Source organism: Pinus tabuliformis, chromosome 6 (assembly GCF_031772625.1).
Source record: "Pinus tabuliformis cultivar Carrire ecotype Pingquan chromosome 6, CPIR1, whole genome shotgun sequence".
Classification (NCBI taxonomy): Eukaryota; Viridiplantae; Streptophyta; class Pinopsida; order Pinales; family Pinaceae; genus Pinus; species Pinus tabuliformis.
Window position 1 is genome coordinate 916,195,022 of NC_142292.1, and position 72,089 is coordinate 916,267,110.

General features: G+C 37.4%; 1 protein-coding gene across 1 annotated transcript; it reads left to right on the top strand.

Annotated features, from left to right (window-relative positions):
- The first annotated feature begins 23,328 nt into the window (after positions 1–23,328).
- LOC149261928 (ABC transporter C family member 8-like) lies at positions 23,329–42,624 on the top strand. The gene is made up of 13 exons (XM_089423079.1): positions 23,329–23,656; positions 35,966–36,030; positions 36,333–38,344; positions 38,502–38,822; positions 38,986–39,072; positions 39,198–39,818; positions 39,920–40,084; positions 40,174–40,468; positions 40,612–40,826; positions 40,955–41,260; positions 41,447–41,510; positions 41,762–42,001; positions 42,092–42,624. The coding sequence occupies exons 2-13, from the start codon at positions 36,012–36,014 to the stop codon at positions 42,220–42,222; spliced, it is 4,476 nt and encodes a 1,491-aa protein (XP_089279205.1). The 5' UTR covers positions 23,329–23,656; positions 35,966–36,011; the 3' UTR covers positions 42,223–42,624.
- The last annotated feature ends 29,465 nt before the right edge of the window (positions 42,625–72,089 follow it).

Below are 72,089 nucleotides of genomic sequence, written 5' to 3' on the forward strand. Positions count from 1 at the left end.
GTTAAAAAATATGGCAAATATTAAGTATCATGCATGAATAGAATGATTGACTTGTTATTTTTTCATCATGTCCATTAAATATCATATTATTCCTATGCAAAGTCAAATAAAAAGAGAGTAGGTCAATTATTGACTTATTATATAGTATTTAATATTTACCTCAAAAACACACACTCAACCTAAGTGTAAATTGATATTAAATGTGGCATTTTCCATATACTAAGCATTAGTGAGATCAAAGAGACATTAGTCTAGATGTCGAAAATCTTCTAGCATCTTGTGGTGAGGGCAATTAAAAATGACTAATAGGTGAGATATAACATGCAAAGGGATAAAAGGTCCTTAGCCATGAGACCAATGAGTGCATGCAATTCGGCAGAAAGAGAAATATAGGTGACACTACTTTTATCACTAATTATATGTTACTAGCAATATACGTAGGTGTTCTTCCTATTGAAGGTTGGTAAATTAAGCTTTTCCAAATTAATATTGATAGATTAATAAAAGATATAAATATATCTTCTTCTTAATGTGATTTCAAATGCATTTTATGTTTTTGCATTTACTTAATATAAATTATCATAATAAATGTCATCTTATGAATACAAAAAATTACAAAAAAAAAAACAATTATCAACTATGTTTACTAATATATTTATACCAATTATCATATTATTAAAAAGAACCAAATACAACATAAAAACATATGGCCCTTAAAGATGACATTCATTTAACCTTAGTGAATGAAAAATATATCAGACTCCTTTCTGTTACTAATTTCCCTGTGGTTATTTATATATGTCTCTTTGATATGGAAATTGTATGGTAGGTTTTAAATTGAATAATGGGTATGCTTAGTCTTTGTCTTGTTTTAATTTCTACCATTTTATGTCAAACTATTTTCATCTTTTAAATTTAAGTTAATGAAAATTTTAAATACAAAACCATGGTTATTTATGTATGTCTCTTTGATATGGAAATTGTATGGTAGGTATTAAATTGAATAATGGGTATGCTTAGTCTTTGTCTTGTTTTAATTTATACCATTTTATGTCAAACTATTCATTTTTTATCCATTTTTCTTGTTTTAAGTTATTTTATAAAATAATATTTATTGTACCTTCAATATAATAAGTGGGGCACCATGGTAGGGTTTAAAAAGATATATCGCATTGAACTTTTCATTTTAAATTGTATATAATGCACCACACACATACAAGCACCGATGCTTTATATTCTAGTATGAGCACTTCTTTGTCTTATTTTATTGAATTGTTATATTTCATTAACATACGCATATACGGAAACTGGGCATATACGGAAGATGTGCGCATATACGGAAGATGTGCACATATACGGAAGATGTGCGCATATACGGAAACTGGGCATATACGGAAGATGTGTGCATATACGGAAACTAGGCATATACGGAAGATGTGTGCATATACGGAAGATGTGTGCATATACGGAAACTGGGCATATACGAAAGATGTGCGCATATACGGAAACTGGGCATATACGGAAGATGTGCGCATATACGGAAACTGGGCATATACGGAAGATGTGCGCATATACGGAAGATGTGTGCATATACGGAAACTGGGCATATACGGAAGATGTGTGCATATACGGAAACTGGGCATATACGGAAGATGTGCGCATATACGGAAACTGGGCATATACGGAAGATGTGCGCATATACGGAAACTGGGCAACTGGGCATATACGGAAGATGTGTGCATATACGGAAACTGGGCATATACGGAAGATGTGCTCATATACAGAAACTGGGCATATACGGAAGATGTGTGCATATACGAAAACTGGGCATATACGGAAGATGTGTGCATATACGGAAACTGGGCTTATACGGAAGATGTGCGCATATACAGAAACTGGGCATATACGGAAGATGTGTGCATATACGGAAACTGTGCATATACGGAAGATGTGTGCATATACGGAAGATGTGCGCATATACGGAAACTGGGCATATACGAAAGATGTGCGCATATACGGAAACTGGGCATATACGGAAGATGTGCGCATATACGGAAACTGTGCATATACGGAAGATGTGCGCATATACGGAAACTGTGCATATACGGAAGATGTGCGCATATACGGAAACTGTGCATATACGGAAGATGTGCGCATATACGGAAACTGTGCATATACGGAAGATGTGTGCATATACGGAAACTGGGCATATACGGAAGATGTGCGCATATACGGAAACTGGGCATATACGGAAGATGTGTGCATATACGGAAACTGTGCATATACGGAAGATGTGTGCATATACTGAAACTGGGCATATACGGAAGATGTGCGCATATACGGAAACTGGGAATATACGGAAGATGTGCGCATATACGGAAGATGTGTGCATATACGGACACTGGGCATATACGGAAGATGTGCGCATATACGGAAACTGGGCATATACGGAAGATGTGCACATATACGAAAGATGTGCGCATATACGGAAACTGGGCATATACGGAAGATGTGCGCATATACGGAAACTGGGCATATACGGAAGATGTGCGCATATACAGAAACTGGGCATATACGAAAGATGTGCGCATATACGGAAACTGGGCATATACGAAAGATGTGGGCATATACGGAAGATGTGCGCATATACGGAAACTGGGCATATACGGAAGATGTGCGCATATATGGAAGATGTGCGCATATACGGAAGATGTGTGCGTATACGGAAACTAGGCATATACGGAAGATGTGCGCATATACGGAAACTGGGCATATACGGAAGATGTGCGCATATACGGAAACTGGGCATATACGGAAGATGTGCGCATATACGGAAGATGTGCGCATATTGGTTACCCTCTCATCCTTGGGAGGCCATGGTTGGCCAAAACTAATGCTTACATTAGCTGCAGAGCTGCGAATACGACCATAAAAAATGGGCATATTTCCAAACAGTTAGTCCTATACCCTCCTGCTCAACCTACCCTAGAGCTGGAGGAGCGCGAAAATGTCGGCACCACATCAGCCTTGCCACCCCCTTGATGGCTTGATCGAGCCAATCCAACGTGCTCTCCCACTCCAAAGTCCGACTGTGAACAAAGAGGACAACCATGCCACCAGCGGAGACCATCCCTGGTCGATGAGGCCTAGTAAGGGAAGCTAGCCTTGGCCTCTGAGATCGACTGCGGAAGCTCAACATACCAGACCAGAAAACCTAATGCGATTGCAACACCGAGGCCTTCGTCGTGGTACCTGGATCCCACGGGCACTTCCAGGCCAGGCACTCTCCACATCGCAGACTAAGACAAAACCTACATCCCCCCTCTTCCTAGAGCCATAGCCATTGTCGGGCAGGCCTCCGCTCAAGCCCACAATTCTCGAGAGTCTCCCTCCTCATCACCCAACAAACTAGAATGAACCTCTTCACTCATCATAACATGCATATAAACTTGTCACAAGTGGGCAGTTCGCCAACCTGCATAGCCTTAATGATGGTCATAGCCATGTCAAAAACATTAAGGGGCACATGGAGGCTAGGTGGGCTCCGTACGCCACCCTACTGCCACGCGTAGCACCGAATCCTCACACCCGTCGAGGAAAAAAAAATTAACTTAAAATCAAACAATAAAAGGTTTAATTTGAAATTATTTATGTGTTTGGTTTCATTTACTTATCTTTTAAGTTTTCCTTAATTTGTGTGACACATAGAAGGAGAAGATTTGGTATCATTGGCTAAATGTGAGTTACAATTATATTTAACTAGCACAACCACATTAACAAATGTGGTTGATATAAGTCATAGGCGTCAACTTAATATATGTTATATTATAAACTTAATATGCTAAATTAATATATTAAAATATCAAATGTAAGATTAATATCTAAAACTCTAAGATTGTAAAGTCAAGGAATCATAAACCCAAGGGATTATTAATATTATAAACTCAAGGAACTAAGAAACCAATGGGTATATACAGAAATTGGGTATATACGGAAACTGTGCATATACGGAAGTTGTGCGCATATACGGAAATTGGGCATATACGGAAGATATGCGCATATTTGGAAATTGGGCATATACGGAAGACATGCGCATATCTTCCATACATGCACAGATTCCATATACAGAAATTGTGCATATACGGAAACTGGGCATATACAGAAGATATGTGCATATATTCCGTATATGCCCAATTTCTGTATATGCACATATCTTCCGTATAAACTAGGGATCATTCTCTGTCAACCACCCCGGACTTTCCTAAGAAAATTTTCTTTGTATTTTGATTTGTTTGTTATATATATATATATAGATATCTATATATATATATATATATATATATATATATATATATATATATATATATGTATGTATTCTAACTTTCATTTTAATGTTGTTTGTTAGTTCTTCAATGTATCTATGTGAATGAGAAGCACCATTAATGACACACTTAGCCATCCATAGTAACACTAAAAGAGGTGCTACTATTACATGACAATGCATTACATGACTTACAAAAAGAAAAAAATGGGATGGTGGTGTGTTTCTCTAGTAAAGTAGCAACACCTACTGTGTTATACCCTAATTATCCCATGTCCATCAATATGCACTTCTCATTCACTTAGTGTATTTATCAAAGATGTGCGATACACATTATCATATGGGAGTATTGCAATAAGTGCTCCCATACATTTGTTAATGTACCAAAGAGCATAGTAAATTTATGCACATTTCATATATGACTATTTGATGCACTTCAAACGATAGTGAATTTTGTTAATTGATGTGACCTCTGTACACGCTTAGAGTTAGCATGGTTTGAATTCCAAGGTGACACTATTAAGAACTTTTTAAAAGAAAAAGAAAGAAAATAGAAATGTAGGCTAATTTTAAATGTTTAGCTAGTTAAAACAACTATCAATATATGGTATCTATGTAGATGAAAACTATAGATTTATATTTTGCCAAAATTCTAAAAATAAATCAAATATATTATGGAATAGAAGGAATAATGAAATATAACAATTCAATAAAACAAGACAAAGAAGTGCTCATACTAGAATATAAAGCATCGGTGCTTGTATGTGTGTGGTGCATTATATACAATTTAAAATGAAAAGTTCAATGCGATATATCTTTTTAAACCCTACCATGGTGCCCCACTTATTATATTGAAGGTACAATAAATATTATTTTATAAAATAACTTAAAACAAGAAAAATGGATAAAAAATGAATAGTTTGACATAAAATGGTATAAATTAAAACAAGACAAAGACTGAGCATACCCATTATTCAATTTAATACCTACCATACAATTTCCATATCAAAGAGACATACATAAATAACCATGGTTTTGTATTTAAAATTTTCATTAACTTAAATTTAAAAGATGAAAATAGTTTGACATAAAATGGTAGAAATTAAAACAAGACAAAGACTAAGCATACCCATTATTCAATTTAAAACCTACCATACAATTTCCATATCAAAGAGACATATATAAATAACCACAGGGAAATTAGTAACAGAAAGGAGTCTGATATATTTCTCATTCACTAAGGTTAAATGAATGTCATCTTTAAGGGCCATATGTTTTTATGTTGTATTTGGTTCTTTTTAATAATATGATAATTGGTATAAATATATTAGTAAACATAGTTGATAATTGTTTTTTTTTGTAATTTTTTGTATTCATAAGATGACATTTATTATGATAATTTATATTAAGTAAATGCAAAAACATAAAATGCATTTGAAATCACATTAAGAAGAAGATATATTTATATCTTTTATTAATCTATCAATATTAATTTGGAAAAGCTTAATTTACCAACCTTCAATAGGAAGAACACCTACGTATATTGCTAGTAACATATAATTAGTGATAAAAGTAGTGTCACCTATATTTCTCTTTCTGCTGAATTACATGCACTCATTGGTCTCATGGCTAACGACCTTTTATCCCTTTGCATGTTATATCTCACCTATTAGTCATTTTTAATTGCCCTCACCACAAGATGCTAGAAGATTTTCGACATCTAGACTAATGTCTCTTTGATCTCACTAATGCTTAGTATATGGAAAATGCCACATTTAATATCAATTTACAGTTAGGTTGAGTGTGTGTTTTTGAGGTAAATATTAAATACTATATATTAAGTCAATAATTGACCTACTCTCTTTTTATTTAACTTTGCATAGAATAATATGATATTTAATGGACATGATGAAAAAATAACAAGTCAATCATTCTATTCATGCATGATACTTAATATTTGCCATATTTTTTAACCAATTTTATTATGTTGCTAATTTGAAATAAACAAATGCTTATTAGATACAAGTTTTAGTGAATTGTGGTTTATATTATATTTAAAAGGAACTCATTCCATGTAGTCTACTCTTTTAGGTTTTGGCCTTCTTTTGGGTGTACTAAATTTTTTTTTTACACCTTTCAAGGATTCCTTCCAATTAATTTTTGGTGTGATTTACATGTTTAAAATTGCATAGTATTTAATTAATTAGAAATTACAATCTTACAAGGAAGTGGATGATCCAATTCTAGTTGAAAAATATAAATTTCCATTCATCCCTACACCATCACATGTAGTATAATTGTTCTATTCTATAATAGTAAAATATTTCTCTTCTCCTTATCGATATTTTCATTTTTCCAAAAACCTATATTAATAAATACTAAAATATTTATTTCCTCTCTCTTTGATGTTTATACATAATATTAAACGCTGAATTTGTTTTAGAGATTTTTATTGAAAAAGCATGATATATATATATATATATATATATATATATATATATATATATATATATATATATATATGTATGTATGTATATGTGGGGTAAATTGTAAAGCTATCTCATGAAAATCTTTTAAATACAAAATTGTCGTTTACTATATTTTATCTATGTAACATTTTTAATATTGCAAAATTAATTGATATTTTAATGATTTTTATTAAAAAATATACTATAGCGATGTAATTATTTTTAATATTCCAAAAATGGTTTGTATTTCGAGTAAGTGTTACAAAATATTTAGTACAACCTATATAGAAATTCTTCTTAACACACAACAATGTGTTATAGGTTTACACCAAACAACAGCTTGAAGTGAAGATGTACGTGGAAAAAATAATTATTTACAAGTCTAAATTTAAATTTAGTGAATTGGAAGTAGAGGTAGAGAGAATCATCTAAAACACATCATTACATGTTGTGTGGTATAGGTTTACACCAGGTTGAAGTGAAGATGTGTGTGGAAAAGTTAATTATTTAGAAGTCTAAATTTAAATTTAGTGAATTGGTGGTAGAGGTAGAGAGAATCATCAGAATCATCGTTCATATGAAATCCCTGCATCGGTGCCTTTCAGACAATCGCTGCGAATGTTTCTTTTCTGTTATTGTGTCTGTTTGGGTCACAGACAGCGAAACGCTGCAATATTGCTAAATCCCGCCCATTTCTTCTTCTTTCGGACTTCAAAAATCCTCAAACATGGCATATATCTAATCGGGTCCGCCCTTGGGTCGCTGTCGCAAGCAGGACAGGTCCCTTGCTTCCTTCGTATTTTGATTTATGCTTAAAAAACATTGAAAACACGAGAACATTGGTCGTTGGCGGAATTGAAACAATATGCAATAGAGTGTTATATAACCGTCGGGTCCGGTTATCACATCGCAAACATGCCGGTGCGAAAAGCCCCGACCCTTGGTGAAGCGCCGATGCGATATCCGCCGATGCAATGTGGGCTGATGCGATCCGGGCCGATGCGATCACTTGCTTTTCCTTATATTTGAAAATCCATAAAAACACTGGAAAAACATGAAGAATTGCCTCTGGCGGACTTGAAAATATATACATTTCACTTCCCAGACCCTTTCGGGTTCGGGCTTCGTCGTTATCGGCGCTCGCCCAAGACTCCCTTGTATTTCCTTTATCGACCGAAAGCATATCAAGTACATTGAAAAAAAGCTTACGCGCGGACTTGAAATTTTATAATAAATTCTTTGTAGTGCCATCAGGTCCGACCCATCGGGTCACATGCATATCTTAAGTGAAGGCCCTGCCCCTTTGGTTTTGCCGATAGCGATATGCCGATGCGACGTGAGCCGTTGATCTGCCAGCGCAATTGACGATCCTCGCTTAATCGCTGATCGCCATTGCCATCGCCCCTTTGACAGCGCCGATTGCGATACGCCGAATTGCGATATCCGCCGATTGCGACCCGCCGATCCGATCGTCGACGATCGCTGATCGGCGGGGTCTTATGGTTATTCGTAAGTCCTCCTCTGCGACCCGCCGATTCGATCATCGTCGATCGCTGATCGGCGGTGTCTTGCGTCGCTGCCACTGCCTGCCTGCGCCGATTGCGACCCGCCGATGCGATCTGGACTGTTGATCGGCCAGATCGAACGGTTGTCGTGCATTTGGACTGTTAAGCTTGCAATTTTGGTTTTTTCATGGTTTTGGAGTGTTTTTGCCTCCCGATAGTGTATTTCCGCCCCTCCAAGGGCTTTCCTCTTGCAATGGTTTTGATCGGTGGAAGGCTTTTAACCAAAACTTGGAGATTTCAACAGCATGCATGGATCCTTTGGCATGAATTTACGTGGGTTTGCAGACTTTGGGGCATACTTGGATCATTTTTTATCCCTTTGTAACCATTTTATGTCAAACTATCATTTCATTTAATTTGTAAAATTGCATTAGTTATGCGTGGAATGCAAAGGAAACCAAACCACACACAACTGTAATCAGAAAATAATGATACAGAAAGCAAGTGATCCACTAGGACCGGGCCCTTAGCCACCAGGGACGCACTGCTACGGTTACTCCAAGATCAGATGACGAAACAGCAACGAAGTTATATACTAATCGTAAAGGAAAATTTACATCTATCGCTCTTTAAAGAGAGTCGATGATCAATGTTTAGATTACAACAGTAATTTCTGCAAATCAACACCCATATATTCGCTCCTTAGGCTAGCAGCGCTGTCCCTTTTTATAGTGGCCAGGTGGAAATATCAGAAATACAGATAAGTCTTCAGGTAGCGATCCCTCAAGATCAAAGGATCCTAAGGGATTCGCCATATCTTTAATCTTCAGTTATTATTTCGTCCTCTTGTGCTGATACCGCGTTTCTTCCTCCTTTTCCTGGTCCATGCGCTCTGATCTTGATTTCCTCATCTGGATGTGGTTTCCTATCAAAGGGACGACAGTTGGTTTTGCTTTGTCTTTTCCTCCGGAATAGTGATTTTCCATTTTCTTCACTTTCTGCATAGAAAAAGACACTAATTAATCATTTTACATCAATCACAAATCCCCTTAATTTTATCATAATCCTTTAACATATGACCATCTTTAGAATGTAAAGAAGTTATGAATTAAAGGAAAAGATAAAGAAATAAGTGGTAATTACACACCCTTTCCAATGTTCAACAAGTAGTTTTTCCAAATTATGTGCAGAGAGGGTGTTTTGTGTGGTTCCAACCAACACCATCATGGTACCATGAGAAAACTAGACATGGTAAATTGAAATCGATCGTGTCGTGGTGCATACCATGTGTGTTTATGAGCCCGAGAGTGGAATTCAAAAGCCACGAATTTACATGATATTTCCGAGTTATTGAGCTCATCCCAATTTCTCCCATGGAGCTCTATCACTCTGCTCCCATTTCACCGTCTCTTATCAAATTTCTCCATAGACTTAAAAGTAGGGAAATTGATGAACCAAATCGAGCCATGGCTCTCTGGAACTACATCTCACGTTGGATAAGGAAACATATAAGGTTTTTGGAGGGTCGGAAAAATATTGTGAGCCTAGAAGGCCATTGGAGGTGCAAAAATCATCCTGCAAAAACTGGAGGTTTGGGAGGGATGAGAGTCCACCCAATTGCAATACCAAAGTTCCACCTCCAAGACAACCATAAAATACTCAGGAACGGGCCAATGACCGAGTGTGATGAAAGGAGCAACATCAAAGGAATATTTGTTCTACATTAAACTTACACCCAACATTTTCTCATATCACTTGCATCCAATTGAGGTGGAGTTGGATAGAAATAAACTTGAGGGAGGGCGTCAGCATGCCATGACACCACCCTCATCCTCCATCACACGAAACCACTGCTAACTATCATGAACAACCATTATGATCCCACATGGCGAATGAACGATAATGTACGATGGCCGAGATTTCAACATTGTGGGTGTCATTTCAACGTTCTTCCAAGCATGTTAGAGGGATATCATTGTGTCCATATGGATGCTGATCACTTCCAGCCATGAATGCATGCTGACATCTGTCAACAATGGGCACCCATTGTGGGGGAATAGCCTTTCAAAATTAATACCTTGGATGTATTCCACTAGATGCAAATTTTATTGCCTCATATAACCATTTTAGAATGAGAACTGTTTAAAATAGGTAAACAAAACCATTAAAAGGAACTTGTTGGAGGGTTTGTGATACTAGGATGAGTATTTCCATTGATTGATAATGAGTCCATTCTTTTTTCAAAGGATGAGAGCCTTAGTGGTGATAGCGGGGTGGTTATTACGATGAATTAAGGTTGTGTCTAATGTTTTTAAAATGAATGAGATCTTACATATTGGTTTGCACAGGGTCAAGTTTTTCCAACAAAAGGGGATAGTATCAATCATTATTTATCTCATAAAGGTGACAGCGGGACAAGTCTTGTCAAAGGTTGAGACATAATCTATTTTCCATAGGTTGTTACCATTTATGAATTTTTAGTTGCAAGGAGGTTGGTACTAGGTACTCTTCTTGTTCAGTGGAGGGTTTCTTCTACCAAGGTTTGTGAAGGTGCTCATGGATAGAAGGAGGCCATGGTTTCTCAACACTTTTTTGGTGTTGGTGGTGGTAATACAATTTGGTATTCAAGATCCATGCAAAGGGATTCATGAAACATTTATATTCAAAGTGTTTGATGCAATGCCTATATGAAAAATATATGCCAATTTAGCTTGCTCTCAAGGATACTAACAAGGCACTAGTTTCTAATGCCACAATAATATTTTAGCCAATGATAAACACTTTCTAGGAAAATCATTTATCTATGGGTTGATTTTGTGGTGGATATCAAGCCCAAATTGGAGCTACCACAAGGAATTCATGTGGCTCAATGTTTTCTCTATGAAGGAAAACAACTTGAGGATCAAAATCCATTCTATATCTATTACATGGTAAATATTCAACTCTCTTTTTGGTGCTATGGTTGTGTGGAGGAATGCCTATTTTTAGGGGTCCTCCAACCTCCAAACCTATGTCTTCTAAAGATGTGGTTAGGAAAAAAATAGTCCACTTTAACTCATTAATCCCCTCTTTTGTTGGTGCACATATAGTGGACAAAGATGAAGAGGAGAAAAGTGGAGATCTGAGCATGAAAGATCCCCCCATATACATTCAATGTTTAAAATCGATGTGGTTTTTGCATATTTAATGGGTATTCACCTACTTCATTGGCTTTGTACCAATGGACCCACTCAACTTGGACAAACAATTGGGAGGTCCTCCATTATTCCAAAGGTTTTTGTATTGGTTAGTTCTATAATCATGATAATCATGAGAAAGTGTTTGAGGAGGGTCCATGTTTTTTGGTAGGAGTAAAACTTTTAATAAACCCTTGGTTTACATAATTTAATTCTAACTCTATGTCAAATATTAGAATGTCAATTTGATTTTTCCGCCCCATTTGGCCATTACATTTCTAGTATTTATCAATTTTATATTTAACAGTGGGAATACTTTGGATACCTACATAAAATCATGTCTTGAGAGAGCTATGGTGAGATTGAGAGAGCGGTGGTTAGATTGTGCACATAAAGCTAGTGTTTATGTTGAGACAAACCTTACTAAATGTCTTTATAAAATTATTCTCGAATTAAAAAACAATAATAATAAATAAATAAAGTCAAGTATTCAATTAGGAGAACATAACAATTTGGTGTTAGATCTATTTACGTACATGATATCTAAAAGATACTTGTCTCCATGTATAAGATCATCCTTCAAGAAAAAGAGCCTAAGTGAACATAAAAAATTTGAAATTTTCTAGAATACCTAACATTGCTTTATAGTATTCTTGTAAAACTTTATAATACTTATCTCATAAATTTATCTATATACTTATTAAATAAGATAAATATATTTATTATGAAAAAAATATTTTGTAATATAAAACAATTTTATCTAACATTTTAAATTGATATTGATAAGAAAAATTTGTCTTCACAATATAAAATAATGATTCTAATTAAGTGAATGACTAATGACTAATTATTAACTAAATAACCAAATAATTGAAAAAGACAACACTCTCTGAACCGACAACAATTTGTTGTAATTATTTCATATCTTGTTTTAATAATATAAATATTAAAATAAATTTTATAACATTTTTATCTAAACATCTAAAGAAAATAATTTTTCATTTTAATATACAATGATATATGAATACATATTGATATTTCATAGTAACAAAATAAATCAATAATAAAAAAATAATTTTTTTAATTAACATTTTCTTACTCTTCTTTAAGTAATTATATTAGAATAATTTTTAAAATATCAAAATTTCCATATGAAACCGTAAAAGTGAGTACCTTTTTAATAATTAAAACTTGCATTCAGAGATTATCTTGATTTTTTTTACTTGTTTTTCAATAATTATTAATATTAAAATAAAATTTCCACGTATCAAAACTTTATTTCTAACGTAACACCTTATTCTTATGTTGATTGAAAATCGGATGTTATAGAATTATGTCTCCGCTTGACAGTTCTAGTTCTAGCAAACATCCGATCCGATATATATATACATATATTCACCACAACATTCAATCTAAATGAAAGAAATAAATATAAAAAAAATAACATAAATCCAGGTTAAAGTGACCACCAAAATGAAGATGTACATCAAAGTTTTTCTGCTTGTTTATGATTTTTTTTCAAATAAGTGTTTTTATAAGAGACATATTTATAGTGGTTGAAGTTATGGCGGCGTTCCCTACAGATACAAATACATGATACACCTCCGCAATAGAAATTTAAAATTCGTATAGTTTTCATTGGGGAGAAGTAAAAAATACCCAAAAACCAACCATCAAGCTTTTGTGAAGCTTGACTGTAAATATCATCCCATATTGATCACTACTTGTCTGCATCGATGACAGGCTACAGGTCTTCAAGTCACTCCTCCAGTACATTACTACAACGGAGGAGGAGCAGCGACTTACCTCTGAAATGCTTACATTCTTGTAAATATTTTCTAAACATAGAAAAATCACAAATCCCATAAAAATAATTCGTCGAGTTAAGGAAAAACTAGCAGTTGGTTGTTTGATGAGTCTCGGTGATGGCTTGCTCAGTGCGCACTCTATTCTTGCGCTTCTCGACCTCGAGGCTGACGGACGTGGGACATCCGCGGATGCTGTTAACCCAAGGCATGATCAGAATCTGTTCTTTGGCATACATCTTTTGCTGCGATACTGGATCCTTGAAGGAGCATTTTTGCTCAACGATATTTGATGGGTGAGATTTTAAAATCTCAATGATGATGTCTTTGTCTTCTTAGGCGTAAAGATCCCCCAATTTGGCGGTGCAGAATTCATCCAAAACCTTGGTTTGGCAGCTTCCAACGTGTATATTTTGCAGTACCATGCCGGGAGCCGAGGAGCAAGAAAGCTCCAACTACACGTCCTGCAGGACAACGCTCAGCAGGCCCCTGATGTGTTCGACGAAGGTGTCTTTGGACTGAAGCTTCAACTTTCTTGAATGAAAATGTACCGCCGAATTCTTGAGATGGCGCGGTTTCAATTTCAAATTTCAAACCAATTTAGAATAATGAATGGCTGGGTTCAAGTTCTTGTTTCGGCGGGTTTCCAAATTCAAATGAGTGTACGTTCCGCTGGTGGCGGTCAAGGCGGACGCAACCGACTGACGGTAAATCCCACGAGAGGAGCTGCCGGAAACAGTGTAACCTCTGATCGCCGGAGAGGGATGCATGCCATGATGCATGGTCGAGGATGAAAGGGCGCCATGACGTCAACCACGCTGTCTGCCGCTGTCAGAGGGGTACCTCCATAGCATTAACTTTGCTATGGGGTAAGAAATAGGAGTTGCCCTTTAACACAAAGGCTTAAACTACTCGTTGTTGGATATCGTGTGAAGACTTCCTAATATGAAGGTTGACTTTTTAGAGGAATGGTAATACTTACTCCTCGTGAAAATTATGGCTCAACGCTTGAGTGTTTTGCGGTGTTATTTATTAAGAAGAATGGTTTATTATGCTTAGTGGGAGAGATAATGGGTGGCCTTGAATTTTAGTATATTTATATACATATGTATTTAGTTGAGCATGATAATGATGTTTGCATATTAGGAAACATGTTTGGGAATGACTCAAATATGAATGAATGGGGAGATGTTTGCACATAGGTTAGTGGTGCAAAGAATGTAGATTTTGGTGTCATTGTTGAGTCATTTGGTTAGTGACTAGTTCTTTTGGGAAACCAAATTTGTAGACGATGTTTTTCCTTGGGAATTATATCACTTTTTGTTTTTTTTGTTGTTTTGACTGCCTTCATTTCAACCCACTTTGTTAGATAATTTGTGCATACAATAATATACCTCTTCTATCTAGATGGGGGGTTAATGGGCTCAATGAAATCCATGCTCCACTGCTCAAATTACTCAAGAGTCACTTGAGGTTGTGGTGGCATTTCATCATTTTTTTGTGGGCTTACCCATCCTCTCGCATTCATCACTTCAAATAGTGTACCTTCTAGCATCTTGATGTAGGGTAGGTCAATAATATCCTACTTGAAGAATCTTGAAGGCATTCCTCTCGGCAGAAAAATGGTCCCCACAAGGTCCATCATGGCATGCTGAGAGGTTATGAAAGAATTCATCTTCCCTAATACACCTCTTCAAAATCTGATATGGTCCCAATCTGAAAAGGTTGTCCCTAATCCAAGCATAAGGGGAAATCTATTAGACAATTTTCTCTTTTCCTTGGAGGATATATTGAGAGGAAATTTTCCAACAACCAAGAAGTTTGATATGTCAGCAAACCAAGGTGTTAGCAATGATATGGCGAAGAGGTGCTCATTTGGGAGTTGATCATCTATCATCTCTTCATTTTCTGCAGGAAGGGTTAGTCTAGACAATAAATTTGCAACCACGTTCTCTTTTCCTAGATTGTCAACAATGGTGAGATCAAATTGTTCTAATATAAATAACCACCTAATGATCCTAGCATTGACATCAGATTTGTTCATTAAATACTGAATGGTTGCATGGTTAGTGTAAACAAAAACTTGATACCCTGTAATGTAGTGTCTAAATTTGTTCAAAGAACGTACAACAAACAAGAGTTCCCTTTCAGTGACTATATAGTTAAGTTCATCCTTGGTGAAATTCTTATTAATGAAATAAATAACATATGGCAACTTACCTTCGAATTATCCCAAGGCTCGTACATATTTTTTGGATGCATTTGTGTGAATATGACAAGGTAAGACCCAATTTGGGCCCCTGAGAACCGATGCAGTTGTCAACTTCTCCTTGAGTTCTTCAAATGCCTCTTGATATTGGTTTGTCCAAAAAAAATGAATCTTTTGTTAGCAAACCAAACAAAGGTGAGGCCATTTTACGAAAATCCTTGATAAATCTCCTATAATATCTAGCTAGTCCTAGGAAGTTCCTAACATCCCTTTGTTTTTGCGGAACAAAGACCATTCTGATAATGCCAATCTTGTTAGGATCAACTTGAATCCCTTCCTTAGAGAGGAAGTGGCCTAGCACAATCCCTGCATTCATAAAAAAATCACATTGCTCTGGACTTAAAGAGAGATTAATTTCAATGCATCTTTCCAAGACTTTATACAAGTTAGAGAGGGCTTCCTAGAATGCATCTCCATAAGGAATTAAATCAACCATATAAATTTCAATTGAATCATGAACAAGATTAGCAAAAACACTCAATACTGCCCTTTGGAAGGTAGCAGGGGCATTATACAAGCCAAAAGGAAGGACCATATACGCAAAAGTCCCCCATGGACATGTGAAGGTAGTCTTATCCTGGTCTTCAGGATTGATTTGGATATGATTGTACATGCTGAAAACATTTAGGAATGAAAATAGTTTTTTCCCTACAAGACAATCCAAAACTTAATCAATAAAAGGTAAGGGAAAAGTATATTTCTTAGTAGCCTTATTAAGATCCATGTAGCCAACACAAACTCTCAATTTCCCATTCTTTTTGGACATATTAACAAGAGGTGATACCCATTCACTATCTAAAATAGAGTAAATGAATCATGCATCTAATAATTTCTGTAATTCTTCTTTTGCTATGTCTTTAAGTGCAAGATTCATCCTTCTCTGGGGCTGGCACATAAGTTTGTGGCCTTCTTTGATGTATATGTGATGTGTACAAACTAAAGGATGTACCCCTTTCATCTCCTTAAAATCCCAAGTGAATGCATCAAAGTGTCGCCTTAAGACAATGAACAATTATTCCTCTTATTTCACTGAATGGGAAAGACTGATTTTTAGGGTTCTAGATAGGTTGATTTTCACAATTTTATGAATTTCTACTCAATAAATTGCTTTATTCAATTTCTCAAAGGTACTGTTGACGGTGCTGGACCTGCCAACAATCAAGGGATCATCCCAGTATGAAGTCCCAACTAGACCTCACACCGTTTGGTGTGGGAGTCCCATCCAATATGATGGCCCGATTGCCATAATCTTAAAGATTTGTCTCAACTCTTGCTTGTCAGCACATGAGAGAGGTCTGCTTTATCTTTCGAGAAGTGAGGTTCGCGTATTTGGTGATTTTAAGTGTCTCTTATGTCAATGGTTCTTTCACCGTAAAGGGACAGGGTGAGAGTGAGTCCCAAGTCGGTTGGGAGAAGTCCCAACTCTGCTAGGAACACACAACACAACAGGACGTGCACATCTTTCGGCAGAACAGTCCACAAGGATGCGACAGTGACAACACACAAGGGAAGATAACACTCAGCAGATTAATCTGCACGAGTACAACAGTTGTTGTAGCAAGTTTTATGTGAAAGGCTTGTCTGATGTCCGGGAGAGTAGTCTACATGGGCGAGACAACGTTAACAACATTTACAACACATTTTCATTAACAAATATGTATTACAACAAGTGAATTAGTTCAAGTGTTAAACACAGGTTAAAGCAACATGCATTACAAGTGTTAAGGATTAGTCTCACAACAGTTACAAAACATGTGTGAAAACGTGTTGGCCTGTGAGAAAGCTTCTGAATTAAGCGAAAGTTCCAAGACACATCGTTACACCATACATCACTAACCTCGTGCGAGGTGTTGGAGCCACTACATACTCCTCAAAGAAAAGATTACAGACTCTCAAGGCTATGTGGGAGGAGCTAAGGTGAAAAAGTCATTTGCAAATACAAATGAGGGGGTATTTATAGCCAAGGGTTAAACTAACCCTTGTGTTTGTTCGACTACCCTCATGACTGTTTGACTTCCATGACTTTTCAACTTTACATGACTCTTCATACAACAAGTGGGTCTCTTGGACTTCCACAATACATTATATTGATTGACCGTATGGCCCACAGTAGAGATGTGGACGACATGACTCATGACATGACTCGACATGATAGTGCTAATACATTCATGCTGCTGTTGGTGTGCATGTCGAGCTGCAGTGTTGCTGGGTGATGGATTTCCTCATGGTGTGTCACAACTTCACCTCCGCAGGACAAAGTGCGCAGAGTCTTCAGTGGTCGTTGGTTCGCTTAATGTTGCATTCACACATTGCTCCTTCCTTGTATGTTGGTAAGCTTGACAGGTTCGTCCATTCGTGAAAGAGGCATGTTCGTCCGTCCATCCATCCGTGAACACATCTTGCATGTTTGCTCGTCCGTCCGTTCGTGAACATATCTTTGAATGATTATCCGTTCACGAGAATATCATTTTGCATGCATCGTTTGTTCGTCTGTTAGTGAACCTATCCTTCTACATGTGCTCCCTTCGTTCATCCTATTCGTCATCGCGCCATGTTTGTTTGTGTACCTGTATCTGCTGTCACTTATGACGAGACGACATCAAATCCAAAAACCTCCTAGTCTACCATGATGTATAATCATTTCGGATGCAAGTGACCGGGAGAGGTGACAAGGTTGCGAGGCGGGATGGAGGCTTCGATCACTGCTGATTAAAATTGCGCAAGAGTCACTGGGTGATGAAGATGGGCAATCCGGATCGACAATGACTGTCTGCGGGGTTTGGCTCAGCTGGAGGACAAAACTGCGTAGTTTTTGGGAGGAACAGTCTGGGTTGCGGAAACGCTGGGTAGGAAAAATATGCGCAATTTCTGAAATGAGCAGGCGGAGCTTGGCAACAAAAACTGCGCAATTCCTGGAGGAAAATGGCAATCAACTACTAGGTCACTGGCAGCAAAAATTGTGCAATTCTTGAGGGGAAATGGCAATCAGCTATCGGGAGCTTGGCAGCAAAAAATGCACAATTCCTAGAGGGAACTCGCAGTCACCTGCTGGAGCTTGGCAGCAAAAACTGCACAATTCTAGAGGGGAGTTGCCAGTCGGCTGCCGTGAAAAACTATGCTGACGCCGGGAGGCAGGCCTTCTAGTCACCTCTGTGCAGTTTCTACGTTGAGCGGACTGCTGGGCAGCAAAGGGCTTGCTCATGAAAATTGCGCAATTTTCTGGATGAGCAGTCGGTCCACTGTGGAGAGGGCTGGCTGGGAAAACTATGCAATTCTCTGAGGGAGACAGGGACGGGCACCGAGTGTCTGTCCGACCTGTCTACACGATTTTCTTAGTCAACGGAGTGAGCAAGGCTTGCAGCCTCTGCACAATTTTTTAGGGGAGTCAATCCTGGGGTGGCTGCCAGGTCAAACTCTCTGGTTGACAAGCATGAAGGTTGATTGGTTTGCTTGTGAACATCGCAGCTTGAAATGGCTTGCTTGGTGCTTCTGTGCTATTCTGGGTGACAGTCGATCGAGTCGATGGCGGGGTGATGGTCCGGCTGTCAGAGGGGAATCTGGTCGTCAAAACTTCAACAAAGTGACTAAGTGTGTGAACAAGTGAAAGATGCATACGTGATCTTGCAAACACACACTTACATGCCTTGACGACGAGACGCCTCAAACCATCCAGACACACATACTCAACATCACTGACCGACGGTGTAAGCAACAAACGCGACACTTGTGATTGACCGTGACAACGCTTGCGCGACAGTGTATGTGACTTCGTGTGTGAGTGCGACAAATGTTTACACATCGAACACAACAAGTACACACGAAGCGAAGACCCTGAGTATGACCAGAACATGGTCGCAAGCATGACATTGACATCAACATGCAAAAGCTTGGATGAAATGATCAAGCAAGGTGGGTGCGAAAACTCACACGAGCTCACGGAGTGAACCTGAGTGTGTGCAGCCATCAAGTGAAACTCTCAAGGGAGGCTCTGAAATTGGGTGCATGCCAAAGTTTTGGAGGGTGGTTGTAGCTGCTACAACAAATACATGATTATAAACACTAACCATTAAGAATAAACAGGCTAACCTTAGCTCACACATACATAATGACAAGTGCTAAATTTAGCTTTCTAAAGACAATTTACCTTTCTGAAAGTAAGGAAATCTAAAAGCTAACTGGACTCAATGACTTTAGTTAAGTTAATAGAAAAGATTATTCTTTAACAAAAAATTTGTAAATTGAAAATCACAATTATTTGAATGTGAATAAACTTTTTACATTTCGAAAAATTTATATTAATTAAATCTTATATATATATATATATATAATTAATTTGATAACAACTACTACATATTAGGTAAATGTAATAAAATCATATCTACCAAGTACCAAGAGGGATCAAATCTCTCAACCTTCTTTTCAAGTGTAAAATTGGACAAAAAGTTTGCACCTCGAGAGATTTGATTTATTTCTCTTACCCCATGATAAATCTCAAATTAAAATAGATTTATGTTGATTTTGAAAATTAATATATAGCTTTCCTATTAAAAAATAGAAAATATACATCCATAAGATATATATATTTTATTTGCTTTTGTAATTAATGTTTATATATATATATAAAGTTTTGGAAGTTTATTTTTATTTGAAATATTTTCTATTTAAATTAGTCAATTTATCAAAAAAAAATTATAAGAATGAGTTGAAATAACAAATATAATTTATAAATTATATAAAACACACTGAAATCAATTTATGCATTAAAGAAAAACAAATTAAACCTTAAATTTTTCCATTACATGTTACATGTTGCCATTATGTGTGAGGTCCGATAGACCATTGTTTGGTCTCAGCGGACGTTAACCATCATCATCATCATCATCATAAGATCGAAAAACATCCACTTGATTTCTTTTTGATGTTACATGTTGCCATTATTCAATAATGGACCCAATATATAAGAACTAGCCTCTCTATACCGTTTTCCACTTCTCCTTCACGTATCTATCCCGGCTGCTTTCCACTGGTGGTGTAGGCAAAGAGTTACTTTGAGAATGATCTTCATTATCACACTATGGAGCGCCTGGCGGTGGAGAAATAACAAAATCTTCAATGGAGCAAAGGAGCCCCTCTCGGAAATTCTGCATCACATTGTCCTCATTTATGATTCCGTCCCTAAAAAGCCTGCAATACAGAAACGTGCCAACAGTGGTGGTCTATCAGTCTCCCTCCTAAGATCCCCGAGGGCCTTTTTTGACGGTGCTGCTCAGAGACATACTTGCGGTTGCGGGGTGGTCATTTATATGGACGAGAACCTACAATACTATCTGTCCTGGAATGCAGGTAGGGGCACAAACAGTTTGGCGGAGGCTAAAGCTCTCGCAGGTCTTCTCGCTTTTTGTTCTTTCTTTGACATCCACCCCATCTCAATCTTCGGGGACTCAAAACTTATGATCGACCATGTCAGTGGCTTTAGCCACATCCTGTGCCCTCACCTCACTTGCTGGCTGGAAAGAATTATGTTCTATTGGCATCAGTTGGCAGGAAGCACCATACAGCACGTCTACCGGGAAATGAACCAGGAGGCAGATTGTCTGTCAAAGGAAGGCCTCCTCCTCAGCACAGGATCTTGGTCCTTGATGGTATATGCTGACGGCGAGTCCCACTCCATACAGGATTTCAGCATTCCGGGCTTTTAATTTCTCTTTTTCATCTGTCTATTTGATCTATCTCTGGCCCTTCCAATCTTGATATTTTGACATATGACTTTCCTGTATATGACGGATTATGTTTTCATTCTGCCCATCTATGTTTTTTGGGCGCTGGTCTCCCAATGCATGTGTGCATCTCGATTCTTATTAGGCTATCTGCTACAGAAGAACCTCTCCTCTGTTTTTGATTTGGCCTTCCTATATTCAACATATGTACAATCTGAAACTATATTTTGTCTTAATATAACACTATTACAACTTTTTTTTCTCCTGACAAAAAAAATCGAAAAACATCGACTTGATTTCTTTTTGATGTTACATGTTGCCATTATTCAATAACGGACCCAATATATAAGATCGAAAAACATCCATTTGATTTCTTTTTCATTAAGACCTGCAAAGCACTATCATTAAAGACAACGAGAAATATATAAAACGCAATCGCTAAGAATATGATATACACAGCCAAAAGCATCAGCTTGATTGAATACGTCTTAAATCCCCCTCGACCTTATTTATTTATAAATATGAGTGCTGAAAAGAGATCTAAGGATGTCCCACAAGTATTATCGTATTGTTAGTTGAATGGAATCTATGTCTAGATGTGCCTGCTACAGCCACATTTGTGCAGCACGCGGAATAAGATTTCTAGATTTCTAGCCGCATTCACTGTCAAGGTTAAGATTTCTAGACTAAATAGCACATCAAATGTGTCCGTATTGACAACTTCAAGGCCCATTCGAACAATCTCAACGAAGAAAGTTAACTCTCAGAAATAATTTTAACCAGATTATTTAACTGAAAATTGCCTCATGCTTCAAATTTCAGCCGTGATCATGATTAGGATTGTCAGTGGTTATTATGATGGCTGTAGTTTACTGGTTAGATGTTTTGAAGTTTTTTGGCATAATTTTTAGTTGAAATTGCTCTAAAATTCAATAAAAATGTTTAAAAAATGAATTCTATACAATCAGAGTATTTTAGCCAATTTTCACTATATACAATAAAAACAAATTACCAATAACGCCAATTTTCACTATATACAACAAAAAAACATTACTAATAACAAAATCGGGATTGACCAAAATCAGGATCTGACCAAAAACTGTTTTGCTAAAAACACATTAGCAATAACAAGATTTGACTAAAAATTGTTTTGCTAAGGAAAAACTCTAAATTATAAAACGTCATTATGATGAGTTGGGCTGGTACAAGAATCTTAACAATGTTAGTAAACGTTCAGAAATGAAAATTCACTGCACTATCACATGTTGGATAGGTACTTTTCTAAGAATAAGTGTCCATAAGCTAGTGTGAGCAAGTGTGGGTCGTGTGGTGGGGAGCAAGTGTAGGTTGTGTGGTGGGCTGGTTCAGAAATGAAAGTTCATTGCACTATTTGCATGTTAGATAGATGTTTTTTTAAGAATAAGTGTTCAAAAGCAAGTGTTGAGTAAGTGTCAGTTGTGTGGGGACGGTTTGTTGTTTTTCTCTTTACCCAAATTTGAAGATCAGGTTATGAATTATTTGTCTGTAACGTGATTATCTACCTTGATTCTTCAAAATATAGCAAATAGATATTGTTTGTGGACTTTACTTCTTACCCAAATTTGAAGCTCAGGTTATGAACTATTTGTCTGTAATGTGATTATCTCCCTTGATTTTTCAAAATAACAAATAGATATTGTTTGTGAACTTTACTCCTTACCCAAATTAGAACCTCAAGTTATGAACTATTTGTCTGTAATCATGATCATCTACCTTTTTTCTTCAAAATACCAAATAAATATTGTGATTATCTACCTTGATTCTTCAAAATAACAAATACATACAATAACAAATACATATTGTTTGTGGATTCCTCATAATAAGAAATAGATATTGTTTGTAGACTTAACTAATGTCAGATTGCTATAGTGAACCACATATTACCAGCACTGTAACACTTTATCTAAATTCTTATTTAATTGGAAGTTGAAAATTGACGAGACATTCATTAACAATGGCAGTAACCATCACTGTAACACTTTATCTAAATTCTTATTTAATTGGAAGTTGAAACTTCGTATACAAATGGGATATGGAAAGTTGTGCACGTTTCCCGTTGGATTTTATACATATATACAGCTTAAGCTTTTCAGTCCGAACTTGTACTCCCTATTGGTGGACAGACGTGCTGATAATGGCATCTCGAGTTTCGACGATGTACTCATTCTCGAGTCTGGCTTCATTTTGCTTGCCAAGAGCTATGATAAAATAATTACAGACTCCGCAATACTTAGGGGAGTGCTGTTTGGACCCAGAGTTTGCTACTCTAACAGATTAAGAGCTCTTCGTCTGCTTAAGGGCCGAACCAGAGGGCTGCACTGGTTTTTCTCAGCGAAGATCGAACTTCGACTAGTCGGTATATCCAAATCCCATGATGCTCTTATATAGATAGTTTTTGTAGCAAGCTTCAATAAAATGTATAGAAATATATGCAAGTTGTTTAATAAGACATTCTCGGTGTATTGATGTATCACGTTATATTTAGCAGTAGCACTGTATGTGAAATTACAGCTGGCATTTATTTAGAACTCTACGTGAAAGTAGCAGCAACGTTGAGAGGAAAAAAACTGTAGATATGGAAAGGATAAAAAATTCCTAGGTGTGAATCACTCCAGTCATAATAAATCTGGGTGTATATATATATATTCTGGGAAATTACCAGGTGTGGATCACTATGTATATAAAAATCTGCGTTTTTCATATATGGGTAGGAAAGTTATACAAATATCCACACTTAGTCGGGAACATCATCTTTTTGTGTTATGGTAATTGATTAAAAAATTCTGGACGTGAATCACTTTAGGTTTTAGGTTTTAGCTAAAAAATTTAGGTGTGAATCACTTTAGGTTTTAGCTAAAAATTCTAGGAGAATCACTTTAATTTATATATAAACTTAATTGCAGATTCTGGAATATTTAGGAAATCTGAATATGGGAGATTTCCAAAATATTCTGGAATCTGTAATTGAGTTATGGTCAGATGTGTGTAGAGAGACAAATGGTCAATTGCGTATATCTCTATAGGTTGGAAGAAATAATTTTTAGCCCACCCTATGTTCAATATTCACAAGTGACAAGTTGAACTCATATCCACTATATTATTGTTGTAATATTGTTGTAATGGTTACAGACCAGGTTGTTATTGAACAACGGATTGTTGTAATGGTTACAGACCAGGTTGTTATTGAACAACTGGTATTATTGGATATTAGGATATTATTGTTGTAATGGTTACAGACCAAGTTGAACTCATATCCAGTATTATTGTTGTAATGGTTACATACCAGCTAGTTATTGAACAACCTCTAGCTCTAAAGAATATCTTACTCTTATTTATAAATTAGATTGTGGAATTTGGTCATATATATATATATGGAAATTACCCTGAGTGGATCACTCGGGGCTTAATAAATATGGGGTTTCTATATTATATATATGGGGAACACCCGGTGTGAATCACTCCGGGCTTAGCAAGAGCCATTGTAATGGCCAAAGTCCCTGCCGAAAAGGAATTGCATACTCGGACCCATTTCAAATTGGAAAATGCAATCCAAGTTATTCATCAAAGAACACTGTTTTGGAGCCAAGAACTTTCTTTTTTCAGCGCTTGTTTATGAGCTGCAAAAAACACATAGTCAATTGATTGAATAAACAATGATTACAATAAGCCTAGGGAAGAAAAAATCAAATTCCCATAATGACAGAAATAAGTGCAAAAATATGTGCAATAATATCCCAGGAAACGCTGAAAACAGATTCCATTAAAGCTACTTGGTTTGGGATCTGAATGAAGCTAGGACATAATAGGTAGGACCAACCTTACCAGAGTAGAGTTCGGTCCTGGTTTTTGCCAGCAGGCTGATCGAAATGACTTCAGTGGTCTCGAACTGAATCCTCAAATATATGCCCATGAAATTAGATGATCCAGAGTTCTGTTTGACTAAGTGTTGCAATGTATCCATATACGGTTGCGTCATAGGTAATTCAGCAATTTCATGTAATTGAAATTTGAGTGATCTGAGAGCATGTGTCAACTAGAAACAACTATAAAAGCATATTTACTTTTCTAACTAAATTTAGAAAAGAAAAACAAATACCTGTTCTTTTGTTGATCAAACATATGTTCGAGGTTTGATGAACTTCGAACACCTTAATCTGTCATTCTCTCGCAACTTGGTAAAGCTTCCAAATTCCTTCGAGAATTTAATTAGGCTTCAATATCTTGATTTAAGAGCTTGCTACAGGTTAATTATCTGCAAACTCAAGCTAACTGAGGTGGATGCCACATACAAATTCTGCAACACATGGGCAGCAAGAATGTGAATCTTTACCTAATTTTAATGGTATTCATACCATGTTTCATGTGAATATTTATCTAATTTTAATGGTATTCATTACAAATTGGTGCTTGAATTTACAAATCACATATCAAATATTTGCAACTATTTTGCATGGGACTCTGAGGAAAAGCTAGTTCAGCAAGCAGCAGGCTCATATCATTGACATTTTGAAAAATACAATATTCCATGCCACAAATCCTGTATGGACTTCAAGCAATATAACCCTGCCATACGATAAAAATGAAAATGGATATATGATAGTCCGCGTGAAAAAAAATTAACAGCAAAGAGGGAGGCTAGTTTGAAGTCTTATGGTGGAATCTGGAATCTGGCACTAATACTTGTGGTGAACTAAAGAAATTAAAGAACCTTTCACACTGTTCCTTTTGTGTTACTGGCTTGCATTTTTTGCTTCTTTCTTTGGCTTCTTCTTCATCAACTTTTGTATTACATTTTTTCTCCGATACTAGTCAATCTTTGTCCTACAGATTGAGCAGATTCCAGTTAGCTATTCAGTGTCGATCCTAGTTAGCTATTGTGGCATGAATGCCAAATGAAAATGCTCGTGTTTTAAAAAAAATGTGGTCAAGTCAAATTTGTAAAAATCTTGGAGAACTTTTTATCAATTGCAACTGAACGCAAGTTGAAAGAGCTTGGCAAATATACTTGCTGCATACCTGTTTGCTGCAAGAGCTGCGGCTCCATTTTTGTGTAACCTGGTACCTGTTTGCTGCAAGAGCTGCTGCTCCATTTTTGTGTAACCTGGTGTGCAGAGGCAACAACTAGCCTAGAGTGTAACACTGATACAAGAGCAAGGTTCCACTTGGTGCGAGGCAACAACTACCTCACCTAGTGTGTGTAACACTGAAACAAGAGCAAAATTCCACCTGGTGCGGAGGCAACAACTAGCCGAGAGTGTAACACTGAAACAAGAGCAAGGCTCAAGGTGGAGTAGTTGCATTTGGACAAACAATGAAGTAGACAAGTGTAAAACATGCAGCTTGCAGACCTTTTTTATTTTTTAAGGATTAACGATTATTCAATTAAATAAATGAATTCATAATTAACGCAGCACTACTCATTGAAATTTGGAATAGCATATTAATAAAAAAAAAAATAATAAGAAACATAACAAATGAAAAAATGAAATTTGGAATAGCATATTAATAAAAAAAATAAGAAACATAATAAATGAAAAACCTCATTTCAGAAGCATGTGGGGCAGTGCATGCAACCCCAGGTATCTCAACCTTCAGCAACGAGGAGATTACTAAAGTAATCATTGTGTAAGCTTGAAATGTGAGCAAGCCAGCCTCAATAATGGCAGCGTATCGTGAAATGCTATTGTGCATTATTGTTGGCTTGGAGAGCGAGTTTTCCAAACCAAAGAACGCTCTCTACGTCCTCCTCATGTGCCTTGACCAAAGAGACATAGGTTGGCTTTATCTTAGCTGGGTAGGGTTTAGTATGCATGCGAATTGGAGAATACAAGAAAATATCAAAATTTTCATTTCCTTCATTTTCTTTTATGCAGGAAACCGGAGAGTAAAGAGGAGAGTTATGCAATCCCAATGGAGTTTTGTTAAAATTGGCAACTAGGGCCAAACTCCATGTAGGTCATCTTATTTATGGCAGTTGATATTTTTCTTGGATCCCTCTCATCGAGAGGTGTAAGATTGATCTAAAGATCATCCGATTCCGATAAGTATTCATGGAGTAATGAATTTATTTACATTATAAGACAATTCGTTAAGGTCGGCCAACAACCAAATAAACCCTACATGTGCTCAATGTTTTAGTATAAATAGAGGTGGCCTTCAAGTCATTTCAACACACTTGGGATCTCTTCCTCTCTCTACTTGTCTTTGGGTTTTAGTAGGAGGAGAGAACCTAAGGAATAACGTTGCCTTGATCCAGATGTTTTAGTATAAATAGAGGTGGCCTTCAAGTCATTTCAACACACTTGGGATCTCTTCCTCTCTCTACTTGTCTTTGGGTTTTAGTAGGAGGAGAGAACCTAAGGAATAACGTTGCCTTGATCCAGAGGACAGAAAGCCGGAACTGCCGGAAAAGCCGGAACTGCCGAAAAAGCCGGAACTGCCGAAAAAGCCGAAACTGCCAGAAAAGCCAGAACTGCCGGAATTGATGGAAACGCTGAAAAAGTCGGAATTGCCAGAAAAGCCGGAAATGCTGGAAAAGACGGAACTGCCAGAAAAGGCAGAAAAGCTGGAAAAGTCAGAAAAGCCAGAAATGCCGGAACTGCCGGAAAAGCCGGAATTGCCGGGACTACTGGAAAAGCCGAAACTTCCGGGACTGCTAGAGAAGCCAGAACTGTCGGGACTGTTGGAACTACCGGGAACAACCGAAACTGCAAGAACTGTTGGGAATAGCCGGAACTGCCAGAACTGTCGGGAACTGCTGAAACAGCCGGAGCATCTATCTCCGAAGGAGAGCAGCATGCAAGGGACAGCTAACTAACATTGGGACAATTGTATGGTACTTAGCAGCAAATACACCAAGCATGCAATGTTACAGCTAGCATGCAAGGGACAACTAGCATGCAACAACAAGCATGCTAAGGACAACAAGCAAGCAAGTGACAACAAGCAAGCAAGGCGCAGCCAACACATAGGTCAGGATGGCAACATGGTGCAGCAATGGCACATAATGCAGTAGAGTGATGGGTACAATCATGATTAATGAAGCGTGATGAGATGCAACATAGTGATGATGGATGCAACATGGTGCAGCGCATTGAGGTGCAGCATGATGATGAAATGCAACACAACAATAGGTGAAGGAGTCACCTTGGAGAATTAGTTGAAGCAACATGTCTTCAACTGATCTCATGTATCATCTTCTTAGAGATGATCTATGCTCTTATCTAGATAAGTCAAAGTGTTGACTTCTGTTGTAAACGTATTATCTCTCTCTCTCTCTCTGCTAAACTATTGAAGAACATATGAGAAGAATTGATCAAGGGTTCCCCGACATTGGGGTTTTTCCCTGGCTAGCACCACATCTTGTGTCCTCTTGTCTTGGCTTGTCTTCTGCAATTTATGTTTATGTTCTATCTACAGTTTACTTTAATACTGATGTGATTGCTAATCTAGAAAAGATATGGAGCTAATTGTGAAAATTGAAATAAATTGCTCTAAGCATAGAACATACCTAAAATTAACATGGTATCGGAGTTGAGGTGAAGAGAATGCCCAAGCAAGAGTGAAAGAGCAATCACCGAAGATAGTTGGGAAAGGACAAAAGGATCAGTGGATTCCTCATCCCTCTTCAAATTCACCAAGGGTGAAATCGAAGTAGAGAATATTATTATAATGGTGTAGCGGAATATGGCCTACCTAAAGATCACTTCATTGGAAGACCGGATCTCAGGGTGGAAGGAAAGGCAGATAACTAGTTCGGCCATTATGCGAAGGAGTGTCCGAATGGCAGGGACACATCACTTGATGATGATAACAATCATTCCAGAGACATCTTCAATGATCAAAGGAATAACAGGTAATGCAGGTCATCAAGGAAATGGCCAACTCTTCATAGAAAGCAAGGAACCACAAGTATGAAGAATCAAATGTTGTTTCTGATAAGATAAAGAAGTGTTATCTTGTATTGGCCCTCTCCTTCAGATTCTTTGGGTATCTGGCTTATAGATTGTAGTGCTTCAAGGCACTCTATCGGATAGATGGGTGCACTCTCTAATTTGGTAGAGATGGAAACAATCGTGGGATTACACTTGGAGTTGATGCCACCTATCCCTGAAAGGGTGTAGGGAATGTTAACTCTCAATTGAATAAGGGTAACTCGATTCATTTACAGAATCTCTTTTAGGTACCTGATCGCAAAAAGAACCTGGTGTCCATCTCGGAAATGGAAGTCAAAGGTTTCAGGGTGGCATTCATTGATGGAAAGGTACGTGTTAAAAAATATAATTTTCAAAGATGTTTTTCCTCATGGGTTCAAGGTTGGCAATTTGTATCAAGTTGCAGGATGGTCCATTGGGGATCATGTCAATTGACATATCGCATCTATAACATTAGAGGTCTACCTATGGGGCCCTACCTGAGGTGAGTCAAATGGTGATAGGGATGTCTAAATTCAAGTAGAGCATGAAGGTACATGTCTGAGATGTACCGAGGGAAAATCTTATAAGGGGACCATTCCCCTCATGCAGCAGGTCCACAGGTTTGGAACAACCTGAGGAATTTGAGATTCATGATTGGGAATCTCATGTATACATGGGGAAGAAAGCCCTCTATGGCTTGAAGCAAAACACCCCGGGCATAGTATGACAGGATTGATAGTTGTCTGATGAAGCTGAGATTCACTAGGACTGAAACCGATCCAAACCATTACCTGAAGGTTGTGGATGATAGACCTCTCATACCGGCACCTTATGAGGACGACCTATTTCTGACAGGTGCAGACCCTCTCATTTGCAGAAAAGTAAGATGGAGTTGGATTCCGGATGTGGAATGATAAACTACAAGCCTGTGACTACCTCGAGGATCTTAACTTTCAGAAGTTATATGGTAGTGATGTCGGACCAGATTTGGGAAATGCCTCTGAGTTTCATAAACTCATTTGCATTGATGTTCTTGGTGAACTTCCGTCCAGACATATGTTTTGCAATTAGCATGGTGAGCTCATATTTGGTTGAGCTACACTGGTTTGGTGCCAAGAATCTTTTGAGATATCTTTGGGGCACAATCTCTCATGGATTGAGATACACTGCCGGAAATATGAAACTGCATGATTATTCGAATGCTAACTGGGCAGGCAGTGTGGAGGATTACTAGAGCACTTTTCAGTGCTAGTTCTCTTTGGATTCTGCTTCGATATCATGGATAAGCAGGAAGCAGAAGTCGGTTACTATAAGCACCACCGAGACCGAATACATAGCTACGAGTATGATCTTGTGTGAAGCTGCATGGTTGCAGAAGCTCTTAAGTGAGCTGTTTGTACACATGATGAATACCACTGTGATTCTCTGTGACAACCAGAGGGGGTATTCGATTATTGAGGAATCCCATATTCAATGATTGCTCCAACAGATAGACATCAAATACAGCCTTATCTGCGATATGGTAAGTTGATGAGCGAGGAGGCTCCATTGCATTGAGACTGATGTACAGGTTATAGACATTTTGTCAAAGCCTCGGGGAAAGGTCAAATCTGTGACTTTCCCGAACGACTTAGAGTAGTTGAGAGACCTTCTTATAAGGGTCCTGCATGTTGCATGCATTGAGCTCTGGGAGCTTTGGGGGGCTTGGGGTACTTATTGGAGCAACATACAACCACAGGGCGACTCACCCTCCCCTGGTGGTGCGCTATGAACAGGATGATTAGTTCTTCTGTGGGCTGGGATGATTAGTTCTCCCATGGCAACTGTGGAATAGGATGATTAGTTCTCTTGTGGGCCGGGATGATTAGTTCTCCCGTGGTGACTGTGGAACAGGATGATTAGTTCTCCTGTGGGCCAGGATGATTTGTTCTCCGTGGCAATTGTGGAACAGGATGATTAGTTCTCCGGTGGGCCAGGATGATTTGTTCTCCGTGGTGATTGTGGAACATGATGATTAGTTCTCCTGTGGGCCAGGATGATTAGTTCTCCGTGGCATCCACTAACAGGATGATTCGTTCTCCTGTGGACAAGATGATTAGTTCTCCTGTCAAGGCATCCTACCCATGCAGTTTGGGACTCATGGGAGGTACCTCTCATCTAATCCATGAGTAGGGAAATGAGGATAGGGACCATAGTAGTACTATCGATGGACGCATCGTTGTATCTACTGTACTCCCTATGCTAGGATGTCCTCCATTCATCTGGGATAAATGAAACTGATCTAAGATCAGTATGAGTGGTTTGAGACACTCTCTTGTGACATTGATCTGGGATCAGTATGAGTGGTTTGAGACACTCTTGTGATATTGATCTGGGATCAATAAAACTGACTTCGGGTCAGTAAGAGTGATGTGACACACTCTCTTCAGATGAAACTAACTTCGGGTCAATAGAGAATGGTATGAGACATTCTCGATCAACTCCTCTTCTTCATGGTTCAGCAGAGCAGAGCAAAGCTCAACAAATCAAAGCAGAGCAGAGCTCAACAGAGCAAAACAGTGCAGGGCACTGATGGCAGAGATAGTACAGTCGGACATATGGATCAACGGATGGAGTTCTCCTTAGTTGAGAGGGAGTGTTAAAATTGGCAACTAGGACCAAACTTCATGTGGGTCATCTTATTTATGGCAGTTAATATTTTTCTTGGATCCCTCTCATCGAGAGGTGTAGGATTGATCTAAAGATCCTCTGATTCCGATAAGTATTCATGGAGTTATGAATTTATTTGCGTTATAAGACAATTCGTCAAGGTCGACCAACAACCAAATAAACCCCACATGTGCTCAACATTTTAGTATAAATAGAGGTGGCCTTCAAGTCATTTCAACACACTTGGGATCTCTTCCTCTCTACTTGTCTTTGGGTTTTAGTAGGAGGAGAGATCCTAAGGAATAAGGTTGCCCTGATCCAGAGGGCAGAAAGCCGGAACTGCCAGAAAAGCCGGAAAAGCCAGAAAAGCCGAAACTACCGGAAATGCCAGAAAAGCTGGAACTGCCTGAAAATTCGGAACTGCCAGAAAATCCGGAAAATCCGGAACTGCTAGAAAAGCTGGAACTGCTAGAAAAGCCGGAAAAGTCGGAAAAGCCGGAAAAGTCAGAAAAGCCAGAAATGTCGGAACTGCCAGAAAAACCGAAAAAGCCAGAACTGCCAAGAACAACCGGAACTACTGGAACTGCCAGGAATAGCCAGAACTGCTAACTAAGGAGAGCAGCATGCAAGGGACAGCTAACTAACATTGGGACAGTTGTATGGTACTTCGCAGCAAATACACCAAGCATGCAATGTTACAACTAGCATGCAAGGGACAACTAGCATGCAACAACAAGCATGCTAAGGACAACAAACAAGCAAGGGACAACAAGCAAGCAAGGTGCAGCCAACGCATAGGTCAGGATGGCAAAATGGTGTAGCAATGGCACATAATGCAATACAGTAATGGGTACAGTCATGATTAATGAAGCGTGATGAGATGCAGTGTAGTGATGATGGGTGCAGCATGGTGCAACGCGGTGAGGTGCAGCATGATGACAAAACGCAGCACAATGATAGGTGAAGGAATCACCTTGGAGAATTAGTTGAAGCAGTATGTCTTCAACTAATCTCATGTATCATCTTCTTAGAGATGATCTATGCTCTTATCTAGATAAGTCAAAGTGTTGACTTCTGTTGTAAACGTACTATCTCTCTCTCTCTGCTGAACTATTGAAGAACATATAAGAACAATTGATCAAGGGTTTCCCCACATTGGGGTTTGTCCTTGGCTAGCGCCACATCTTGTGTCCTCTTGTCTTGGCTTGTCTTCTGCGATTTATGTTTATGTTCTATCTGCAGTTTACTTTAACGCTGATGTGATTGCTAATCTGGAAAAGATATGGAGCTAATTGTGAAAATTGAAATAAATTGCTTTAAGCATAAAACATACCTAAAATTAACAAGTTTGTTGGTAAGTGGCAGCAGTGATGGCTGTCTGAAGCAGTAGGCCATAAATATCATATGAAAGGGAAAAATAAGAGTTTCTAGATGCAGGATCCCGCCACAGTCCAGAGTACCACTCCGGTGAGAGTCGAGATTGACATTGCAAAACTTAGAGTGAAGCTCCTCTCTCCCTCCTGGAAGGTAGATGATGACATACACTACTCCTGGAAGGTAGATGATGACATACACTATAAAATGATGAAAAATGTAATGGAATAAAAGATAAATGTAATAGAATAAATGATCCACTCTGTAACTGCAAATCTTTTTCTTTCTGGGAATGAAAATAAATCAAGATAAAAAAGCTTCCATTTCTCTGCAGTTCTTTTATTTCATCTATCTGCAATCCAATGCAATCCAATCCTTAGAACAATGTTCGAGACCAGTATGTCACTATATTGATTTCCATTCTTTGAATAAGCTAATGCTTTATATGATGGATTGCTCATTTTTGAAATTGCAGAATTCTTGGTCATTTACACAAGTTTTTATAGATTTTATATCGTTCACATGGAGCATGTTTCCCATGCATATGTCTTCTTTTGAATGAAGAATGATGCTATTCATGTGTTTTGAATTTTGTGCTGATCCTTTCTGCTATGTCAGATGACACTCCCATTACCTCTGTATCCAACCATAGGGAAAGTGCCATGCTGGTTCAAAACGTTATTGCACATTTGTTGTTAATTTACATTTATGGTTCCCTGGAATTGTTTTCTATAGCATCCCAAAGCATCTTTGAAATATTGAGTAATTTGATAGTCGAGTTTGTATCGAGACCAAGCCTAGTACCTGGGAATAAAGCAAGTCTGCCAGAGAGCACACGACCTAAAGATGGTGGTGGAAAAAGAGCAAGGCCTAAGAGTGATAATGTTTATAGAGCCATTGATTGATTCAAAAGTGAACTCTGAAACATCTGCATTCATTCATTAAATGCAAGTCAGTTTAGTTAGCGGTAGGAAATTTCTCAAGTCTACACTTTTCAGCAATTCCAAAGCCAACCATAGCACGATCAACTCATTCAGCAATAATGAGATATGTGATTCGTCATTCGATGAGCCCTTCCCCTACCTATGTCTACCTGCTACTGTACCCAACTTGAATTATGTGCTTTCATTATTTGATTACCATGTTGTGTTGAGGACCCTCACGCCCATTCCAATTCGAGCAATAAGATGATTACTTGATTTTAAGTCCCAAAACTATAACATCATCAACATTGTTATGCTTAGAAATCCAAGATGCAAGAGAGAAGTAGGAAAAAATCCAATTGACAAGCTCAGGTGCGGTAAACTGAGATTCAAAACTACAGACATACCTATTGTAAGCTCTGAACTAAACAAAAATAAAATTTAGACAGTAACATAATGTAGACAGAAGTACGAACAAAATTAAAATTTAGACAGAAGTACATAATGTAGACAGAAGTACGAATTGGAAGATGAATGCTATGAAAAAACTTCATTTGATGCAGATGCAAAACAAAATTATGAATTGGAAGATAAATGCTATGGAAAAACTTCATTTGACGCAGATGCAAAACAAAATTATAGTTTGAACAGTAACATTATGTAAACAAAAGTACGAATTGGAAGATGAATGCTATGAAAAATCTTCATTTGATGCAGATGCTACCTAAAAACTCAAAAATCACTGGGTTATTATATAGAATATGCCAATTAAGTCTAATTTGTTCAACATTGCCTGAATGAACAGATAATTGATGTCAGAAAGTTATTCACACTGACTGCATATTAATAGAGCCAACAGGTACTACAACAGTCGTCATGGCTGTAGTCGTGGTGGAACAGATGATGCTGGAGAGAAATAGGAATTTACGGTGAGCTAGAGAACTCTATGTTACATATAACCAAAGCAGAGTGTAGGACTGAATGTGTTGGAAGCAATTTCACTTACCTCGTTCAGCGGCATGCAGCTTGCCACGAAGCTCTGGACTGTAATATGGTGGCTTTTCATAGGCATTGAATTGGATATGATATTTATTACAGCGGAGAATGCAAAACTTTAAATGATTTCAACTAATGCTAAATATAACGTAGCATTAAACCATCATTGAAGTGAAAATTGAAACCATTATCTTAAGTTTTAATAAAATCATTGAGCTTTCCCGGCAATAAGAGGTCTCAACTAAAACTTTAGATAAAAATTTGTTTGCTCCAATATTTATATTCAAATATTAGTTAAAAGGTGCATACGTTCTTTGGTCAAACTAATTTAATGTTCGGTCAACGCCGAACGATCACTATCGTCCCTGCGCTGCCTAAGGCACGGACTAATAAATATGGGGTTTCTATATGATCTGGGAAATTACCGGGTGTGAATCACTATGTATACAAAAGTCGGTTTTTTTCATATGTCTGTAGGAAAGTTTCACAAATATCCACATAGTGAGGAACATCATCTTCTCGTGCAATTATGATGCCTTGCTCATATATGTGAGTTCGTTAAATACTTGTACAGAGGTGGTGTCCTCTTGATAAGGTATGAGGGAATGTGCTTGCTTGGCCCTCTCTTCCTTTCCTTTTTTCTTTGGTGTGACAAGAAAATAATAATAGTCCAATACACCTATTGTTTTGGAATAGTTTCTGTAACTATAAAATCTACCTAGCTGTATGCATTCTTCCTTTTAGCTATTAAACTGGGACTCAGCTATAACTTTTTGTTTACTAAATAGCTTTTCAACTTTACGACAGGAGATCATTGATTCGGAAGCGAAATAGACAAAATCGACTATCAGACATGGCCTGGTCCTATAAAGGTGTGTTTTACTCTCTAATCAAGATACTCCATGCTCCACCAACTTCTTGTGAAATAGTAAATTGAACTCCATCAATCAGTGATCTTGCATGCAGTACTTGTGGAACTGTGTCGGAAAAATATATGATAAATGAGTCTTGGGCACTTTGAACTCTATTCTCTGTTGCTTTTATATTTTTGGAAGAATCTGTCTAATTTCAAATGAAAAAATGACTCCTCTTATGGTTTTTGGATGACTTGGGTATTGTTAGAACATCAGTCTTTTGAATTTCATATCTATGATCTAACTTTAAACTAATGCAGGAACTCTTTCATGGGTCTGTAGCTCTCGTTTCCTTCCTGGAAATTACTGCCTCAACAATTTCTCTTTACATGGCAACGCAATTGCATGGTTTACTGCATTCCCTCTGAATTTATTTACCACTGCAACCAATCTCTGCTTTACCTTGATTTTTCTCTTAGTCCTTATCATTTCTCGTAGATATCATTCAAGATATTCTCATACGTATGATAACAAACCAGCCATAAATGGAGTTGCCTCCTTTTTATCATCCATTGTTGGTGGCGCAAACTTCGTTTTGTCATTACAGGTTGTATTTGAAAATTTGGATAACAAAATGCAGGAGTCAATTCTGTACTGCATTCAAGGATTGACATGGGTTGTCTTAGCTATTTCGCTAAAGTTTAATCTCAAGAAACTACCAGCCATAGTTGCCATTACCTGGTGGACCATCGAATTTGTTTTAGGAACATTATTAGCCTCTTTCTCTATAGCAAAAGTTTCCAAAACTCAAACATTCTCAGCTGATACAATCCTAGATATTACTACATGGGTAAACTGTTTTCTTCTACTCTGCTGTGCTATCAAAGCTTTTAGACACCGTACCTTCATCAGCACTAAGGATTTATCAGATCCCCTGCTAAAGGAAACTGCAGCAGAGGAGACCAAAGTTACTCCATTGAGTAAAGCAGGCATTTTGGGCCGTCTGACTTTCAAATGGTTGGATCCTTTGCTACGTCTAGGCTATTCAAAAACTTTGGAACTCAAGGACATACCACATTTACCCTCTGAAGATGACACATTCACAGCTCAAAGAACATTTGCAGAAGCATGGGAACATCAGAAAAACGAAGGGCTATTAAGCAAACAGACAATACTCAAAGCATTATCAAAATGCTACTGGAAAGATATGGTTGTCACAGGAGTATTTGCATTTATGAAATCATCAGCAACAATTTCTGGACCCCTGTTTCTGCGGTCCTTTGTACAGTACACAGGTAGAAAAGAGTCTTTCAAATATGAAAAAATTATTCTTGTTGGGGGTTTAATCACTGTTAAACTCATAGAGTCCTTCTCTCAAAGGCATTGGTACTTCAATTCTAGACGCATAGGTATGAGAATGCGTTCGGCCTTGATAGCAGCTATATATCAGAAACAACTTCGTTTGTCATGTCTAGGAAGACGAAGACATGCCACTGGTGAAATTGTAAACTACATAGCTGTAGATGCATATCGTTTTGGAGAGTTTCCATGGTGGCTGCATTGGGGTTGGACTGTCCCTTTGCAAATATGTGCGGCAATTGGCATACTTTTTGTTACAGTTGGATGGGCAACTATTCCAGGTTTGCTCGTCATCATTCTCACTGTTATACTAAATAATCCTCTGGCAAAATCCTTCCAGAAGTGCCAAGCCGAGTTTATAACTGCACAGGATGAAAGACTCAGAATAACCTCTGAAATCCTTAATAGTATGAAAATAATCAAACTACAAGCATGGGAAGGAAAATTCGAAGAATTGATAGAAAATCTCCGAGCTGTCGAGTTCAAATGGTTGTCTTTGGCACAGGTTAATAGAACATATGGTGTCGTACTCTACTGGATGTCACCCATCATTACTTCATCTATAGTTCTTGTAGCCTGTGCTTTCATAGGTGATCCACCATTAACTGCCACAACCATATTTACAGTACTTGCAACATTCCGTGTACTACAAGAGCCAGTGAGAATGCTACCTGATGTTTTGGCTGTAATAATTCAGGTTAAAATCTCCCTAGATCGTCTGGACAAATTCTTACAAGATGATGAACTGAGACCAGATGCTATTGTGAGGAAATCACTCACTGAATTGGAGTATACCATCAAAATTCATCAAGGTATACTCAGCTGGGATCCAGAGTCTTCATTGCAAACATTGAAGGGAATCAATCTGCAAATTAAAAAGGGGGAGAAGGTAGCAATTTGTGGCTCGGTGGGATCTGGGAAATCTGCTTTGCTATATACAATTCTTGGAGAAATCCCAAAAATTTCAGGAGATGTAAGTTGAGCATAATCTATCCTTGTGCAGCAGTAACCATTTCTTAGTTCAACAAAATTCTAGATGCAGACTTTTTGCTTTCTAGAGTGTGTGTTGCATCACAGATACTTATACAGGAATCTTCCATTCTTAAACAATTTCATTGCATTGAACGCAGGTTCAAGTATATGGCAGTGTCGCCTACGTGGCACAAATAGCTTGGATTCAGAGTGGAACTATTAGAGATAACATACTCTATGGGAAACCAATGGATACAGTTCGATACAAGAAAGCAATAAAAGCTTGTGCATTAGAAAAGGATATGGAGAGTTTTGTTCATGGAGACAAAACAGAGATTGGGGAGAGAGGATTGAACATGAGTGGAGGACAGAAACAGAGGATTCAGTTAGCTAGAGCAGTATATAATGATGCGGACATTTATCTATTGGATGATCCCTTCAGTGCAGTCGATGCTCATACAGCTTCAAGTCTGTTTAATGTGAGAAATCATCATGCTCTTTGAACAAAGTCATTGGTTTTGTCTGAGAGTTGATTTTTTCGTCTTTGATATGGATCAAGGGAATCAAATTTGTTATTCAGTTTTGAAACAATTAGAGATGGGGATTGAATCTATGACTCTTATAAATTTAAATTACATGCAGGACTGTGTCATGGGAGCATTGGCAATGAAAACAGTAGTATTAGTCACCCATCAAGTAGAATTTCTTCCTGCTGTTGATAAAATCCTGGTAAGCACAGTTTATCTTCTATGCACTTAATCAGAAAATTCACTTCATGAAATGTCATGGTCTTACAAGTTGCTCTTCCTTACTGGAGTTTTGAATATGGCAGTGCATTTCATCTGTCTTCACAGGTGATGGAAGGTGGAGAAATCAAGCAGGCCGGAAGCTATGAGCAAATATTAGCAGCTGGACAAACATTCGAGAAACTTGTAAATGCGCATAAGGAAGCCATGACTTCTGCTGACCCAATGAATTATCCTGCTTCAGTTGGATCTCAACAAACTCATATAAGCCCATTAGAACTTCGGAGGATGCAGAGTGCAAGTGCACTGATTAGAGAAGAAAGTGTAGAAGATATTTCCGTAAACAAGGGACAATTGATTGCAGAAGAAGAGAAGGAAATGGGAGATGTAGGATGGCAACCATATCGTGATTACCTTCGTGTAGCAGGAGGGGCATTACTCTTCCTCTGCATTGTACTGTCACAAGTAATTTTTACTGTTGGCCAAATAACATCCAACTATTGGCTTGCATCAGCAATCCTAAATCCAAATATTGATAGTGCTCTTTTGGTAGAAATATATGCAAGCATTTCATTATGCAGTGGAGCTTTTGTCTATGCAAGGGCTCGGCTTCTTGTGTTGTTCAGCTTGCGAGCTTCAAAGGCCTTTTTCTCTGGAATGATCAATTCAATATTCAGGGCACCCATGGCCTTTTTTGACACCACACCTGTGGGAAGAGTTCTAATCCGGGTAAGAAAATACTCCCCTGGATGTTTCTGTTCAAGCAATTTCAAATTTAGGGCTTCAAACCTTTTACTTGGTTTTAACTAAAAGCCCTCATGTTTTTGCAGGTATCTTCAGATATGAGTTTGTTAGATGTAGATATAGCTTGGGCCTACAGCTTTGCTTTAGCTGGAGGCTGTGATCTCATAGGAATGATATTTATCATATCATTAGTCACATGGCCAGTTTCAGTGGCTGCCATTCCGATGGTCTTTATCACTAGATGGATTCAAGTAAGGTTCCTTCTGCTTATGTCCATCATCTGCTTTTGAAAACTATGCATCTGTTAATACTCTGTCTCCTTATTTGTCAATATGAGCAGACGTATTATCTAGCTTCTGCAAGAGAGTTAACAAGGATCAATGGTACTACTAAAGCACCAGTGATGAACAATGCTGCCGAAACAGCATTAGGTGTAGTGACAATCAGAGCATTTAACATGGTAGAAAGATTCAAAGAAAAGAACTTGAATCTTATCGATACAGATGCAAGTCTTTTCTTTCACACCAATGCTGCTATGGAATGGTTGATCCTAAGGTTGGAATCACTTGGAAACATTGTCCTTTTTACTTCAGCTCTTCTACTCGTTTTATTACCTTCAAGCAGCATAACTCCTGGTAACTGCACTCACAATTTAGTTTTCTATAAATAGCTCTTTTCAGCGCATTGATCTATGGTTGGCTTCAGGTCTAGCCTAGATTCTAGTGACTGCAATTTCCATTTTCATTTGTAATATAATATATTTGTACCATATTTGCAGGATTTGTGGGCCTTGCTCTCTCATATTCACTCTCTCTTACATCTAGTCAAGTATTTATGGTGCAATGGCACTGCAATCTCGCCAACTCTATCATTTCTGTGGAGCGTATAAAGCAGTACATGAACTTGCCATCTGAGCCACCAGGAATTATAGAAAGCAGCAGACCTCCTGTCTCATGGCCAAGTGAGGGTAGAATACAGTTAGAAGACTTGAAGGTATGACAATAGACACACTAACCAGTCAAACTGGGAGAAATGGGTATATTATAAATTTAGAAATAAATGGTATTTATATCATGCCCACAATATTTGAATCTCTTCAATGGAATTCTTCCGTTTTGCAGATAAGGTACCGCCCTAATGCCCCTCTCGTTCTGAAAGGTATAAACTGCACATTTAGGGGTGGGAAAAGAGTGGGAGTAGTAGGACGAACAGGCAGTGGCAAAACGACTCTTATTTCAGCCTTATTTCGACTCGTTGAACCAGCTGGAGGAAGAATTGTGATCGATGGCCTAGACATTTGCAATATAGGTCTTCGTGATCTGAGGTCAAAGCTTAGTATCATTCCTCAAGAGCCAACCCTCTTCAAAGGGACAATAAGAAGCAATTTGGATCCACTTGGGTTGTATTCAGATCATGAAATTTGGGAGGTAACGTTTATAATATCTTAACAATGACATGTAATCATTTATCAAGTCTGGATAATCTTGCATGCTTTCAAAATCATGTATGCTAATTTAAAAGTTGAAAAAAAAAATAATTTAATTGCACTGTAAACTTGATCTCAGAGCATCTGGACTCATTTCTATTGGGGCTTCTAATTTTTGTAAACGCAGGCCTTACAAAAATGTCAAATGGGCAAGTCCTTTGGAGATTTACCGAACCAACTTGATTCTTCTGGTCAGACATTTTTCTATGTCCTTTGAGTTATTTCAATGCAGTATGTTCATATATCTAGCAAGAATGATAGAAATTAAGTAACAGGGTTCTTTTACAAGCAAAACTTCGTTTCCCCATTATTCGTTACCGAAAAGAAAACATTGGGTTTAACTACCAATACTAATTTCAGTAAGCTCTGACAAAATCTCGAGCTTTTCGATTGATGGGTATTCTCCATACCTGTGATGCATTTATCTGTTTCTTTTTTACAGTAAGTGACGAAGGAGAGAATTGGAGTGCTGGTCAAAGGCAACTCTTATGCTTAGGTCGTGTTATCCTCAGGCGTAACCGAATTCTGGTTCTGGACGAAGCAACTGCCTCCATCGACTCTGCCACAGACGCACTTCTTCAGAAAGTCATCAGACACGAATTTTCCAACTGCACTGTGATAACAATTGCCCACAGGGTGCCCACAGTCATTGACAGTGACATGGTCTTGACCCTCTCTGATGGTATGAATGAATGATTATCTTCCTCTTTCAGTGTAGTTTTCCAATTACTGAATATTGAACCTTAATGCGTTTTTCGTGGGTTTCTTTCAGGCAAACTTGCAGAATATGATGAACCTGCAAAACTTATGGAACATAAATCATCATTATTTTCAAAGCTTGTAGCGGAGTATTGGTCCAACTGTAGCCACAATTCCATGCAAAGTTTGGCCGATTACGTGTGATCCCTATTTCAGTTACAACTGAATTTTCCCTTCTACTTTTTCTGCATATGTTTAAAATTGGGCACTCGCTCACAAACCAACGGTTGGGTTACACCCCATCAGAAATAGAGCAAACCAGGAAACAGAGTATTTACTTTCTGCATATGTTTAAAATTGGGCACTCGCTCACAAACCAACGGTTGGGTTACACCCCACCAGAAATAGAGCAAACCGGGAAACAGAGTATTTACAAAATACGGAGCTACTTAATTAATGATATCTCAAGTAAAATGATCATTATTTTCAAAGCTTGTGGCGGAGTATTGGTCCAACTGTAGCCACAATTCCATGCAAAGATTGGCCGATTACTTGTGATCCCTATATCTTTCAAACCGGGCAAATACCATTTCAGTTACACCTGAATTTGCCCTTCTACTTTTTCTGCATAGGTTTAAAATTGGACACTCGCTCACAAACCAAGGTCGGTTAAAATTCAGAGTATTTACAAAATACACTACGCTCACAAACCAACGGCTCGGTTACACCCCACCAGAAATAGAGCAAACCAGGAATCAGAGTATTTACAAAATACAGAGCTACTTAATTAATGATATCTTAAGCAAAATGAATGGGGTGAAAATATTTTAGGGGTTAATATTTACAGCTGATTTTAAAAATCTTTAAAATTTTATATAAAATTATTATAAATTTGAATATTTTTATAGAAATATCCCCAAACATTTTATAGATAGTATATCATGAATTAGTGAAATTCGCCAAGGTTTCTAAACATTAAAATAAAATTCCATTTTTAAAATTTTCCAGTCTTTAACACAAACATCAATTAGACTTGCAAACAATCTATATAACTTTAATTAAATGTTCCTGAAATTTGAATTTGAAGTATATTTTTAATGGATAAACATTTAGATTATATTACATTATTTTTTTATGGTTTATTTTTATTAGATATTATTATTTTTATTAAAATAGATATAAGACGGTGTTAGGAAAAAATCTATTTAATAATAGTATTATGTATATTTATTATAAAAAAATTAATTTCAAAACATTTATTACAATAATTATAGCAATCTTTTAATTTATTAAATATATGATGACATGGAAATGATTTTTTTTTAGGAAGTAAAAAAAACAAACACGTTTATATTAGTAAAATAGTTTACATGTTCCAATAAATCATATATGTATACTATCTGTGCCATATACTCGCACATAGTTTTTGAGACAAAAAAAATATCTCATAGACAAAAACAAGTAGATAAGCGTTACAACAATAGTAGAAAATGCCAAGGCACAACATTGTCAAGGCAAATACTAGATAAGTACAATAGTTATCTCATATCATATCATACAAATGCTGAAAGTGTGATGAACAAAGGAGAATTAAATATGTAGAGACTAAGTCCAATCTTAATACTACCATATCATCACCAGAGTCTAGTCCATGCAAGGCAAGAAACAAAATAAAGCCTAGCCGATGGAGAAAGGGATATCTTCAAATAGAAGTTTGTTCTTGCCGCACCAAATCCCGCAGAAAATAAAGAGGGGAAGGGTTTTGTGAACCCTATAATTGTGGATCCAATACATGATGCAGTCACTTACAAAGGAACATGACTAACTAGCAACAATCTTCATATGATGTAAAACCCTTGTCCATATAGCAATAGCCCCTGAGCACTTGAAAAGTAAATGGTTTTGATCTTTGTTGTCCTTAGGTATATATAGCACCTGCCCGGTCCATGAAAACCTCTTTTTTTCAGATTTTCCCAAGTGAGAATTTTGTTGTGACCAATAACCCAACCAAAGCATTTCAACTTGAGGGGGATATGCCAAGTCCAAAGTATCTGATACCACTTTGTCCCAGATGGCAGGTTAAAATGAGGAGAGATGTGGGGTATATTTCTTCGATCGATATATGATGGGAAGATCTGCGATTCCAAATAAGAGAGTCAGCCTTATCACTAAACATGATTCCAACATCATATAGATTTTGGATACAAACATCACAAATCTTCGCCATCTGACCAATAAAATCCTAATGCCTCCAATGTAATTCAAATTGGATGTAGACCCAAAGAATCATCATGGTAGCACAATTGATGAAGTTTATAGATCCCCAACTTGTGGATATGGTGAATGATCTCCCTGGATAATATATGATTGCCAACAAAGCCTCCAAGCCCACCACCACCTTTAAACCCATACCAATATCCCAACAAATATTGCCTAGGAGCCAGCGTTTCATTTTCATGAAGCCATTCCAAATATAGGAACCATTTTGCAAAGAGGGGGCACCATTTTGTATCCACACCTTAATAGAATATTCTTTTAAATATTTTTCAGAAATGATCTTCTGCCATAGACCAAAACTGAAAATAACCCTCCAAAAAATATTAAGCACCCATCCAAATCACTCCAAATGTTTTTATCCCCAACCCCCCTTGACCTTTCATTGGGTGAGGGTCTCCAATCAAGCAAGGTGTATTCTATTTGGACCATGGGCACCATACCATGAAAAACATGCGATAATAGAGTTTATGCAACTTATAACTTTCTTTGGGAGAAGGAAAAGGTGCATCCAATATACGACAATGCTCTATAATACCGACTATGTAAGGGTCAACGAACCACCCATAGATATCCATATATGTGACGAAGTCGAAAGTATGCCCTCAAATTTCTGAATTAGCCACTACCATTCCGAAATTTTGTGTCGATTTGGTCTTAGTGTAAAGCCAAGATATCTAAATCCATGTTCCAAATCTAATGTATTAACAAATAAAATTGATGTAATTCCCTCAATCCATTCACAGTCTTCCAAAGTAGAGATGAACACAGACTTCCTTTTATTCATAAATAAGCACAATGCTTCCCCAAATTTGCTGATAATCAAGTGAAGTTGTGTCCACTGATTTGTGGAAACTTAGCTAAAAACTAAGACATTGTCAACAAAGATGAGATGGGTCATGGAAGTTCTTTGTAACAGCCATGGTGAAAATTCCATGTAATAAAAGTTAAAAACAATAACCATGAATGAATGAGACACTTATTCCAAGATGAATGTTGGGCAAGACATCTTAGGGGGTGTTCATTTGGTTGTTTATGGCTAAGGAAATTGGCAAAGGAAATGGCTAAGGCTTTGGAAAGGCAAAATAGCATTTTTGGCACACTTATTTATGAAAATAATGGAAATTAGGAGAAAAGGGAGGTGAAAGGTCACAGGTTGCATGTGAGGATTAAAATGAAAGAAAATAATGGAAGATGAAGAAAATAGAGGCCTCATTCATAAAAAGGCTTCTGAGGATCAGTTGGTAACCTTTTGTCAGTTCAGCTTTGGAGCTCTATCATTATTTGTTTTCTCTCTCATACTCTTGGAGACTCAGAGTTTTTATGGAGCACTCTTAGAGGGTGTGACATACTTGGATTCTTGGAGCAAGAAAGCAAAGGAAGATTAGGAAAGGGCAAGAAGGCATCGGGTTTAGTAGCTATATCAGATTTGTTTGGAGGTATTGAGTTGCATGTATGTTTCCTTCACTATCTTTGACATGCATGGCATATGCATGTGGTTTGTTGGTTGTGATCTGTCATTAGCATGGAGGATGGCCAGGATTGACTGTGGATTTCCTATCCTTGCCATTTCCTGGATAGCCATGGTGATTGTGGGTTTATTTCCTTGTTGTGTTTTTGGTTGGTTCTCATGTTTCCTTAGTTTGGATTGAGTTATTAGTCCCATAGCCTTGGTTGGACAAATGCTTTGGAGCCCTGGAACAAATTGGGTTGAGATACTAGTCCCATAGCTTGGGTTGGACAAACACTCTGGAGCCTTTGGTGGGTTGAGTTACTAGTCTCGTAACCTTGGTTGGACAAACTCTCTGGAGACCGATAAAAGTTGTGGGTAAAAGTCCTGTAGCTGGGTTGGACAAAACGCTCTAGAGCCCTGGATGGCTGGGATAGAGACTGATTTGATGATGGTTTTGTGATGTCCAATTGTGAGGTGGAATCATTGTTTGATGAGTTGAGGTGGATGGCCTCTGGAAGCCCTGGATGGTTTTGATTGATGTGTTCTATGAGATCCCACATTCATGCTTGCAATATGGAACGAGGGTGAATGGCTAAAGAGAGATTTGGCTCAGCCATTCTACGGTCGGGTGGAACGTGGAAGTCCCATCCCGGGTTTGGATTTTGCATCATTAATGAAAGGTTATTTCTCCTTGTATTTATATGAGCATTTTGATGGATTGTACGTGGTCTATATGGTTGTACTTTCATGAGTATTTTTGTCCCTATTATGCTGGTTATGTATGTGTTTTATGACAACATCCATGTATGGCTTTCCTCATGTTTTTACTTGTAATTGAATGATCAATGTATCTATGACCTAATGGATGGAATGACAGTTGATGTGTTGAGGCATCAATGGTTCTTAACAATTCTTAGCTAAGTATGAGGCCTCACACATGTAGATTACACATTTGCAATATGTTTGATGAAATGCCTGTCGTGGCTAGTAGGGGTCCACTTGAGGTCTTGAACAAGTATTTTCTTTAGTACTGTCTTTTCCATGTTAATTTATTGATTTGAAGAGATGGTTCAATTCTAGGCAGTGACCTGGGCTCTAGGCCTGAAAAAGTGGCTCAAATCCCGAAGTCATTGGCATAGCACTCACTGTTTTGGTCTTTGGACAATGGCAGGAAACCCTGTGAGAGCGACTTTGAGTTGTTGGTCGCACTCATGCCTATAGCATGGGAGCGACTGAGCCTCAAATTGTCCAAAAGCTCAGTGGGACCCCAAGGCAAGCTGTCTGAAGTATTGGATTAGTTCTTGAGGATCCTGTAGCTGATAATTAATGTTTGTATGGTGTGTTTCCATCGATTACACTTCCTTAACGTGACTTGGGAGCTCGAATCATATCATAGTGTCCTCTCGTCACATGTTTACCCCGGTTGGCCGGTTGCTTGGGTAGATGTGGGAGGAGGGTGTTACATTTTCCTAGAAACCATAGCACCTTGAAAAATACCACTATGGTTAGCTTGTGTTAGCTTCCTACTCAATCCATCAATAATCAGAAGGAAAAGTAAAGGGGAGAGAGAACATCCCTATCGTAAGCCATGTGAAGCCTTCAAAAAGGAGGAATGAACACCATTAATTAGCACACTATAGTTTACCGAAGACACACAAGCCATGATACATTCCACTGCTTCAATCGAGATCCTAATTCTATCGAGGATTAATCAAAGGTAAGACCAATCCACATAGTCATACACCTTGTTTAAATCTAGCTTCAAAATCATAACCTCTTGCTTCTATGCCTTTATAGAATGAATGCATTCTTGTGTTGTGGCCACAACATCTTATATATGTCGATTATGGAGGAACCCAAATAGTTGAGTGGAGATATAGGAGGATAAGTTACTTCTCCTTAAGACATGTAGCAATAATCTTAGATATCATCTTGTATGAAATGTTGCAGAGAGATATAGGCCGAAAATCCAAAAATGTAGTACCATTAAAAGATTTTGGAATAAGGACAATAAAAGTGGAATTTAAAGAGCCCGAAATTTGGTGCATAGTTCTAGCTTCCTCCACCATCATCAATAAGCCATGACCCCTAATATCCAGGAAATGTGCAAATAGCTCAACAAACCATCCATCCAGCTAGCAAAGGATTTAAGGGTGTGTTTAATCTCTTCAATCGAAATAGATCCTCCGACTATCATATCATCCTCCTTGTCAAACATGTGGGGGTATGTCTAAATGAATTCCATTTGATTATCGAAATCCACATCCATCCTAGCCCGAAAGAGATTCCCAAAGTGTTTCATTGCAGCTATGTGGATCTCCTACAATTTAGAGAATTTAATCCCCTCTTCATCCTTAATTTTCCAAATAGTGTTTTTCTATCTCCTACACGAAGCATAATGGTGAAAAAAATTGGTATTATTATCACCATCCGCTATCCAAATAGCTATGCTCTTCAATTGCCATGTCTCTTCCTAAATGCGTAAGATGTGTCTTTTGTGAGTTTCAAGGTCCATGATCTTCTTTTGTGATTCATTTGATAAAAAACCAGGATTGGAAGGATCAATTAATGGCACCATATTTCACTCAATCTCCTTTAATTCCTCTCGACGTTCCAGTTTTTTCTTGGATTCCCAACTTTGCACAGCCCTTTTTAAAGTCCTTAGTTTATCCCCTACGTAGTCCATCCATGAGGATCCTTTCGCAAATATAAAGGAATACCACGTCCTACGCACCAGTGAATCAAATTCTGGATTCCCTAGCTAGGTGTGATTGAATTTAAAAGGGAGCCCCCTCCAGTTATTATCACAACTCCACTTTAAGAAGATCAGAGAGTGGTCTGACATCTTGGCTGGGGAAATCCAATATATTGTAGTTCCCAAACATTCTGCCAATTTTTCATGAATTAAGAAATGATCCAAACTCTTGGCGATGCATCCCATCCTCAACCAACTATTACACCAAGTAGGAGCAAGAGGGCACGCATGACATACACCATGAAATTTTGATCAAGATCCCTGAAATAAGGATCCAGGGGGTCCAGTTGACCCTTTGACCGCTAAATTTCTACCTCAGGCACCATAAGATTTAAATCATCAGCCATAATAAGGGATATAAACCACATTCATCCAATCGTTTCCAAAAGTCCATTCTGGAATTGTAAGGTGCAAATGTGTTGAGAATGCGAAGACAGATGGTGATCCCCTAATTAAACCAATCAATAGGATACCTGCAAATATTTTGAATGCTAAAAAGTTAACCGCAGTAGGGTACCTTAAAGAAACCAATCCCCTGGGAAGCCCAATAGCATCCGTCACATTGAAATGCCATCGATGACATATTTTTTGAAAATATGTCCTCAACCGATCTCCCAATACCATGGTCTCTTGAATTAAAATGATATAAGGAGAAATAGATTAAATGAGTTGAGCAGGCGAGGATTGTTTTGGGGCATCCCCAAGACCCCGAACATTAAGCGACACAATAATCATGTCAGATTATGCGGGATGGGCTTAAATTCTCTGAGGGCCTGTGGTTCTAATTCATGAAGAACAAAAACCTCATGAAGGTCTAATTTTTCCAGCAATTTTGTGGAAAATCAGGATCAACAACGGACCCTGAGGTAACCTTCTTGTGTTGGCCTCTCCACTTCCTATAGACTAATTCGTGTTACAAGAGATCTCGAAAAATGATGGATGGGAATCAGGTCCATATCTAGAGATTGGGTTTGGCGCAAAAACTCCAGTTCACTTTCCACAAAATTTCTGGGGGAAGGTGGCCTGAAAATGACCCAAATTGAATAGAAGAATATATGTTGTCCGTGGGAAATTCTATCGAAGGAGAGCTAGTTGATAGGACATCATTCCCAAAAGGGCCACAGGTGTTATCAAAAGGAATCAGAGTATCAATAGGAAACAAAAAGGGGAGATTTTGATGGAGGAAAGAGGTAATTTCATGGCCAACACGAATCATGGGATTCGCGGGTTGGCTTGTTAAATAAGCTATATGAGATTTAGTTAAACATGGACCATCCTTTCGACAAATATTACTAGGATATATTTTAGTAGTGTCAATGTTATCACAAGGAATATTGAACAGTACCTATATAATCTTGGGATTGTGAGTTGGTAGGAGCCATAACCGCCTCATTTGAAGCATATTTGTCATTTAAATGAGGATCGGCCTTTTGAAAATAACATCTCGTCCCAAAACAGATCCAATAAAATGAAGTGGGAATTTCGCAAGAAGATGTCTAGTTCAATGACAAGCAAGGAAACTAAAAGAGATACCCCAATAGTCAATTCGCCACCTAATTGAAGATTCCCCCCATATGAGGTCCACTTCACCTAGGAGACCATCTGAATAGTTTGGTTCCACAAGGAGCCATTCAATTCGTTTATCCAGACCTTCGAGAGATCCTTCATCCAAATAAATGAATTTTCCTATAAGATTCCCATTCTCAACTAGGGACCCCCTCGTCCAAAGCTCTAAGGGTAGGCCCGTGAGCTTCACCCATATCAGCCTTCTACAAGACACTTCCGTGGTAGAATTAAATCTGATGTACCAATGTTGTGGATCCAAAAAGCCACATCCCTGAACCCAAGTAGTTTGCGTGATTCACAGATCATCCTCTTGATGTAAGAAATGGAAGCCATACCAATTATTCAGTAACAGGTTGACATTGAGTTTGTACTTTAATATCAGGAGCCAATGTACTTCCACCCATTGCTTTATGCCTACTGCGTCCATCTTCCCAAACTTCCAACATCCCACGAGTGTCTTCTTTTGCAAACCAAAAACCATGTCCTAGTATATGTCCCTTCCAAATATATGTTATTTAATCTCGGATGTTGGCTTAACAACATATTGTTCATGTTGTGGTTGACCCTATGAAATATGTGCCCCACGGAGGATAGAGAGTGAGTAGAAGTGGGATCTAAATTTGCATTAGCCAACCTAGATAGAAAATAAGAGAAACCTACAAATTTCAAATTTTGTATATGCTTAGCTTATGCCTCCAAAATAGCCTAGATGAGGGCCTCAAAATCTGGCAAACATATATTCAACATGTCATCCATATGTGAAAAGGAATCAAGAGAAGAATAGAAAGTGATTGACACCTGGCTCCCACCTACCAATGTGGTAGGGGGAAGCCCCACCTCGAAATGACAATCCCAAAGGTCCAACCAGAAGTGGAAAGCTAAACAAGAAAAAAAGAATAGAACATTAGTAAGGTTGTCCACCTAGTAAACATTGTCCTAATTTAATGGGCCATAAATACCATCAAATCTAAGAAATTTACATGAAATTCATTCAAACTCTTATATACAGTATTTACAAAAACATGAAGAGTGTCTACTTGGTCTTTTTGTGCACTGGTTGAGGATGTATGCATTGATAGACCCTTTAAAACAGTATCAATCCAGTTTACTTGTTCACTAACCTTCTGTATTCTACCCTTAATCCATATGTAGAATCACCTTTCAGAACTAATGGTACTACTTTAACAACCTTTCTTGTCTCTTCAAGAGTGAATCCTTTATGAGGAAAAATAGTGGGAGATTCAATTTTTGTGCCATCTATGGTTGTCCAATGATGTTTAGAGGAGGTAGATGAGGATTTTGTAGATATCATCTGTACATCCATGTCATCCTTTGTTCTCTTCCATTCGTAAAAGGAGATCCATACATTGTTATGATCCATATAATCTTTCCAAGATAATGAATGCTTTTCCTTGCATCTGGCTTACACATTCTTTGACAGACACTCTAGTAATGTCTTTTAAATGAAATACAATTAGATTTGAGTAGACTTTAGAAGGACTGATCGAAGGAAGTTTCCAGCCTGAAGAAGGCTAGTTTTCAACAATCTCTAATTCAACAACATTTATCATAGAGGAAGAAGCCTTATCAAAAATATTTTGTATATGAAGACTATCAATCTGTTGTTATTTTTCCTGAATTTCATGGAAAGATACATATTTTCTTCTAGCTTCCATTTTTTTTTTTTTAGTTAAGACTAACCTAAGTACCCACGGGGGATTTGAACCGGTGACCTATCGCAAGGAGTGCCTTAACAACGCACCCATTCACCGTCAATCCGAAGCCCCATGGGCTTCTAGCTTCCATTTTTAATAAGAAGGTGTTTCAAAATTACCCGATGAACCAGACGTCATTAGCTCTGATACCAATTTGTACCGCGTTGATCGCAAACTCTTCCTCCGACAGAGCGTGAAGCTTGAAAAAATGATTCTTGAGTGAGTTACACAAACTCTTACATGAACTCATACATGAACCTTTAGACAGATCCAATGCAAAATATGTTCTTTCAACAACCTCTTGCCTATATGAGAAAAACTACACTCTAGGATCCTAAGCGAACCTCTGATGAACTTCAGATGAACTTCACTCAGTCAAAAAGATATAACAGGTATATAAACACAGGTGGAATAACTTATTCTTTTATTTATTTGAAAATAGTTGGATTTTACAATCATAGATTCTTGGTTTCTACTAGAGATTGACTGCTAAGCAGGGAAAAATTTAAGGATGGAAAATTAACTTAAAGTTTAAAACCATTGGCGAAACTCACTAGTCCCTAATATGTAAAATATAAAATGTTTATTGATGTATTTGTAAAATTATTCAAATTTATAATGATTTTATATATACTCTCTATATAATGTTGGCGATTTTTAAGGTAACATAATTTTATATTGTAAAATTTGGGCGAATCATTTTTATAAAAAATAAAAATTAGCGAATATTTTTTTGGAAAAATCATGGAAAATTAGCCCAACTTCGAATATTAGCTCCTAAAATTTTCAATGTTGCTAAGGCATTTATTAGTTATACTAGCTCAAAGAAAGCTAGAAACCGAAGGCTTCCTGGCCTTCTGCAGACTCTGTATATAATTTTGAGAACTCAAACCAAAAAGACTCTTTCCTAAAAAGTCTGGCGACTTTAGGTTATCACCAAGCTCACATGTCCTGATGCACAAGATTCTTAGACTTCAAAATTTCTATGACTTGATTACAGACTGAAGAATTTCTCCGTGATGCAAGCAGATCACCCTCAAGATGCAGATGCAGAGTGGAGATAATTCTTACTCTCAGACACCTAGACTTCTCAACTCTCTAACTCTCGATGCCCCTGATGGTTCTCCTATCCCTTATTTATAAGAAGTTGGGGAAGACAGAGCGACATCTTATGGTACTACTAATACTGACTAATATATTTCCATAGATTCTTTGAGATGTGGGTCAAACTAAACCAATCGTCGAAGAAGTGCTCAGAGTCTCAAAGAATCGTCTGGTAAAGTTTTATAATAGTGGCTTTTTGGACACGGAATCGTCCAAAAAGTATGCAAAGTGGAGATGTAAGGCATCCCACGATATCTTTATTTACATGGTGGAGATATTATCGGAATCCCACGATACTGGTCACACTCATCATCAAGTGACTAAAATTCTACATTATTTCACATAGTGGAGGCTTTTATCATGCAAAGCCCACAAGAAACGAATATACGTACAATAGTTATGTCCCCAACATATTTGTGCCAGAGAATATTTGTTTGGCATATTTTCCACTTCTATCCCATGCTTTAGAAAAGATGCGTCGAACTATCATGGGCTTCCCTAGTACTATTTGATTCTTTATTTTTGTCATGAATAACCATTGGTGATGTTTAGCCATGAAATCTAAAAGAATCCCATCATCCGTGAATCTTTTCAAATCTGATATAGTTTTACAAGGCTGGTGAAAACAGTCCATACATTCTTCACATGTCTGTTTGTAATTTGATTGGAAATTAATAGGGTCCATAGCAGTTTTGTTGATGTCAAACCATGTCCACCATTCTTTTAACCAGTCTAGCTAATGTAGCAGCTGGTTGAAAAATAGTGATCCACATTTTAAGAGAGTATAATAGGTACCATTTGATTTGTCTATGCAAAGCAGGGTCCAACATAACATTTTATATCTAGAGAAATCATAAACATAATTAGGAAAAATAAGTTCTGGATTATCTTGAGGCCACAGGAGTCTATGGAATTTTGGATCTCTAACTCTATTTAACACAAAATATTTGCGAAAAATATTAAATCTATTATTTTCCTCTCCCCAAATTATGTTCAAATCTTTAAAATGAAGATTTAAGGCACCTTTTGCTAGGTTTTCCAAATGTCTAGAATGGTAAAAAACCATGTCATGGATTCATTTGTTGTATTTTGTATAAACCTTCTATTCTGGGACCAACGATGTAGATCTCGATGAGTTTGGAGATTCACATCTAAGACACGACTGTTTCTAAGCTGCCAGGTTGGTTTCCAAGAATTCATATAATCTTCCCAATTTATGGAATCTAGAATTTCTCTGAAAGTTTCATCACTAAGAGTAGGATCCCATTCAGTTACTATAACCATTACATGTGGCTTTTCTTGAAGGTTTTCTTTGTTGACAAAATCAAGAATACATTTTTTACTACCCTTGATGTGTTTAATTTCAAACTCAAAGTTTGTGAAGAGAGCTTGCCATCATGCAAATTTTGACTCTCCTGGTTTCTTGATATCTTTGGTTAACACCTTATTCATGGCTGAAGCATCAATTTTGACAAGGGATCTTTTGTCTATTAGATGTATATCAAATTTATCAATACAATTCCAAGCAACTTTCACTTCCTTTTCAATGGTCGAATAGTTTTTCTCTGTAGGGTTCCATACCCCTGAGGCAAACTGAATAATTTGTTCTTGGCCTTCCTTGAGTTGTTTGAGGATTCCACCCCATCCTATATCACTGGGATCTGTCTCAAAAATTTTTGGGAAACTTTCATTTGAAACATAGAGGATAGGAAGAATTTTTACCTTTTCTTTTATTTTTCTAACAACAGCTGTGTGCGCCATACTCCATGGTTCTGGGTTCTTTTTCAGTATTTGATTTAAAATCCTCCTATCTTGCGCACAGTCTTTATAAAAGTTGCAAACATAGTTTAGACAACCCAAGAATCTTTGTAATTGGGTTTTGTCCTTTATTTCATCTAGAAATTTGTCTGCAAATTCCACTGCATGCTATTGAAGAGAAATCTGGCCATTTTCAATGATGTGCCCAAGGAATTTAACCTTGGTCTGGAAGATTTCCATCTTCTTTTTGTTGAGAACTAAACCATTTCTTTTGACAACTTGTTTAAATTTATGTACATGCTTGAAATTTTCATCAATTGATCTAGAAAATATCAAAACATCATCAATATATACAATAAGCCAATCAAAGTATGGCTTAAACACTTGATCCATCACCTTTTGAAATTTGGAAGGAGCATGCTTCAGTCCAAATGGCATGACATTCCACTCATAATGTCCAGAGGGGACACTGAAGGTTATTTTAAACCGATCTTCTTATTTGATTGAAACCTGCCAGAAACCTGACTTCATGTCAAATTTTGAAAATATATTGGCTCCTACAATTTTGGATATCAAATTTCCTTTGTGAGGGATAGGATAAGTGTCATCAGCCATAACATTATTTAACGACCTATAATTTATTATTAGTCTAGGCACTCCTTTGATTTGTTAAGAAATCTTATTCACATAGAATCCATAATAGTTCCATGGACTGTCATGCTCTCATATTAGTCTTCTTTTCAAGAGATCTTGAACTTATCTTTGGCAGAGTTTTCTATATTCTTCATTCATTGGAATAGCTCTGCTTTTACATGGTTTTCCTGTGTATTCAACTTTGTAGGGTATTTCTACACAATACTGCTTCCTGTGCCATAAAGCATTAGGTTCTTCTGCACAACATTCTGCCTCTAACTGTTTTTTCAATTCTTCTATTTTTCTTATCACTGAAACTTGTTTCAGTCCTTCATCTATCTTCAAGCAGGATTTCAGGTCTTTGAGTTCTTCTAGCATTTTTACTGATTGTCCTAGCTCTTGCATAGCTTGGACCATTGTAGAAATCCTAGGGGTGGAGACAAATGGTAATGTGATGGCATGTAAATACCCTTCTTGATTTGGAACTGAGATATAATATCCTGATCTTCCATCATCCAATTTTGCTGAACCATGAGGTTCAACAATGACTAAAAATGGATTTCCCAGGATGCAGTCTACTGGGATGCTTCCTACTGTGAATTTGACATTAATGCAGTAATTTTCTAAACAAATAGTGGCTTTAGGAACTTCATACTGGAAGTTGTATTCTTGTGTTCCTAGCCCTATGACTTCTCTTTTTTCCTTTGTCCAATATTTTGCAGGAATTGATTTTTTGTTCAATACATTTATATCTGCCCCTGTGTCTAACAAAGTCTTTAAGGTAAAGACTTCTACCCAAAACATTGAATGTAAGCATAACATGATATTGTTGATGTTGTACTGTCATAATTTTCATGTTAACTAGCCCTGAATAGTCATCTCATCTAACTTCATATATTTTTTGTGAAAGAGGGTTTATATTCCAAACTTTCATCTTCTTTCATTTTACCTCTTTCTATTTTAGAGACGCGAGCTTTGATTTCACTGATTTATTTTTTCATACTCCTTATCTATTGACTAGCTTCATTTATAGTGAGAACTCTTTGTTTGTCTTGCTAGTGTATTCTTTGAATTGACTTGGTATTTTTCTCATAAGAATCATCAACAAAAAGGGATTTTGGTGCAATATCTTTCCTCCATTTACTAATGTAGAACCTTGGTTTTTTAGCACGGTTTGTAAGAATATCTCCATCTATTTCTCTTTCATTTCACCTTTAGGACACATTTTTATTTCAGCTAAGGCTTTTGCTTCTTCATCATCAGAAATGTGAGCCATGCAGATTTTTAATTTATGATGGAGATCAGGCTCCTCTTCAGAGATATATTCAAATTATGACTCGAAACTACTGCAATGACAATTTTCTAAGTCTGTACACTTGAAATGGTTAGAAAAATATATTGCATCATGATTTTCTGAATATTCTGAGTCAGAAAGACTAAAACTTGAAGTCTCAGTAGAATCGCAACAACCTTGTCCTATAACATGTATTTCTTCTTTAATATGGCATTAGGACAGTTTTATGCTTTGTGGAATTTAGACCCACCTTTATAGCATTGGAATGAGATTAGTGTTTTTCCCTTTCTCTCCTCTATGTGTCCTACTGATATTTCTTAGCAAATTCTTGTGACTTTTTTCCTTTGTGTAGCTTATATTCTTCCCCTTGTGGACATTTATTTGAAGTATGGCCCTGTTTCCCACATAACCAACAAGTAAGTTTGTTCTAGGCTTCTTGCTTGTGTGTTCCCAGATGGATGTCTTGTGGTGTAGAAATGAGAATCCCAACATTCAATTCATTAAATATCCGCCTCCCACGACCCTTTCAAAATAAATTTGGATGGATACAAGGGGAGAAAGTTACCTCAAGAAATACACGTATGTATAATGAAGGGACCAAAAAAACATTGACGATCCAAGAGGAGCATCTCAATTTAGATGGATGGGGAAAAATGATAAAAAAAGTGAGTACTATTCAACATTATCACAATCCAGTACGCCACCTCATGTACATGGTTTTAAATCATAAGGTCTCGACAAAGGATCAAAGAGGATAGATTTGAATAAATGGCTATAAATGAAGATCGCAGATCCAAAAAAGTCATTAATCGCCTTGATGACGTTGCAATGTTATTTTTAATACTTTTCAAGTACAAAAATATAATAATAAAGAAATTCAAATAATTTCTTAATTTTCTTAAGGTTTGATAAGCCAATTTTAATTTGTGTTAACCATTATCATCTTCACATAACCTTTAACCTGTTATTCTCACAAATATTTAAAAAAATATTTGTTCTTTTTCTATTAAGTTGATTAAAAACTTTATTTATATTTTATTATTATTTTGCTACATTGTTTTGTGAATCTTACTTAAGTTTTGATAAATTTAACTACCATATTTCTATGTCTTTAAAATTTTAATTATTTTATAAATTTATTTCATTTTTGTTCAATTTAGTAGTATAAGGAATTTCTATATGAGAGTGTGTCCATAAAAAATCTCCCACGACTCTAGGTTTAGAGGTTACACAGTGGGAAATGCTTCCACCCATCCTTAAAGAACTAGGACTAACACTCTAACATGTACCATACTGCGATGATGGTTGTGGATATTTGTCATTGAATTATTTAGTCAAGAAGTCATGTTATCTCCAAATCTAGACCTTACCCAATGTCATAATAGTGCATATCAATTAACACAAATATAATATAATAATATACATCATATCATTACTTATTCGATGTGAAAAGCATATTTGTAAATCCCTCTTGTAAATATTGTATGAATTGTAATTCATGTAAATAATGTGGAAATGAAATGCATTGACTAGTTGAGGGAAATGAACACGGATTCAGAGTACCAAGGAGAAGGACTTGCTTGTAAACTTAAGCCTTGCATTTACTTCGTCACCTATATCCCTGCTGGTTTAATGGCACTTTTGTGCAAACATTGGATTGAGGGAATATGCCTCTTAAGTGGAGGACGACCCTATTGTCCTGTTCTCGTAGATGGTGTTGACATGGTCAACATGAAAGAGGAGGGAGAGAAAGAAGTCTTGATGAGGGGAGATTTCGGGGGACATGAAAAGGGAAGGGGGGAGATCATTCTATGTTGTCACATGAACAAGCGGATATACAAGAGAGGATCAAGAAAAAAATGAGAGAGTGCACTAATAGGGCACACAGGGCTTGAATTTGGCAGTGGTCGTGGATATGCTTGAAATAATTAACTTTTCTCTAAGCTTGGGTTTTGCGCTTGTGGTATGGATACCCTATGTTTTCTTAAGCCTGTGATTGTGCTTGTGAATTGATTTCCAAAGAAAGTTCAATGGAATTGCTATAATAAAGTGTTAGCTAGGCTGCGAAACCTGTAAGAGATTGCTCATCGATAAAAACTTGAGCAATGGATAGCCTTGGGGGTAATAAACACTGGTGCTAGCTCTCCACTGGTAAACTACCTAGATAAGTGTACTCTTTTATCCTATAGTAGCTAATTCAATTGATAAACCTTCCATTACATATATATGTGTGTGTGTTTGTTCCATCTCCTAGAACATAGCTAAAACTCACTGTGACTTGGATGAACCCTTGTGGTTTTTGTTTATTGATTTGAGGTTCACTGTGGTGTATAACTAGGGGCTATTAATGAATCACTTGTGAAATGGACTCTTCCTCTTACCATTTTTTGATTGACTATTGGTGAGAGAAACTTCTCATTAATTACCTCCTCAGGCTATGAAAGCAACTCATGGGTGGTTAGCTACAAGAAAGATTGTAGTGTAGATGGTCTGTGATTGGGTGGAGAGTGGAAGTCCCTCCCTCAATTTCCAATCATTCAAAGATAATAAGGTAAGTGTATAGTGGTATACTTTTTGCACTTGAATATTTAATGCTATTGTTGTATAATAATGGGTGTGTATCAACACTATTAATGAAGGAATGTGTATTCCTGTATTTGTTTGCAATGAGAAGTATTGCATGATTGTTCTTAAGGATGTGAGAAGCTTGTAACTTCCTGTATGTTGTGATGCTTCCTATTCTACAAAGTTAATTGCATGACTATTGTGATTGTTGAGAATCTACTTATAACTACTATGGTGTGCCCAAAATTCCATTGTTTAATTGTCACCATTATTAGAGGACATTTGTGTTGAATATGACTAGTTTTGGCTATTTTAAGGAATGTATGTTGCTTATTATGATTTAATATGGATCCTTGTAGTCAAACTGATTGTTGCTTCCTTGTTTTGGAGCAATTCTTGAAATAATGTGTCATGTAGGGATATGCCAAGGGGCATGGGGTATTTGTCTAGGACCATATTTCAGATAGGTATTGTGTTGCTATGGTTGAATCTACATAGTACAATAGCCATGGATTGGCTTGAGCATGATGCCCAAGTAGAAAGAATGTATGTATAGTCATGAATTTATTTTATTCATGATTAGCGCTCAGAGATCATTGTATTGATGTATCTAAGTGAATTTTGATGATTATGCAAGTTCTGGGTAGAAACAAGTTCTTATCAAATTCCTAGTTAACTCCTTGAATTAACTCAAGAAAAATTCCAAAAAGTGTTATGGCTGATAAGGTAGGAAACACTAGCATTTTCAGGACGAATTTTCTAGTGTAGGAAGGTCCAAAAGTATAGACATCAGGGTGAGAGATTTATTTCTATGGGGCCAGATCTTTTAGGGTCCCAAACTTAGCTTGACGTGGTCATGGTAGACTATACTAAGTGGATGTTTGATGTGCATCCCTCGTAGTGAAAAATAGGTGTGGGGCCAGACTCAAATGGATAAGGCCAGAGATCCAATAGTCCGAGGCTCTTAGTAAAGTATGCATATCTACTAGTTTGGAGGCTTGAATGTGGGTTAGATTTGGATGCATGTGTAACAAGGTGCTAGTGTAGAGGTCTAGGGTTCAAGAACTATGATAAGCACCATTATGTAAGAAAAGTTGGATTCTTGAAAAATCATTATAATGGGAAAATACCACATGACATGTTAAAGGTCGATCATGTTGGTTTGGAAGGTTTAGTGATGTGGAATGTGTTGTGTGGTAGTATATGGGGACGTATTGGTACCTCAGATGAAATGGAAACACCTAGATGAGGTGGGATTTCCATGTGGGAGCCCCGAGGCAGGGCCTTGCCCATATGGTAGGGTTAAGTGGTAAAAATTTAAATGGTCATATATTTTGATCTGAGAGTCAGATCAGGATAAATATTATACCACCAGAAATCTCTCATCGAGTTGAATGCAATGGTATCATCCAAAGTAATTTCCACTAAATTTGGTAAAAGAGGAATTTTGTAACCCCATTTTTGTGATGAGACAATGAGATTCAGATTGAATTAAACTAACACCTTTCATTCATATTGGGGGGGCTAGGTGGTTGGAGGAACTGTTATAGAGTGGTATCAAAGTAGACGGTTCAATACCAAACCCCTAGAGATACAATTTTGGACTTTGATGTAGTAGGGTAATGTGTTAGAGTTTGTTATAGAGTAATGCCAGGGCATGGTTCAACACTTGGGCTAGATGGGCATAGAATAATGACTCTTACATCTCTATTACATAATGTAGAAGTTATATTGATCAATGTTGTGCGCTGTTTGTAGCATTTGACTATGGATACAAATTGTATGCAAGAAATGATATACTTATTATTTTCTAATAGATATGTTAACTTGAGGTGTGATTTTTTATATAGATATACACCAACATGCTTATTGTAATTGAGCCAATGTGATGGGTAAGAGTATGTATTTATGTTTTGGATTGTCTAATAGTTTTATGTGTATGAAAACACATAAGAATACACCAAATAAGACATCAAAGAGAAAAGGAATGAGTGTCAGAATGATGCACTATATCATTGATATACCTCAACACAATCATGAAGAGGAGTCAATGGAGAAAAGGAGAGAAGAAGGTTCCCTTGACTACATGGACACTCTTAGAAGTCTAAGATTTAAGTGAAGAAGTTGCAAGGTTGATAATGAGAAGATAGTTATAGCTCATAAAAACTAGGCAGAAGTAAATGCAGTCATACTACAAATCCTATCAAACTTTTAGAGATATAAGACATATGAATTAGGAGCAAACTGTAAGTTTAAGTAGAGTTCATCAAGATTTGGAAGACAAGAATTGAAGAGTGATATTGTACAAGGAAGTAGATCCAAGAAAAGACACAAGCATGGAAGTGAAGAAACAATGAAGGGTGGAACTCCTCTGAGCACTCTAGGGAGGAGGACAAAATGACATGAGCAACTTCCTAGTGTTGTAACTAAAAGGAAATATTAGTAGAAAATAAAAGGATTTCACGTAGGAAGAATGTAATAAGGAAAATCCTCCTACTTTTAATTAAGAGGTATAAAAGGTAAAAGAAGCAGAAGAATTGATGCATGGAATGAAGAAAATTTTCAAGATTTATAATTACTCAAAAAATATGAAGGAAAGAGTAGCCACCTTCAACCTGAGAGGCAAGGCTTATATCTAGTGGTAAGACTTGACAAATGTTAAAAACATTCAAGAGGAAGAGTTATCCTCGAGGAGATTTGAAAGATATTTCTGGGAGAAGGACTTGCCTGAGAGGTACTATGACAACAATGCCAAGGAATTTTATGAGCACAAGATAGGGTAGATGTTAGTTAATCAATATACAACCAAATTATTGGAGTTGTTAAGGTATGTGCCCTACCTCAAGGATAAGAAAAGTATAGGTTAACTAGTGTCCAAAATGATGAATCTTGACCCTAAGGAACCTCATTGTTACACATTATTTTGACACATTCAGCCAAATCATGTCTAATATGGATCTTCCACTATATAAAGACCTATTTCCATCAATCCTTGAAGAATATTAAAGAAATACCTCTCCATGAAAGATAAGAATCCTATATTAGATGCCTTAAAGACTCTATTTTTGGAGACCATCGTAGGCTTCTTCCTTACAACCTGTGACATCATACCTTGCATAGCTGATATATTGTGTCACCATCGCAAATTATGTTATCAAAAAGTGCGGCAGTCTTTTTACATGGGTAAAAAATAAAAAAAAGGTCATGAAGCTTCAATTATAGAAGCCTTGTGGAGCTATATTTTTTATTAATGAGGATATAGACTCAAATCCTTTCTCAAGTGGTTCTCATCCCTACCAAAGTAGATGCCATCTCTTCCACTGGGAAAAGGGGTTGGCTTTTGGACTTTTGAAGCATACTTTCAATCTGCTAAAGTATCCACTGAAGGATTTTGAATGCAAGGTTGGAATCGAGGACTATTGGGAGGAAGCTATTAACATCAAGGCATTGGTTTTAACTCTCTCCTTTTCCTTATTAATACAAAATATATTTGTTTCCCACATATGTAGTTTTATTGTGAAAATATTGTAATGGAACTCCTTGATAATCAATTTGGAATCTGTTGAGTATATTAAACATCAAATTCTTTGATTATTTGTTTATTGGTGATATTGTGGGTTTTGGCTTTGATAAGGTAAATTGGGATCTACAAGAAACAAAGAAAAAGTGAGGACAAAATTCAGATTACTAGCCATGTTGATGTTTACATTTTCAATATTATTCTAGGGAAAGCTTATATATTTTTATGCGCTTTATTCTAGTGTTTGGTTTTTAAGCCTAGGGAAATTGCTGTTGTCCATAAGAGTAATTAGTTCATCAACACTCACAATATTTGAACCCATGACTGAGCAGATGGTTCAACCAACTGAGATGGATTTATAATAATGGTTAAACATGATATATGTATCCACTTAATCTTAAAATCCCTAATCCCATAACCTTGTAACCCTTAAACCTTATACCTCTTACTCCTATCACTCTCTACACTTATATCCCTTAATCCCCAACCCTTACAACACTTATCACCTCTAACTCATGAAATTTGTAATCCATAATGTAGCATCTAATGAATGAAACCCTTATAATCATTATTAACATTTTAAATTGATATAACCCCTAAAACATTTATAATTGTAATACTAAATCTCAATCTCTATAGACCTTAAGCCCTATAACTATTAAACACAAATCCTTACAAATATTATCCCCTAACATAGATAATTCTAACACATCATCCTTATGACACTAACATACAACTTTTTAGGAGGACTAAAGTACCATACTAGGATACCTAGGCTAATATTTGGAAGGGGAAGGGGCCCGACGTAAAACTATAGGTGTGGTGGGAAAGCAGTATGCAGTGTTAGGAAGGGTGTTTAATTTGGTGTGTGTGTGCTTGACGTAATTCTTAACTAGGTTTTGTATGATGTAACCCCTCACCTTGAAACCTAGAATATCAACCTTTAGACATATACCCTATGACTCTTACAAACTACATGAGTAAGACATATATTTTTCTGTTCTAATATTCTTAACAATTATTACCCCTAATCCATATAATAATCATCACCCCTAGCCTAATATAACCTCTAATATAACCCATATCCCCTACAACTTATAACCTCCATTAGTATCACCCTTAACCCCATAAACCCTCATTTTTAGAACCATACACATTCCAAACATGTATAACAAGTGACATTTATAAATGATAGTACATAAGCATTTCAACTCATATAACCCTTATAACCCTTAGATCATTTTACTCTATATCTCTATATGAATATAAATTTTAGTATGTATTCCCATTATAACCCCTCATCAATATAAAACCACACCCATGAACCCATATAATCCATTTCCATGAACTCTTATAATCCATTATAGACCTATACCCTACTCTCTATTAGTCGTTATCATTTTAGCATTGAACCATGTCAACCCTTAATATATGTATCCCCTAACCCTTCTAACAAAGAGTATACATCCCTTAACTTACACAACCTGTTATCCTTATAAAATCTAAATGATTCCCTTGATAAGCCTTAAACACTAGCCCCTATAACCCTAATTACCGCATCTATCACCTTAGTTACCATATAACCATTATCAATCCAATTAGTTCTATAGTCCATAATAACCTTATAGCCTCAAACCCTTTAACCCATAACACTTAATCTAAACAAAGTTTAATTTGGAATCCCTATAATATATATTAACTAGCATTTAACCCATTTAGTTGCCAACATTTAGCCTATATAATTGTTATTACTTGACCTTTGACCCTAACACATATATTCATGAAATCTGAAATTGTATATTTCCTTACTAGTGTATCCCCTTAATTTTGAAAACCCTAACCATTTCATACAACCCCAATAATACTAATAATATAACTCATAACACATAAACTCGATAAACTTTATTTTGGAATCCCTATAGTATATACGGACTAGAATTTAACCCATTTAACTGCTAATTTAACCTATATAATTTCTAATACTTGAACTTTGACCCTAACACATACATACATCCTAAATCTTATTTCCTTATCCATATAACCCTTTAATTTTACAATTCTTGAGGATTATCCTCTAATTCATAAATCTGCAATAATACTCATAATATTAGCATTTAACAACTTACACATATTTTTCATAAACCATGTACCAATATCTATAATCATCAAATAATATAACTACTAATAATTATAAAATTTAATCCTTATAACACATATATATCCTTAACCCTTAAATTCTATATCCCCTATAATAACACTATTTATCTTAATTTCCACTAGAACTAATGTAAACATCTAACCCTTGATCCTTATAACCATGGAAAACTACCCCACTAAACATTAATCTCTAATGCTTATAAATCATAACACCTAACACCTAAATCACATAAATTATAACACCTAAATCACATAACCCCTAACACCTACCCTATGTAATCCCTAAGGTGTAACACTTAACTCAGAACACATATATCCCCAACATCCTAATCCTTATACCACTTAACTCCTTTAGCAACAAATCCTTATACCCACTAATATTGAAACCTCCATGGTTACATCCTCTTCCATTAAGATTAATAGCCTTGAACACTACATAAATATTAATGTGAATGACTCTTTTAATCCATAAATGCTATTATAACTAACATGAATAACATACATTCCTTGTGACCCATATAATTCCCAACACATGATTATTACAATCCATATAATAATTATCGTTTATGGCTTATAAATTCAACCATATAACTTCTCCCTCCTATAGCCCATGATAGAAAATATGCATTTGTTAATCCCTAGTATAGTCTTGATAACTCATATAATGAAAATGATTGATAAAACCTAATATAGATGTCTTATAAACCTTAATCCTCATAAACAATTACCCTTATAACCCAAATAACCCCTTCACATCATAAGCCTATGAAATTCTAACCCTTAACTCTTATATATTAGAAATTCTATAACACTTGATATCTAATATATCAATTGCTTCTGGCCCTTGTAAATCAAAACTAATCATCCTTATAACTCTTTACCCTTATAACATCTCAATTATAAAAGCAATAATATCAGCCTCAACACATATAACCCATCATCATTATAAATCATTAACTCCATATGCCTTTAACATATTACACATGATGCTAATTCCTATAACCCCTAGAAATCCACCTCTTACCCTCTAAACCACATAATATTAAGCTTTAATCCATACAATTGTAAATATGATGAACTTTAATGATTTCTAACTCTCAGGAATAATTCATTATATAACCCTAAATATCCATAAACACTAAATATTACAAACAATCACCTCTAACCTCTCCAAGATTATCCCATATAACCCTTTACCCTTATAATACCTAAATATTATACTCGTGTCACTTTTTCTTTAATCCTTATCAATTTTAATAATTATAACCTTGAATGTATAACCATTATAATCTCTATCCCTCAATGCTTATCACCTCTAAACTTGACTGTAAACTTGTAACTCTTATCATCCTTACCTTAAATATCATAACCTGTCACATGTATCCCTAATTAAATTTAATATTTGTACACTTAGCATAACCCTTACAACTCTAAAATACAAACCTTCTCTATCATTAACCATAAACCATAAAAAATTATGAAATGATAATAATTCTAACCATAAACCCTAAATTCTATAACCAATAACATAACCCATAACATTAATAACCATGCGGTAGCATCAACAGTGGTGGTTCCAGGTTCCCGTATCCCATCGAGGCCCTTCGTAACAGCGCAGCTAACCGTCCTCCTCCCCGATTACTGCATACCCACCGATTTCCGACTCTCTCAATGCGACAACGGTTACGATGGTCCTAGAGGCAGCTGACGGAGAACATCTTGGAACAAGTATGGAGATTGACCTAGTAGACTATTTAGAGGACCCGTTGGAGAATGTCAATATCTGGAAAACTCCTCACTCCGCCGTGAATGAACTCCTACCCTTCTGTTGCGACTTGTCGGCTACCATTGCGGGTCTACCTTCGATTTCGAGACCTTCCTGCTCCATAGTGACATTCTCGAAGCCTCCTCCAATCTGGTTGTTTCCTCCCTCGCCACCACAGTCACCCTCAACGGCAACTTTCGTATCCGTCTGCCTCCACCCTCACCCTGAGGCTGCAAGCTCACAAACCCTCCTCCCATCCCACCCTAGTGGATCTTCAAGCAATCCCCTGAGACACCTCAACCTGGCGCAGGGAAATCCACAAGTTACTGTACCTGAGGCGCCACCATCAGGTAGCTTCGCAGCGGTACCCCCGCTTTCGGAACCAATTCCTGCGTCTGAACATCCCTGCCCTGATAACCCTGATACAAACCCTAACCAACTGGAGGATAGTTCGGACGTCCCTGAAGGGCCGACGCGGCTAGGAAAAAAAGGAAGTGCTTCAAAGCCAGAGGTGAAGACATCATTCTCAGACTTGGGGAGGATATACAGTGGGGTGACACTATGGACATGGTAGACTGGGTATTGGTTGGAAGAATTCGTGGCTGTAGCTACATAGCAGTTAGGCTTAAGCTATGGACCTCTGAGGTATGGGGGCAGCACTTGGCAGACCTCCCAATTGTACAAACCTTTGTTAGAGGCTGGTTTGCTCTGCGCTTTGCCAGAGCCGAGCACACAAATTGGGTCCTGTCATCCTTCTGGCATTTCGAGCATGCTCCAGTTCTTCTCTGGCATTGGAACCCTCTCTTTGATCTGGAAAAAGAACAGATAGGAGTTAGGCCTATTTGGGTTTGGCTACCTGGACTACCCCTTCAATTCTGGTCAAAGGATATATTATGGCGCATCGACAACACTCTGGGAACCTATCTCGAACATGATAGATCATATCTGGCTTCTAGCATGATGGCATATGGTAGGATACTCGTTCACCTGGATACTCGAGGCAGCCTTCAGGAGCATATCACCTTACAGTGGAAAACCTTCTCCTGAAAGAAAACCCTAGATTACGAAGGTGTCCCTTTTCACTGCAGACATTGCCACAAAGTGGGACACCTATTCAAAGATTGTCCTCTGAATAAGAAGGCGAGGGAGGGAGCTAAGGGGAAAGAAACACTGCAGAAAAACTCTCGAGCAAAGGGTAGCCCTCTAGTGGCGGAAGAGGCAGCAAATTTTTCACAATCAAAAGCATTACTCGCACCCACTAACAAGACCAGAAGGAAGGAGGGAAAGGTACCAATTGGCGTACCCTATCCTCCTCTAACCACAGCAAGGGTGGCTACTTAGGTTGCATTCTCTACGGGTATGTAGAATACAAACTCCTCCTCTGTTTACTCTAATGTTTCTCCGCACTGCATTGATACAAGTTCTGTTCAGTTCTATTCAGTACAGTCCCTTGCTCACACCTTCAACCCTCCCATAATCGTGGATTTCCCTATCAAACCCTCCTCCCCCACCATCTCCTGCACTCAACCATCCTTTCCCGATGAACCTCTTCCCAATTCCCTTAACCATGTCCCCCCCCCCCCCCCCCCCCCCCATTCTAGTCCTCCATCCTTCAGATACCCCACTCGAGCTCGGATTCGCTCTCAGGCCCCTGACACCCTAGGTATCAGCCTGATTACCTCTCCCCCTCCTCTAAAGATGACTAGAGGCAGACCCTCCTCCCTATCCAAAGCTAAGCTACAAGCTGGGGAAGAGATTGCTGCGGGCAAGCAACACTCCATCGACTGGGTACTTAGAGCAGTGAATACCCATGAGCTCCCTCCTCCATGAAATTTCTCTCCTTCAATTGTAGAGGGTTGGCTAGCCCTGACAAAAAACTAGCCATGAGGAGATTTCTCTCAGCAGAACCCTTTGATATTCTATTTCTTCAAGAAACCCTAGGCCAGGGTTGTGTCATTACCCACCTCCTTGAATCTTGGCTACCTGGATGGACAATTTACACCCTAGATGCATCAGGGCGTTCTGGGGGTCTCGCTTTGGGTGTAAACAACCACTCCATCAGAATTTGTAATACTTGGGGGAGCTCGGGCCACCTAGGAGCTGACATTTACTCCTCAGAGCTCGATTCTGAGCTTAGGGTTATCAACATATATGGCCCCTATCACAACAGGGAAGGATATTGGAGCAGACTCTTAGACTCACACATCCTTCAAAAGGACAAGCTCATTTTGGGGGGTATCTAAATTTCTCCATTAGCTTTGTGGAATCATGGGGGCACAATGCACAAAGAGATAACCTCTCAGATTTTTTCGAGACCATTCTGGAGGATCATAATCTCATAGATATCCCCTCCTCAAAAATCCTTCCTACTTGGAGAAACAACAGATCAGGGGTGGACAGTCTCTCTAGAAGACTAGATAGATTCCTCATCAAGGAGCAACTGCTAAACTTGGGGCAGGGATTTAGATAGTGGGTGGGCTCAGGTGGAATATCGGACCATAGGCCGATCTATTTGGAAATTAGAGGGGGTCTGAACAAACCAAAAGGTCCTTTCAAATTTAATGCTGCATGGTTGAGAGACACTGATTATATCCGCCTAGTAACTGATTTCTGGAGGACTCATCCCCCTATAGCAGAAAGGACTATTTCGGAAGGATTTGCAAAAAATCTAAAAGAACTAAAAAGCCTCTCCAAAAAATGGGCACACAAGAAGAGAACACAGGAAGACCATATACTCAATCTAACTGAAGAAGCCATAAAGGAGTATGAGAATGAATGTGAGGGGATCTTCTCTTCCCTAGACCACAAAGAGCAGATAACCTCTCTTTTGGCTAAGAGAAACCAGATCCTTAAGGACAGGGAGGAGAGCTGGAGATTGAGAAGCAAAGCCATTTGGATTAAGGAAGGAGATCATAACACCAAGTTCTATCACAAATTTATGAATGAGCGCAAAGCTATAAATACTATTTGGCAGCTAGCAGATGAACAAGGAGAACTAGTGAACACCTTCCCCCGTCTAGTAGCTATGGCCACTGCCCACTTTAGGAACATCTATAAGTCTCCCCTAAATGCCACCTTGGCTAAAATCATGAGGACAAGTCAACTATTTCCAAGGTTTGTTGAGTAAGAAGAAGGCCTGGAATTGACAAAGGAGGTCTCCCTGGGAGAACTAGAAGACACTCTTAAATGGTTTAAGTGAGACAAAAGCCCTGGCCCGGATGGATGGAATGTGGAATTCTACCTGGACTTCTTTGATACTCTGGGGGAGGACCTTCTACAAGTTATAGAAGAATGCAGATCCTCTGGAAGAATGTATGAAGCCTATAACTCAATATTTATCGCCCTTATACCCAAATCAGACAATCCCACCTCCTTCAATGACTTTCGACCCATCTCCTTGTATAACTATATCTAAAATATCATCTCCAAGATAATAGCCAATTGCCTCCGGTTGATCTTATCAAACCACATCTCAGCTGAACAATTTTCCTTTTTACAGAACAGACAAATTCATGAAGTGGTCATAACTACTCAAGAAATTCTACATTCTATTCAGACCCAAAATCTCAAAGGTATGGTCCTAAAAATTGATCTCTCGAAAGCCTTTGACAGAGTAAACTGGCTATTCATTAGAATTATATTAACAAACTTTGGTTTTCCATATGAATTCATTAGATGGATTATGTGCTATATTACTAATGTAACATTCAGTGTTCTTATAAACGATGCGGCCTCTCCCTTCTTCCACTCCAAAAGAGGCCTCAGGCAAGGATGCTCACTGTCCCCACTTCTCTTCCTACTTATCATGGAAGGACTCAGTCGTATAATAAAGGAGGAACATAGACAAGGCAAGGTAAGGGGGATCTGCATCATAGAAGGATGCACATTGACACACTTGCTCTTTGTAGACGATGTGTTGCTCTTCCTAAATGGGAGTATTGGTGACGTGACTGCTCTTCTCAACTCTTTCACTATCTTTCTAGCAGCCACAGGTGTGATGGTTAATGATGAAAATTCCATTATAATGGCTATAGGATGCTCACCATACGAGATTCAGTAGGCCCTACGTAGATTCCCTTATAACCTACAACACCTGGATGAGGGACTAAAATATTTGGGCTATAGATTAAAGCCCCTTGGATATAAGAATGATGACTGGATCTGGTTTATAACCAAAATGGAAAAAAGGCTAAACATCTGGTACCACAAACATTTATCAAGGGCAGGAAGGCTGATACTCATCAAAGCAGTGCTGGAAGCAACTCCAGTATATTGTATGTCTTTAGCATGGATACCAAAGGGAATATTGGCCAGAATGTTATATACCTAGGGGGGATAATATGGGGTACAAAGGGAGGTACCCAAGGTAATAATGTAATAATGGGATGGACCATAGTAATAAATAAGGTGGTTAACCCATATCATGTAAGGGACCACAAGTAGTTAGCAATAATGTAATGGGCCCATGGTATTAGTTCGATGGTATGAGGGAACCATGGTAATGATCCATGGTATTGTATGTATGAGGCCTATATAGAGGCTAGAGTCTCCACATGGAGGGAGGTGAAGGAATGGTGTTAAGGATTATTGTATGAATAGGCATATGGCTTGTCGAGTGTCTCCTTCCTTAAGGAGCGAATGTATGGTGTTGCCCTACCTTAAGGGTTTTGATCAATAAAGAAGAATTTCTATCTATTTCTATCTTATCATTTCTTGGGTTATTTGCATTGTCTTGTATTTTCATATCAGATCTATAGTATTTTTGGGTTAGAGTTATAACAAGTTGTATCAAAGCTATAACAGGTGGAATTAGAGTTATAACAAGTGGTATCAGAGCTATAACAGGTGTAGTTATATAGTGATGAGTGGTCATAAGGGGAATGGATGTTAAAATTTATAGTCATATAGAAGTATGCAGTAAAACGAGAAAAGTGTCATAAGAGTTATAAGAGTTATATGATTTTCAATGCTTATGTATTATCATTTATAAAGGTCACTTGTTATAGATGTTAGGAGTGATGATGGTTCAAAAAATGAGGTGTTGTGGGGTTTAGGGTGATACTAATGGAGGTTATAAGTTGTAGAGGATATGGGTTATATTAGAGGTTATAATAGTTAGGAGTGATGATTGTTATATGGATTAGGGGTAACAACTGTGAAGAATATTAAAATTGAAATATATATGTACTAGTGTTGTGGTTTATAAGGGTCATAGGGTATATGTCTTAAGGTTGATAATTTAGGTTTTAAGGGTGAGGATTTATAAAAGTTGTATGTAAGTGTTCATAGGGATGATGTGTTAGAGTTATCTATGTTAGGGGATAATGTTTGTAAGTATTTGTGTTTAATAGTTATAGGTGTTAAGGCCTATAAAAATTGAGGTATTTAGTATTACAAGTATAAAGGTTTTAGGGGTTATATCAATTTAAAATGTTAAAGTGTAATGATTATAAGGGTTTATTGGTTAGATGTTACAATATGGAGTATAAATTTCATGAGTTAGAGGTGATTG

What these genes read in the sequence shown, in the direction of transcription:
- LOC149261928 (XM_089423079.1), top strand. An exon ending in TGGGAAGAGTTCTAATCCGG is followed by an intron (nt 39,819 to 39,919) that starts GTAAGAAAATAC and finishes ATGTTTTTGCAG; the next exon opens with GTATCTTCAGATATGAGTTT. An exon ending in TACAGTTAGAAGACTTGAAG is followed by an intron (nt 40,827 to 40,954) that starts GTATGACAATAG and finishes TCCGTTTTGCAG; the next exon opens with ATAAGGTACCGCCCTAATGC.